The sequence below is a fragment of the Ambystoma mexicanum genome, chromosome 12, assembly GCF_040938575.1.
Source record: "Ambystoma mexicanum isolate Mex_15411 chromosome 12, UKY_AmexF1_1, whole genome shotgun sequence".
NCBI classification, from domain to species: Eukaryota; Metazoa; Chordata; class Amphibia; order Caudata; family Ambystomatidae; genus Ambystoma; species Ambystoma mexicanum.
Window position 1 is genome coordinate 166,113,951 of NC_090936.1, and position 72,089 is coordinate 166,186,039.

The window sequence follows — 72,089 nt, forward strand, 5'->3', positions numbered from 1 at the left end:
TCAAGCTGCCAGTGGACGCGGATCTTCTCTCCAGGGAAGGAGGCGCCATCCTCCATCACGACCCGAAGTCGCTGAACTTGCAGGCCTGGCTCCTGCAGCGTTAGAGTTTGGAGGATACGACATACCGGCCGACTGCAGAGAGGTTCTTGCAAAGGCCAGGGCGTCCTCAACTCTTAAATGCTATGGACACAAATGGAAGAGGTTCTCTGTCTGGTGCCACGCACAGAAGAGTAACCCTCTACGGATTACGGCTCCCCAGGTACTGCCGTACCTTCTGATGCTGGCCAAGGCTGGACTGGCGCACGCGTCCATCAAGATTCATCTTGCTGCGATCTCCCGATACACCAGAACCACGGGGCGGACGTCTTTGTGGTCTCATCGTCTGGTGAAAGAATTCATGAAGGGACTGTTCAGATCGTTCCCGCCGGTGAAGGCTCCGGCCCCGGAGTGGGAGCTCAACGTGGTGCTGACCAAGCTCATGGGACCTCCATTCGAGCCTCTGCACTCGGCTCCGTTGAAGTTCTTGTCGTGGAAAACAGCGTTTCTTGTGGCCATCACCTCCGCACGAAGGGTGGGAGAGATCCAAGCCCTTTCCTGCAAGCCCCCGTACTTGACTTTTCACGACACGAGGGTAATGCTCAGGAGCACCCCTCCTTCATGCCCAACGTGCCGTCGGACTTCCACCTCAACGAACCCTTGGTGTTGCCTGTTTTCTTCCCGTGGCCTTCGTCGCCGGCCGAAAGGACTTTGCACTCGCTGGATGTGGCTAGAGCGCTGAAATTTTATGTGGACCGCACAAAGTGTTTTCGGAAGACGTCACAACTTTTTGTGAACTTTGGACCTGTCAATCAGGGGAAGGCTCTCTCAAAGGCCTCCATTTCCAGATGGCTCTCCAGCTGTATCATGTACTGTCATCGGTTGGCAAACCAACCCCTGCCTGGCCGTCCGAGAGCCCATTCCACCAGAGCGATCGCAGCTACTACGGCGTTCCTATCTGGTGTGCCCTTGCTGGACATCTGCAGGGCTGCTACGTGGAGGTCGACGCACACCTTCACGAAATTCTACTGCGTCGATCGGGATTCCAGGGAGGAGTCCAGGGTCGGCCAAGCAGTGCTGCGCAATCTGTTCGCCTAAGGTGAGCCTGGTGAGGAAGTAAGAATTGCTTAATGTTGAGTTTGATGTAATGCTTAATGTTGAGCCTTTGCCACCTCCCGTGGTTGTGCATGTGTGTACTGCTATGTATTCTTTATTCATGAGCATGTGAATCCATGCCAGACCCCATGCTGGAGAAGGAACAAGTTACTTACCTGTAACTGTTGTTCTCCAGCATGGGTCTGGCATGGATTCATATGCGAACCCTCCCGCCTACCCCTCTCCGGCTCTTCACTTGGTCATACTGCCACTTCACGTGCTACCAAATCTGAAGATGGCTGCCAGAGGCGGGGCTTAGGTAGAGGGCAGTCATTGGCTGTGGTCAGTATGACGCAGAGATCAGTGATTGGTTACTACTATGAAAGACAGATCAGAAACGAAACTGATACTGATTTTTTCTTTACCGAGGATTCCCAGCCTGACGACGGGGAATATTCATGAGCATGTGAATCCATGCCAGACCCATGCTGGAGAACAACAGTTACAGGTAAGTAACTTGTTCCATATAGTGGTTGCTAATATACAAGCCTTGATTAGTATCCTAGCCTTTGTATCGGAATGTGAACACTTGGGTCGAGACAACTGTGATTCAGAGGAAATACAAACCTAGAGTGAGTACCATTTGTGGGGTATCTGAGGATGTCTGGGTAGCATTTAGTAAAGATTTGCTTAGCAAACATCCTTTGACTAGCACTATTGATATTAATAAGGCTGAGCAATGGGTGTATCCTTTGGGTTACTTAGACTTAGTTAAGATAATTGGATCCATACAATCTTCCAGAGTACCTGGCCTTGATGGGCTTTGTAATAAGAAGATTAAGGCAAACTCTGTTATCTGGGCCAAGGCACTCAATTGGTTATTTCATTGGATTATTCTCACCAATTGTCTACCAGCCGCATGACTCGAGAGCACTATTGTACCTGTGTTTAAGAAAGAGAGTCGAGCAGATGCAGGTAATTACCACCTGTTGGCAATGCTTGCCCCCCCTGCCAAGATCTTTGCACGTGTTCTGCAGGAATTAAATGCCTGGATTTACGATAACAACATCCTTCCCTTTAATCAAACAGGATTTAAGAAACGTTATTCCACTATTGATAATGTGCTAATCTTAGTTAAAACTCTTCAGCAATCCTGGCTCATACGCAGGCAATGTCGCGTACATAGACATAGACTGTAGTGTAGCTTTCAATACTTTGATGAGGATTTGGAAACATATTAGAGATATTTTAAATTTTTCTAAAAATTGATTCTGTTTTTTTACTGTCTAATATTTAATATGATGATGTTTGGTTTTAGACTATACATGTATTCTGCATTTATCTGTTGATGGAATGTTCATGTGTGTATTAAAACCGAACTGTTGTAGGCTGTATAATACCAATGCAAAAAATAAAATCTGTTTTGTCTGCCACTTTTCCCTTTGATTGTTTTCTAAATTCCATTCCAAACGCTCGATAGTTATTATTGCAAAATAAAAACACCAATAATGGGTTATATAAAGAAAATGAACTTGTCCGTTGTACCCAATGACAATCACATCTTTGCCAGGGAAAGGAAACATTGGGCTTGGCCTACCTTTTGAAATGGGAATCAGAAGATTGCCATGACCGTGTGATCAACAAACTCAAGTCTCAGAGAGTTTGGTTCAAAAGAATTTAATTAAAAAATAAATAGGCAGCAAATTCAGGGTGGATTGGTCCAAGAATGAGGGATAGCCAAACATATCAATGAGGAGTAATTTAAGCTTTATGAAGGTCCTCAGTCCATCAGAATGTTCCTCTGTTGGGCTCTTCCACCTGGAGGTTAAATGAAAGTTCTGCACAATCTGTGGTTTTTCAAGTCTCCCCCGCACTTCTTTCATGTCTTGGCTAAGTGGTCACTCTGTCAATGTCTGGCCAGTATGTTGAGCTTCCAGGTGGATTCCTCCTCCCTTTAGGACAAGAGGAGACCAACGTTCATTTTTCAGGCAACTAAGATGTGGGCGCAGACTCGCCAGGCCTTCCTAGGCCTAGGTAGAGTATGGCAGAAGTATCATAGTGCCTTTAACAGACTCTGCCACAATCTTCAAAAGTACTGGATTGGTAGGCATCATAATAGACGTGTGTCTCCAGGCATGAGCCCTTCCTTGGTCTCCTCGTCTCTCTGTCTTTGTCCTCTCCCCTTAGCCACTGATCTCCCTTCTAATGCCTACTGAACACATGACAATGAATTGGCCCTATGAACCTCCATTTTTGGCTTAACTCCTTCTTCCTCTCCTCCTTCCACCTTCTCCCCTCAAGTATTGTGTTACCTACTTTCATACTTTGCCTTCCCTCCTCCTTTTCACCTCTCTCTTTCACTCTCACTCTTCTACCTAAACCTCTCCTTCTGGTGTTATTAGTCTCTCACCATCCTTGGCTCCTTCTGTCGCTGCTTGCTTCCCTTCCTCCTTCCACTTCATTCCTCTTCTTCTAACCACCACCTTTTCAGGTGAAATGATATATGATATGATAGTTTTTTTATATAGCAACTATACACAATGTGTTTCAAGGTGCTTCATGACAAGGGAGGGAACAAGGGAAAATGCAATAACATTCTTACAGGCCATGAACAACAAGAATGTGAACATAACTATCATACTCGGCCAGCTAACATTTCAGATAGTGCAAGAGCTAAGGCACAGAAAGGGAGGAAATTGGAGACAGACAGGCGACTACCGTACTAGGCCTGACAACATTTCTGGTAGAGCTGTAAATTAACAAGAGGTGAGGGAGAGGGGAGGAGAAAGGCAGGAGAGGAACAAAACAAGCGGCTATCATACTAGGCCTGACGACATTTCATACTTGTCCCCACCCCCTTGAGGAGGGTGAGGACAATTATGGGAGGAGAGGAGGAGACAAACATATTTTGCTATCATACTAGGTCCAGGGACGATTTCTGATAGAGTAGGTGCATAGAAAAAAGTAAGGGAGGAATAGGAGAGATGGAGAAGAGAGAGGCAGAGAGAACAGAGAATAAAACAGTGAAAAGAGCAGAGACCAGGAGGGAGAGCGAATACCGTTTCAGGGGTCAGTACAACACAGTTGTTGCATGGAACAGAAAATGTATGCAAGGAATCAAGAAGACGAAGGGCACAGCATGAAACAGGGCCACCCTGAGATCCAGGGGAGGTCCAGCATGAGAGATGAGAAGGCGAGGCACCAAAGTCAATGTGTCCAAAGTCAAATCCAAGCGCTGGCAACAGGTCAGAGGTGGTGAGACCTAAAGTGAATCAAGACAACTCCAGCAGTGAATATGTGAAAGGGGGGGTGGAAGAAGGGGTAAGGGTGGAAGGGGTGAAGTGGGAAGAAGAGAAATGGTAAGCAGGTGGGGTCGAGGGGACTTAATGAGGGATCAGGTGGTGGGAGGGGGCAACAAGAACATCACAGGGGACCAGGGATGGGTTTTGGGCAGCAGAGACATCACAGAGTACCAGGGAGGGGGCGGGGGGCAACAGAGACATCACAGGTACCATGGAGGGGGTGGGGGTCAGAGACATCACAGGGGACCAGGGAAGGGGCTCGGGGGGCAACAGAGACATCACGGGTGACCGGGGAGGGGGTGAGGGGCAACAGAGACATCACAGGGAACCGTGGAGGGGGGCAACAGAGACATCACGGGGACTGAGGAGGGGGGACAACAGAGGCATCAAAGGGGACCAGGGAGGGGGTGGGGGTCAGCAGAGACATCACAGGTGACCGGGGAGTGGGGGGCAACAGAGACATCACAGGGGACCGGAGAGGAGTGGCAACAGAGACATCACAGGGGACTGGGGAGGGGGGGTGCACCAGAGACACCACGGGGGGACAGGGTAGGGGTGGGGGGGGACAGAAACATCACAGGGGACAGGGGGAGTGGGGTGCAACAGAGACATCACAGGGGACAGAGGGGTGTGGGGGCAACAGAGACATCACTGGGGACAGAGGGGCGTGGGGGCAACAGAGACATCACCGGGGACCAGGGAGGAGTGGCAACAGAGACATCACAGGGGACCGGGGAGGGGGGGGGGGTGCAACAGAGACATCAGGGGGGACACTGTAGGAGTGGGGGTCAACAGAGACATCACGGAGGATGGGGGAATGGGGTACAACAGAGACATCACAGGGGACAGAGGGGTGTGGGGGCAACAGAGACATCACTGGGGACAGAGGGGCGTGGGGGCAACAGAGACATCACCGGGGACCGGGTAGGGGGTGTGGGGGCAACAGAGACATCACCGGGGACCAGGGAGGTGCTTGCTACTTTCCACCCTCCTCCACTCCCCTTCCTCTGCTTTGTTCCTCCTCCTTCCGATCCACTACTTCTCTTGCCATCACCTTTGCGTCAGATTTTCTTTGCGTGTCTGCCTTCTCCACTCCTCTCCTTCTTCCTTCTCCTTCCTCCTCTGTTAATCTCACGCTGCTTTATTTCTACTCCTCTCCTCTCTGAAGCTATCCCTTCAGGTCCTTCCACTCTGGTCAAATTCCTTTCACTTTCTGCCACCCCCCCTCACTTTTTTTCTCCTCTTGCTCTCACATTCTGTCCCCTTCAACAACCTGGTGCTGCTCCTTCTTTTCTACTCCCTCCATGATCACTCTCTTCTTCTCCTTCCTTTCTTCCCTTCTCACTGTTCTGAAACACCACCACTTAATCCTTGCAAACACCCTGACTCGGCTGGAAGCGCCGAGTACTTGTATATCCGGCTCGGCGCGCCCTGGGGATCAGCACACACCAGGAAGAACTCAACTGCAGAGCCGAACAAGCTAAGCATGCGGATAGGCACTCTGGTTTCAAATGGTGTCCCGCTGCTGCTTGTGATTGATTGATGCGTCTTTGCATGCCCCCAGAGACCGAACTCTTAATTGGCTCATTCGAAATTGTGTTGGTTACCTCCTCATCTCAGTTGTTCTGTGCCTGTCCTTCTCCAAGTGGCTGCCAGACAAATGCCTTCTGCACACGTGCAAGTGCTCCTCCTCCAGGGTCCCAGGGTCACGCGCCTGTCCAAACTACTCTCTGAGTTCTCCATGCATTGACCCATTGATGCACGTTTGGTTGTGCTGAGCAACAGGTCCCCATCTGTGACACTTTGATGCTGGTGTGCACTTGACAAGCAGGTTCTGGCAGCAAATCTTCGTAGGACTAACTTGTTTACTAAAAGGCTACACTTTCTTTTGATGCCCGCCATAGTCACAAAAAAGCTAGTGCAGTATAAATCCATTAGGGGTGGAGGGGGAGTAAGGATTGGATTCAGACATTGGGCCTTGTGAGGTGTTACAGCAGGGACGAGTTGGGGTGGACAGGATGAACCACTCAGTACAGGGTCAGGAATACTTCAGGTTGAAGGGGGTCGACTCCTTTCACGTGTGAGGTGTACAGGGGTATGATATGATAGGTTATTTATAACGCCTTTAATACCCAGAGGTTTCTAAGTGCAGACTGAGGATCGAACCTGTGGTGCTCTGTGTCGTCTTGGGTCCAACACGAGCACGTTGCCCCTGAGCTATCCTGCCGAGGTCAAGGGTTTTGCTAATTTATTGTCACTGAGGTAATTCCCATGCCTCCTCCTCCTCCCTACCAAGTTGCACATTCCTTCTAGCCATACTAGGTGGTCTCCGTCTACCAGGGCTTAGGGTCCCTCACCTTGATATGGGGTGTTCCTCCTCCTTAGGTTTTTACCACTTGATGAGAAGGTGTTTCACCTACTGCTGGTGAAGGGCACTGGGGCCTTGGGAATCCTACATTTACATCAGACTGGGCGCCCCATCATGGAGCAAGTGGTGGCACCCGGCTCCCATGGTCACCCTAGCCCCATCACTTGGGGTAAAATAGGGGACCTTGTCAGAGGATGTACATCAGATAAGGGGGGGGGGCTTGCCAGAAGACAACTCATACCAACAGAATGCCGTATAGATGGTCCTTACAATGCATATCATGTCTATCACCTCCATGTAATGCATCTATGTACTGGTGAGTTGGTAGCTGGCTAGTAGCTTGTTGCATAATGGTATTAGTTGTATGTTTCTGAACTGGTTTAAAGGCGCTTCTATTGCAGTGTACCATGCCTATGTGTTATACAGATTGGAAACAAGCTTTCACAAAGCCAATGGTTTTGCCTGTTGTCTGGCGAAAAATATGTTCTGGGTTTACATACAGAGAGACACTTATGCAGCTGGGGCGGCATTAGCATAATTGTTATTTTTTGTTTTTTGTCGAATGGTGCATCTGACTGAATTTGGCCTGTACCATTCGACCGAATAAAAACGAAGGATTAGGCTAATACATACCGAACAGGTGGAACGGGGTTGCAGCGGTGTGCCCCGCTCCCTATGATCGGTATTTATTAGCCTTGGGGGGTTACAAGGGTGTCCCCAGCTTCCTCAACATGGGAGGCGGGGGACTGGAAAAAAAAAGAAAAAAAAGGGGACCATGCGGAGTCGGATCCGACCCGCGTTAGAGGGACGGATCTGCCGCTGCAGTGCTAAAGAGGATCAGACGGCCAGCAAACAGGTCAGTAGGGAAGGGGGCTGGGGTTGAGGGAGGTGTGGATGGTGGTCTTTGATCATCCGATAATTGATTGCACGCTGGCTGTTTTTTATCCGAACAGTTTGCTGCGTTCAATTCTCAGACGACCGAACACCACCAAACCGCTGGGGCACGGTCAAGGGGAAAGCAGAGAGTTGAGAGAGAGTGCAGGAGGGGTGGATGGCTACCAATGGGAGGATTGGTCAATGAACGAGAGTGAGGGAGGATGTGTGTGTGCCTAATTATGAGCATATGTTAAGGGGCCTGGCTAAGGACTTGGTGGGAAGAATTAAAGACTTTGAAGCTGGATGAATGAATGGATGTTTAAGGTCAAAGGAGGATGATTGGATGGATACATGTATAAATGTGATGTGGATGCATGAATTATTGAATAAACATGTAGGAATGGGCAAATGAATTTAAGGATGGGTGAATCAATGAGAATATGTGGAGGGTGAATGAATTATCCTGAGAGCAGGAGTGTGGAGCCCAAGGCAAGGCAGCGTCTCGGAACCTCGCTGTTTACTGTGCTGCAACCAGGAAGTTTGAGCATGCATGAAGCAGCATATAAGGTTATCAGAGTGACGGCACATGTGCTAAATGAACAAAAGCCGGAGCATGACAGGGTGCACACGGGTCTTTCAGAAGCATGTCGCCCGTCCAGGTTCCACTGAAGGATTTGTGTGGAGAGTGAAGGGTGCGCTTACGTTGCTCATTCTACCGGAATCCCTGCCCTAGACACTGTCCTGTCCTACCTGCATCACTATGTGGGGCAGAAAAGACTTAGGAAAGAGGGCAGGGGGGAAAAGCAACTGCCGGGGTAAGAGAAGGATCGTAACATAACAACTCCATGTCTGTGCATTTATTAGGCGCAAATATAACAGATCTTCAATTCATGATTTTTTGGTACGTAATATCATTACATCCTTGACAATTTCGTTGTCAATTTATTTTATTGTTTATAGCACAAACCGAGCTCGAGAGCAGCAGAACATTTTACAATGTGTGGAAGCCAGCGTTGGGCACGGCGACTTTTGGACAGTAGCTCAGCACCGTTGATGGAAGGGTGGAAAAACGCGTATTTAGTTATGTTCTGTTATGTTGATACCGTGCACCGTTACCACCCTGCGGCAGTCTCCAGGTGCTCGCGTGGCTCTGATAGAGAGGGGTCTTGGGGAGGTCAGTGGGGAGAGGGTGAGAGGATAGGCTCAGAACCAGGCGGAACTGGCGTCTGTGAGTGTTGTTTTGCATTTGGTTGTTTGTGCCCGAGGCCTTGTGCATTGAAGCTGTATGGGAAGGATTCGATGGCTCAGGTGTGCGTTAGTGTTATGTGTTGATGGTGGACGGTTTTCTGGACTATTTGAGAGGTTCACTTTAGGTGTGCTTCTGCATCTAGAGATGCTGGGTGTGGGCACGGTATTGCTTCTCTATTTCTTTATATTTAGTGTGGCTAGTCTAAGGTCTGGAGTAGCGGTGTCAGTAATGTTGGAGGAGCAGGAGGCAGAAGATGTCGTGTGGGAGGTGGTGCAAAATATTTGGAGAGCGACATTTTAAGCCTCCTGAGATACAGGATTCCACTTTAGTTCACTTTTTTAAATGTATTTTATATTATAATGGTCTAGCTCGTCTGAAGTTCACAGTTACATCATACTATGTTGGGTAATAGAGTGCCCTTGTGCAAATGTAGTTTCTCTGAATGTATTTCAAATGGTAATGCCTATTTGTAACGTAATATGGTGGTAATCGGATCAGTGACCATGATTTAACGTACTCAGGAATACATTGCATCTAACATCCGTCTGTCTTGTTCGTTTTGGTTATAAGGTGTCACTTTACCGTCACCTATAAGCCGAAACGAATGCATTGGGGTACAGCTAGGAAGAGATGGCATATGAGGAGAGACACAATGCTGTTTGGTTATTTCCCCACCCATTGACTGCCAATGGCCATGCTAATCCCTATAGTCATTTCCACCCACTTCCTGTCCTCCCCCATGAAAACCCGTCCTTCAGGGATATCTTCGAGATAACTTTATCAAGCTTTAAAATCAAACTATGCACTCGAAGTACCTACCAGGATTTTTCAAAGTGCTCTTCTGAGAGATAATGCTTTAATCGGTACTGTAAATGCAGTACTGGTGTAATAAAAATGTGCAGTGGCACTGTGGAAGACTTGTGTGAAGGGAAACAGTGTACCAAGCCATCCGGGGACGTTATGAACGTTTTTATGGACGGTTCTGTCAGCAAATCTACACTTGTGTACAGGCGCCTCATAAATGACTTATCATATCATGAGTACGTCTGCCCTAAATGGTTGTTTTTACTCATCCCTGTGCTAGAGGCAAGTGTGTTGGTCCTGAATTCCCAGAAGAAATCATTGTAGGTTCCGCCCAATCCCGTAGTTAGTTGACGTAAATAACGTATATTGGAGAGTTGACCCACCCTGCTCTGGTTTTCCCTCCTTATTTCTCGCCTGTGAAACTTTTATCATCTGCCCGGTCTTGGAGCGGCTGATAAACACTCACTGGAGCTTAGCTCTGTCTGTAGAAAGTCTTGTTGATCACCCCACATAACTATTTGATTCGGGTGAGGCAAGCTTGCTTCAATGCTCGCAACTAAATTCCCGAATTATTTCCCAGGATTCTCTCGCAGGTCTTAGGCGGGAAACACACAGCCGGGGGTAGGGGGACCGAACATGTGAACGCAATTGGATTTTCAATCTCCTAATACCACCCCTGCAAAGCACTGGAGCTACTGTGAAGAGTTATGAAAGCCACGATGACTCACACAATACACGCAGCGCACACAGCCGATCGGTGACTTGCACAATGAGTAAGATGCCGTTTCTTGGGTGCCAGTGTGATGTGGGATGCCATACATTTTTAGAGACTGGCATAGGTATAAGAAAGAATGATGCATCACTTTCCCATACATTCTTTCCGATTTTCATGATCGCTGAACTACTGCCAAAGCTTGCTTGCTTTCTTTCTTTCTTTCTTTCTTTCTTTCTTTCTTTCTTTCTTTCTTTCTTTCTTTCTTTCTTTCTTTCTTTCTTTCTTTCTTTCTTTCTGAATTGTTAATAGCCCGCCTGCTGAAGTACAATTGCTTCGGGCGCGCAGGTAATGTCAGAAAACCCTTTATGTCAAACATGAGCATTATTGTTAATTGGCAAAACATGACCCTTTGCTTAGCATTCTTGTGGAAAAAATAAAAAGGGGATTATGGCAGTGCTTGTCCGCCCAGCAAAGAGGAAAACCCAGTGAGGAATGTAGAAAGATGCGAGCAGAATGCGCACATTCCAAGATTTCATTTCATTCTATATCATTTCTTTCCCAGACCTACCCATTGCGGGTATATTGACAACTAGACAAGATTTTACTATTTGACGGGTTAAAAGTGTTAGCCTTAAATTGAATAATTTGATGCCAACTTTTTGGAAATGTAAGCATTATTAATCCTTTCAACTATGCCCAGCACAACAATGAACACACCACTATTCTGAACCTCCCACCTCACTACGGATTGATGTCACTAATGAAGTGTGTTTCTGACACATCTGCGGTGTCAGTAGGGACCTTTTTGTGCTGGCAAAACTGCAATTAGCATTATGGCAAAAATTGCTCTTGTGCAAAAAGCATTTTGTTGTTGCAAATGTTTGCCCTCAGTCCTAGCACTTTGCCCTGGTGCAAAAATGCATTGAAAGTATTTGTTTGTTGCACTATGTCTAATTACATTTGCACTGGTGCAAAGTTTCTGTAATGCTGACACAGACAACGTCGGCTGGAAACTGGCGAAACTGGAACAGACTAAACTGGCAAAAAATTGTAATGAGAACGTAAGTTGTTTATTTAAGATCATTTTCATTAAAAAAAACACAGGTAATCAACTGCAGAGTCCAGCACCTGAATTCATCTACAGGGACATTGCCTTTCTGCTGTAGTTAACGTATTACTTTATTTTCTCTAGTAACGTGGCCAGCCATGCCTGTTGTATTTAACTGTACATGTAAGGACGTGTTTCAATTTGTTTGCTCTTTGGCCAAAATCATTGCTACAGAGAAAAGAGGGAGAAGGGTGTTGGGGTCAGAATAACAATTACTACAAGCTTTGACAAGCTCCTTGATCTGAGATGCAGAGTGAATTCCTGATTGGGTGCCTGCGATTGCACCAATCTCCAAATTTGACAGATGTAATTGCAATAAGGGACGGCATTGTCAAGACAGTGGTTATTTAATGGACGGGATTCTGCCCAGAAACCCCAATCCTGCTGAAAGAGATGTACAGTGTTGGTAAATATCACTACAGACTGTCAGGTATACATCTAATACACCCGTGTGTAAAGGAGGATGAACCTTCAGGGTAGGCAGTGCGGGAGTGGGTGAAGTTATCTTGGCTCAGCTACTTTGACCCACCTCCTCGCGGTTATAGGTCATAGTACCGAATCAAAAGGATCGTATGACAAAAGGGTCGAGTCAATTCGACAGAAAAAAAGGATCGACATTTTTTTGGGTGTAAAAACACCCTTTTAAAGCTAAACTAGAGCAAAAAAAAAAAATATGTACATTTTTTTTCGATCCTTTGGTTTTCGGTCGAATGCACTCTCACCTTTTGCATTGGATCCTTTTGTTTTCAAAACTTTAACTGGACACCCCTCCTCGCTTGTATGCGAGCCATCGACAAGTGGAAGGTAGACATAAGAACTGGAGGTAGGGGCTCTCAGCAAACAGAGAGCACAGAAAAGTGCCCTCTGAAAAATAATAACATAGGCTTGAAGGGAGTGTTCCCCATGAAACGAAGCATGGTACAAGTAGGCCAAATGTTGGAGAGAGAGTTCTCTCTCTGCTCTGACAGACACAGTGGACCCTACTAGGAACAGGCCCCATTCACCTCTCCCCAGAAGCACAGTGCTATTGAAAGGGAAATAAATAAAAGGAGCCGGGAGCTGGGAGAGGCAATGGGCTCAGTCAAAGACAGGGCCCCTCATTTGGGGCACCAGCCAAAGTTGTCCAGAAGCATCACATGATGGGCCAAAGCGAGTGCAGCAGTGCTGCATCGAGAACATCCCCATTAAAGTGGTACATGATAAGATGACCCAAAACCACAAAGTGGAACATCTGGAGGCATCGCTAGACTAGATGTTCAACTGCAGTCAAGGCCCCCCTCCCCCTTTTAGGAATTACAACACCCACCTTCTTTGCAGGCTCCCTGCTCATTTCAATACTGAGAGACAGTGATTTGCAGAATAGGCTTGTGCCAGAGATGGTGGCCTATTAGTTCTGTTCCACATGTCCTGTGGTCACTCCTTGGAGATACTACTCAGCTATCCTTGGCAAAACTTCCTCTGTGTCTTCCGCTGTTTGGATAGAATGTCTCCTGCAGCCTGCTAGAGGGTACAAGCAAGGAAAATCCTCTACGGAAGAAAGACTCAACAGGAGTGCATCAGAAGTATAAATGCAATACACCGACATAGCTGATTTTCACAGCCAATGATTACAATTTTCTTCACAGATTCCTGTGAATGGGTTAACTATTATTGTCATCTGGCATTGCGGTAAAACTGCATACAAACAAAGGCCAAAAAGACTATTTCCCTCAGAAATGTCAATATTTTTCATTTTATGATGAATTGTTGTTTTATATGTTGCTGTAAGACTGATGTTGAATAAAGTTTTCTTAGTAGTAGTATTAGAAATATAAATCCAACTATTTTCTACATTCTTAGTTAATTTTATGGTACCATTGGGCAGTAAGCATGGTTACACCTAGGCAGTGGAATCCATCTTTTTCACAAAACCCTGCAACGTAGAGCAGAGGTTTGGCAGGACATCCACACAATAAAGACCTCTGCTCAACTCTAGGCCTGATTGACACCTCCAGCTCTGGGATGGGAGGCATGTTTGCCAGGATGAGACCAATTACCTGGCCAGATAGACACTAGCCACGCCTTCCTCCTGCCTGCGAGCGGCAACGACAGCCAATAAGTCTGCCAGGAGGTGGGTGGGTCAAGGTGGATTGCAACGGAAGAGGGTGGGGCAATACATATCACAGGGCATGTGAGATCTGAAACACCTCAAATATTCAGAAAAGCGGTGCATGAAGGAATTATGGAAAAATAATGATGTGGTAAAAGACAATAAAAATGGAAAATCTTTTTATACTCAAACCTGTAATATGATAGGTTTTTTATAACGCGCTTAATACCCAGAGGTTTCTAAGTGTGGACCTGGGGGATCGAACCTGTGTTGCTCCGTTCCATCTTGCTTTCAAGGTGAGCACGTTGCCCCTGAGCTATCCTCCCAAGACAAGGCCCCATCTAAGACAGTACTATTAGATGGGGCACATTATTGTATGTGCAAAACAAGGTTGGGAAAATTCCCGTTTTGAATCGGTTTGGCTTGTGGTTAAAGAACATGTTGCAGTATTTAGTATAGCTCTTTTGTTTTTGGAAAGTACAGTTAGTTATGGGTTAGTTATTTAATCCCGAGGTTTTCTGCAGAGTGCCAAGTGGCTGTTAAGGGCAGGAGTCATCTCTCATGAGTTTCCCTTCCAGCAACAAAGTGTTTAGTGGAATCACAACTGGTGACAACTAAAGGGCTGAATATACAGGTTCATGTCTGAGTTCAGTGGAGCAAGGGGAAGAACACCCATCTTTCCTCCTATCTGAACTAAAGAACTCCCCATTGCCCAGAGGAACAAGTTACTTACCCCTGGTAACGTTCTTTCGACTGGGTGTTCCTCCCACGTATTCCTCATCTTTGATATTCGCTATCCAGCTTCAGCTGCTTCAGAATTTATTTTCGGCAGATGGTGCTGTGTGTCGATGCAATCGACTTGATGTCCCTCCATCTCGAGGATGATGTCATCAAAGCTATACATGGCACGCGCAGCGTCCGTTGGCTTCAGTTCTGTTTTTCTTACAGTAGAAACTAACCACATAACCATGGGATTGACCGTACTAAGCTTTGAAGGAGCGAAAGCTGTAATAGCATGGGAAATTCTACTGTGGGGTAAGTCGGGAGGGCGATGAGGAATACGTGGGAGGAACATCCAGTTGAAAAAACGTTACCAGGGGTAAGTAGCTTGTTCTTCGAATGGACTGTGTCCTCCCACAGAGTCCTCATCTTTGATAGACTCCCAAGGTAGTGTTTGTTTTGATGGAAGGAGTATGAGTTTTGTTTTCAATGGTTTCCATGAACCGAATAGAGGACTGCTTTTCCAAAGCTTCCATCCTGACCAAGGGAAGACTGAAGGCAGTAATGCTTTGTGAACACGTAAATTGTAGACCACGTAGCTGCTTCACAAATATTTTTGATTGGTACACCTCTTTGCAGGGCTGTAGAGGTAGCCATGCCCCTGGTGGAATGGGCCCTTAATACTTCTGGAGGATCCTTTTCCTGCCAGCCTATAGCATTCTTAAATTTCCAGAATGATCCATCGGAATAAAGTATGTTTTGTCACAGCCTGACCGAATTTGTGAGCTGTATAGTTTAAAAAAAGCTGATCATCAATACGAAATTTGGATAGTCTAGCTATGTAAAAGCTCAGAGCTCTGCATGGATCCAATCTATGTAACCTCTCCTCCTCTTTGCCAGGATGAGGTGGGGGATAGAAAATGGACAATACTATTTTCTGCCCTACATGAAAATCAGAAATTATTTTGGGTAAAAATGAAGGCTTAACCCTCAGAACAACCCTATCTTTGTGGACGAAAGTAAAGGGCGGCTTGGATGATAGTGCCTGCAATTTACAGGCTGTGTGCTGAAGTTAATGCTACAAAGAGAATGGTTTTAAATGTTAAGTCTTAAAGTTTCAAAGGCTGCACACATTAGAAATGTTAGTAACAGATTAAGGTCCAAAACTGGAACCTGGAAAAGAGAGGGGGGAACAAATTGGCGAGTCCCTTTAGAAATTGTGTCACCAGTGGGATTTTGAAATATGAACCTTCTTCTGAAAAGCACTTAAAGATGGATAGCGCCGCCAAATAGCCCTTAATTGTTCCAACCTGGAGCCCCAGATTGGCTAAGGATAGTAGAAAAGTTAACACTTCTGGTGTTTTGCATAGAAAAGGGTCTACATGCTTGTCTTTGCATCAGCTGCAGAATTTGTTCCAACGACAACAGTACAAGGACTTTGTTGCTGGCCTTCTGGCTAAAAGCAAAATCTGTATTACGTCATCCGGAGGTCCCAATCCTTGTATCTCAGCCTCTCAGAAACCTAGCTTGAAGGCTGAGTGTCTTGACCTCTGAAAGGAAAACACAACCCTCTTTTCACGACAGAAGGTCCTCTCTTAGTAGAAGACGTATTGGAGGGCAGATGGACAAGTCCAGAAGGTCCGGGTACCACGTCCTCCTGGCCCAATCCGGGTCAATTAGGATCATGTGTTTCGCAAACTTTCTCAACCTGCTGATCACGTGAGGAATGACAGGGACTGGAGGAAACACATACAGGAGTGGAAACTCCCAGTCCACTACGAACGTGTCCCCTAAAGATCCTTTTGGAGGAAATTCCCTGGTGCAGTACAGTTCGCACTTCCGGTTGACACTTTGCTTACTTCAGCTGGCTGGCTTTTCCTTCATTAGTGCCGCAAAAGCAAAAGCAAGCACAGGCGGGCATCCTATTTCACAAAATGGATGCCCCCATGTGCTTCCTTTTGTAAATTTTGAGCTTCAATTGCTCAAAATTTTACATAGGAACTTAAAAAAAAAGTGCCAGTATATTTTTTTTATTATTGCCCATCTTTTTGGCCAATACAATTTTTTGGCCGAACCATTCCTTTAAGCATTTTTGGTTAGTGGGTTATATGATATCATGCTACAGGGGTGTTGCAAGGTCTGGAAAAGACCCGGGGCTAAGCTGATGTCAGAACTGTTGGGACTGGGGGCTAGCTAGTCTTTTGGCTGTAGCTCCTGAGATTCTATCCAGGACTACAACCAAAAGATCAGGGGCTATAGCCCCTTTAGCCCCCCGCTAGCAACGCCCCTGTCATGCTAACATTCACAGTTCTGTCTAAGTGTGGCACATGCTAACATTCACAATCCCGTCTAGATGCGGCGCAGGCCAGTGTTCACAGTTCCATCTAAGTGTGGGACATGCTAACGTTGAAGATCCATCTAAGTGTGGCACGTGCTAACATTCCAGATCCTGTCTAGATGCGACGCAGCCTGATGTTCACAGTTCTGTCTAAGTGTGGCACTTGCTAACCTTAACAATTCCATCTATATGTGGCACATGCTAACATTCACATTCACAATCCTGTCTAGATGCGCGCAGGCTAATGTTCACGATTCTAACTGTGGCACTTGCTAACCTTTACAATTCCATCTATATTTGGCACATGCTAGCATTCACAAACCTGTCTAGATGCGGGGCAGGCTAATGTGCACAATCCTAAGTGTGCCACTTGCTAACCTTAACAATTCCATCTATATGTGGCACATGCTAACATTCACATTCACAATCCTGTCTAGATGTGGCGCATGCTAATGTTCACAATTCTAAGTGTGACAATTGCTAACCTTCACAATTCCATCTGTATGTGGCACATGCTAACATTCACAATCCTATCTAGGGGTGACTCAAGCCAATGTTCACAGTTCTCTCTAGGAATGGCACATGTTATCATTGGCAAGTATGTTAGTATGTGATGCAAGGCAACATTTACAGTCCAGCCATGAGTAGATTTATGCTGGTGGTCACAAATCTCTCTAAGTATGCATGGTGTAAGTCTATGGCAGTCTACGTTATGGAGAGGTAAGGTAGAGTGGCGGGGGCTTTCTGGAGTAGAGTAATTGCTCTACACCCCACCCATGCCACACTTACAGTTTTTTTGTTGGTGTCTGTTAGCTGCTGGCTTCACTGGCTTCCCCTGCGGACACCTGCAGACACCCTCTGGAGCCGCCTCTGTTGTAGCCGCCCTTTGCATTGGGGCCCTTAGTCACAGGGGCTGCTGGGCAGTGGGCTGCCCCGGGGTGGTCAGTAATGAGCAGAGATCCAACTTATCAGGGACCGGGGGCGGTCTGGGAGGTGGGAGGAGGGAGGAAGGCCAAGCCAGGAAGCCGTGGGGAAAGAGAGATGCAGGTTGGTGCAGGGGGCCCAAACCACACACAAAATGAGTCCAAACAGAGGCCCATGAGGGTCCTCTGTTGGATCAGCTCACCTGCAGCGCCTGATGGAAAAGGCAGCAGCGGTGAGCAGGCTCGATACGAGCCTTAGATGGCTCTTTGAAAATGAGCCAATAAGTGAGCGGGGCGGGCTGGGAGGCAGGAGGAGAGAGGAAGGCCAGGCCGGGAAGCCGTGGGGAAAGAGGGATGCAGGCTGGGGCAGGGGGCCCAAACCACACACAAAATTAGTCCAAACAGAGACCCAGGAGGGTCCTCTGTTGGATCAGCTCACCTGCAGCGCCTGGTGGTTAAACATTGTATCCTTGCATATGTGGCTGCAGGGAAAGAGAAAGGCTGAAAGAGCAAGCATTGCCCAAGCCAAGAGTCTTTCCCTATTGACATTGAAAGCAGCCTTTCTCAGAACCAGAACACAATTTTATCAATACTGTGAGGCCAATAGAAGTTTAATCTTGTCTAAGATATCAGTGTGCAGGCATTACCTAAAACCAAGAGAGTGGCACCAAGGCTTTTGGGTAATTATTTGGCTAACAGTTGGCAGAGAAAGTGAAGGCAAAGTTGGGAAAAGGAACTTGTTGCTCATAAAGATTATTGAAGTTGACACTAGCTAAATTGCCAAAGACTGTTAGAGACAAGTGGATCCTAAGGCAAACTTGGGTGTTAATGTGGCAGACGGACAAGAGAGGCAAAGATGCTGACCCCTTTGAAGAGAGTCATCCAGAGGAGGAGTGCCCTGCTTATATGGAGGTGTTGAAGTACTGTGAAATGAATCTTGTTGAAGTCTGCCTTGCATCTTAATATTATGGAAGCAGTTGTGGTATATCTGATTGTCAGTGGATGCACACTTTCAGTGACACAAGCAAAGTGGAGTGCTATGAGGCGAAGGAGACTGTTCTCATAGTTAACACTAATAGAAGTGAAGTTGTTGAAGTGGAAGTGGCAGTAACACTGTGAAGGCATCCTGACAAATATACCTGTTGCAAAGTAATAATATATTGAAGTTGTGGTTATGTTAGTGGAAGTGGTAGCAGCACTTTGCAGTCATCCGGTCAAATATACCCTTTTCAAAGTTACAGAGTACTGAAGCCGTGGTTGCATCACAAAGTACTGAACGTTGGTTGTATCACAATGCACTGAAGCTGTTGTTGTATCACAAAGTATTGAAGCTGTGGTTGTATCACAAAGTTTTGAAGCTGTGGTTGAAGCTGTGGTTGAAGCTTTGGTTGTATCACAAAGTATTGAAGATGTGGTTGTATCACAATATGCTGAAGCTGTGGTTGTATCACAATGTAATGAAGCTGTGGTTGTGTCACAATCTACTGAAGCTGTGGTTGTATCACAAAGTACTGAAGCTGTGGTTGTATCACAATCAACTGAAGCTGTGGTAGTATCACAAAGTACTGAAGCTGTGGTTTTTCTCAATGTACTGAATGCGTGGTTGTATCACCAAGTACTAAAGCTGTGGTTGTATCACAATATACTGAAGCTGTATCTATAGCATGCCATGAAAGGTGTCAAGTCTTCTCGAAGTGGTGAAAAAGCAGCATGGCTGGGAATAACATTGATGCTATTCGGAGGAATTGGAAAGTCTGTATTTCTTCAGGAAGAGGAACTCTGTTATTGGAACTTTGGTTCACAAAATTTTACCTTGACACTGGAATTTCAAGAACTGAATTAAGACTTTGCTAGCATGTGGATTTCCTTCCTTTTCTTTTGATGAACAGTGGAGCTGTATTAGCCTTGAATCCAGGGCAAGGCAGTTCACCTGGGTTACTGAAAAGGTTCACACTATTTTTCTTTATGTTGTTTGAATTGCAATATATATATGTTATGTGTGTTGAATGTTTTAAGTGTGAGGGCCAGACATCGCGTGTTACAGTGTTTCCCCTTAGTTTTGTTAAGCAGGGAAATCCACAGCAGAGTAGGGAGAGTGAGGCATTTAATATTATTTTCACTTTAATAAAATGGCATGTTTTGAACAATCATCAAACAGTTGCCCGTCTACCATTATTACTGACCCCACACATATGGCATCTTTGAATAATCCGGACCTTGCCTTTTGTTTTCATTGTTTGCCTAAAGGAACAAACTATTGCTTGGAATTAACTGTGTTCTGCGTGATAATCGAAACCCTTTATTCACTTTACATCTTCAAAGCACCTAGAAATGTCACCTTCGGTGGCTTGTGCTCGCCTCCATTGATGAAATGGTGTCTTATTCCCTCTAGGAAACTCTTAAGGGCACATTTGATGGGCCAGAACCAGTTTTCGCCATAGACAAGCAATCCAGCAGTAAAAAACGTTATGGCCCATTTTGGTATTTTCGGGATGGAGTTTGAGGAAGGAGAATGAAATACGCTAGGCTTCCAACTAAGGCTGTGTGATGAATTGCCATGTGGGTGGAACTGCACTCAGGCTGTGTGATGAAACTGAACCAGCATCTCTGCCTGCATGAAATTGACATGTGGCTGGAACTGCACTCGGGCTGTGTGATGGAACTGAACCAGCATCTCTGCATGCATGGAATTTCCATGTGGGTGGAACAGCACTCGGGCTGTGTGATGAAACTGAACCAGCATCTCTGCCTGCATGGAATTGCCATGTGGATGAAACTGCACTCGGGCTGTGTGATGAAACTGGACCAGCATCTCTGCCTGCATGGAATTGCCATGTCAGTGAAAATGCCCTCCGGCTGTGTGATGAAACTGAACCAGCATCTCTGCCTGAATGGAATTGCCATATAGGTGGAACAGCACTCGGGTTGTGTGATGAAACTGGACCAGCATCTCTGCCTGCATGGAATTTCCATGTGGGTGGAACTGCACTCCGGCTGTGTGATGAAAATGAACCAGCATCTTGCCTGCATGGAATTGCCATGTCCGTGGAACTGCACTCTGGCTGTGTGATGAAACTGAACCAGCATCTCTGCCTGAATGGAATTGCCATGTGGGTGGAACAGCACTCGGGCTGTGTGTTGAAACTGGACCAGCATCTCTGCCTGCATGGAATTGCCATGTGGGTGGAACTGCACTCGAGCTGTGTGATGGAACTGAACCAGCAACTCTGTCTGCATGGAATTGCCATGTGGGTGGAACTGCACTCGGGCTGTGTGATGAAACTGAACCAGCAACTCTGCCTGCATGGAATTTTCATGTGGGTGGAACAGCTCTCGGGCTGTGTGATGGAACTGAACCAGCATCTCTGCCTGCATGGAATTGCCATGTGGGTGGAAAAGCACTCGGGGTGTGTGATGAAACTGGACCAGCATCTCTGCCTGCATGGAATTGCCATGTGGGTGGAACAGCACTCTGGCTGTGTGATGAAACTGAACCAGCATATCTGCCTGCATGGAATTTCCATGTGGGTGGAACAGCACTCGGCTGTGTGATGAAACTGAACCAGCATCTCTGCCTGCATGGAATTGCCATGTGGGTGGAAATGCACTCGGGCTGTGTGATGGAACTGAACCAGCTGCTATGTGGATGGAACTGCACTTGGGCTGTGTGATGAAACTGGACCAGCATCTCTGCCTGCATGGAATTGCCATGTGGATGGAACTGCACTCGGGCTGTCTGATGAAAATGAACCAGCATCTCTGCCTGCATGAAATTGACATGTGGATGGAACTGCACTAGGGCTGTGTGATGAAAATGAACCAGCATCTCTGCCTGCATGGAATTGCCATGTGGGTGGAACTGCACTCGGGCTGTGTGATGAAACTGGACCAGAATCTCTGCGTGCATGCAATTGCCATGTGGGTGGAATTGCACTCTGGCTGTGTGATGAAAATGAACCCGATCTCTGCCTGCATGGAATTGCCATGTGGGTGGAACTGCACTCGGGCTGTGTGATGAAACTGGACCAGCATCTCTGCCTGCATGCAATTGCCATGTGGGTGGAAATGCACTCAGGTTGTGTGATGAAAATGAACCAGCATCTTGCCTGCATGGAATTGCCATCGCCGTGGAACTGCACTCAGGCTGTGTGATGAAACTGAACCAGCATCTCTGCCTGCATGGAATTGCCATGTGGATGAAACTGGACCAGCATCCCTGCCTGCATGGAATTTCCATGTGGGTGGAAATGCACTCAGGCTGTGTGATAAAAATGAACCAGCATCTTGCCTGCATGGAATTGCCATGTCTATGGAACTGCACTCGGGTTGTGTGGTGAAACTGAACCAGCATCTCTGCCTGCATGGAATTGCCATGTGGATGGAACTGCTCTCGGGCTGTGTGGTGAAACTGGACCAGCATCTCTGCCTGCATGGAATTGCCATGTGGGTGGAACTGCGCTCGGGCTTTGTGATGAAACTGGACCAGCATCTCTGCCTGCATGGAATTGCCATGTGGATGGAACTGCTCTCGGGCTGTGTGATGAAAATTAACCAGCATCTCTGCCTGCATGGAATTGCCATGTGGGTGGAAATGCACTTGGGCTGTGTGATGAAAATGAACCAGCATCTCTGCCTGCATGGAATTGCCATGTGGGTGGAAATGCACTTGGGCTGTGTGATGAAAATGAACCAGCATCTCTGCATGCATGGAATTTCCATGTGGGTGGAACAGCACTCGGGCTGTGTGATGAAACTGAACCAGCATCTCTGCCTGCATGGAATTGCCATGTGGATGAAACTGCACTCGGGCTGTGTGATGAAACTGGACCAGCATCTCTGCCTGCATGGAATTGCCATGTCAGTGAAAATGCCCTCCGGCTGTGTGATGAAACTGAACCAGCATCTCTGCCTGAATGGAATTGCCATATGGGTGTAACAGCACTCGGGTTGTGTGATGAAACTGGACCAGCATCTCTGCCTGCATGGAATTTCCATGTGGGTGGAACTGCACTCGGGCTGTGTGATGAAAATGAACCATCATCTTGCCTGCATGGAATTGCCATGTCCGTGGAACTGCACTCCGGCTGTGTGATGAAACTGAACCAGCATCTCTGCCTGAATGGAATTGCCATGTGGGTGGAACAGCACTCGGGCTGTGTGTTGAAACTGGACCAGCATCTCTGCCTGCATGGAATTGCCATGTGGGTGGAACTGCACTCGGGCTGTGTGATGGAACTGAACCAGCAACTCGGTCTGCATGGAATTGCCATGTGGGCGGAACTGCACTCGGGCTGTGTGATGAAACTGAACCAGCAACTTTTCCTGCATGGAATTTCCATGTGGGTGGAACAGCTCTCGGGCTGTGTGATAGAACTGAACCAGCATCTCTGCCTGCATGGAATTGCCATGTGGGTGGAAAAGCACTCGGGCTGTGTGATGAAACTGGACCAGCATCTCTGCCTGCATGGAATTGCCTGTGGGTGGAACAGCACTCGGCTGTGTGATGAAACTGAACCAGCATCTCTGCCTGCATGGAATTGCCATGTGGGTGGAACAGCACTCGGCTGTGTGATGAAACTGAACCAGCATCTCTGCCTGCATGGAATTGCCATGTGGGTGGAAATGCACTCGGGCTGTGTGATGGAACTGAACCAGCTGCTATGTGGATGGAACTGCACTCAGGCTGTGTGATGAAACTGGACCAGCATCTCTGCCTGCATGGAATTGCCATGTGGATGGAACTGCACTCGGGCTGTGTGATGAAACTGAACCAGCATCTCTGCCTGCATGAAATTGACATGTGGATGGAACTGCACTAGGGCTGTGTGATGAAAATGAACCAGCATCTCTGCCTGCATGGAATTGCCATGTGGGTGGAACTGCACTCGGGCTGTGTGATGAAACTGGACCAGAATCTCTGCCTGCATGCAATTGCCATGTGGGTGGAATTGCACTCAGGCTGTGTGATGAAAATGAACCCGATCTCTGCCTGCATGGAATTGCCATGTGGGTGGAACTGCACTCGGGCTGTGTGATGAAACTAGACCAGCATCTCTGCCTGCATGCAATTGCCATGTGGGTGGAAATGCACTCAGGTTGTGTGATGAAAATGAACCAGCATCTTGCCTGCATGGAATTGCCATCTCCGTGGAACTGCACTCAGGCTGTGTGATGAAACTGAACCAGCATCTCTGCCTGCATGGAATTGCCATGTGGATGAAACTGGACCAGCATCCCTGCTTGCATGGAATTTCCATGTGGGTGGAAATGCACTCAGGCTGTGTGATAAAAATGAACCAGCATCTTGCCTGCATGGAATTGCCATGTGGGTGGAAATGCACTTGGGCTGTGTGATGAAAATGAACCAGCATCTCTGCCTGCATGGAATTGCCATGTGGGTGGAAATGCACTTGGGCTGTGTGATGAAAATGAACCAGTATCTCTGCCTGCATGGAAATGCCATGTGGGTGGAAATGCACTCAGGATGTGTGAAAAAACAGAACCAGCATCTCTGCCTGCATGGAATTGCCATGTGGGTGGAATTGCACTCAGGCTGTGTGATGAAACGGAGCCAGCATCTCTGCCTGCATGGAATTTCCATGTCGGTGGAAATGCACTCAGGATGTGTGATGAAAATGAACCAGCATCTTGCCTGCATGGAATTGCCATCTCCGTGGAACTGCACTCAGGCTCTGTGATGAAACTGAACCAGCATCTCTGCCTGCATGGAATTGCCATGTGGGTGGAAATGCACTCAGGCTGTGTGATGAAAATGAACCAGCATCTTGCCTGCATGGAATTGCCATCTCCATGGAACTGCACTCAGGCTGTGTGATGAAACTGGACCAGCATCTCTGCCTGCATGGAATTGCCATGTGGATGGAACTGCACTAGGGCTGTGTGATGAAACTGAACCAGCATCTCCGCCTGCATGGGATTGCCATGTGGGTGGGAACACACTCAGGCTGTGTGATGGAACTGAACCAGCATCCCTGCCTGCATGGAATTTCCATGTGGGTGGAACTGCACTCGGGCTGTGTGATGAAAATGAACGAGCATCTTGCCTGCATGGAATTGCCATGTCCGTGGAACTGCACTCGGGCTGTGTGATGAAACTGGACCAGCATCTCTGCCTGCATGCAATTGCCATGTGGGTGGAAATGCACTCGTGCTGTGTGATGAAAATGAACCAGAATCTCTGCCTGCATGGAATTGCCATGTGGGTGGAAATGCCTTCGGGCTCTGTGATGAAACTGAACTAGCATCTCTGCCTGCATGGAATTGCCATGTGGGTGGAACTGCACTCAGGCTGTGTGATGAAACTGAACCAGCATCTCTGCCTGCATGGAATTGCCATGTTGGTGGAACTGCACACAGGATGTGTGATAAAAACAGAACCAGCATTTCTGCCTGCATGGCATTGCCATGTGGGTGGAAATGCACTCGGCCTTTGTGATGAAAATGAACCAGCATCTCTGCCTGCATGCAATTGTCATGTGGGTGGAAATGCACTCGGGCTGTGTGATGAAAATGAACAAGCATCTCTGCCTGCATGGAATTGCCATGTGGGTGGAACTGCACTCAGGCTGTGTGATGAAACTGAACCAGCATCTCTGCCTGCATGTAATTGTCATGTGGGTGGAACTGCATTCAGGATATGTGAGCCATGTGGGTGGAACTGCATTCAGGATATGTGATAAAAACAGAACCAGCATTTCTGCCTGCATGGAATTGCCATGTGGGTGGAATTGCACTCAGGCTGTGTGATGAAACAGAACCAGCATCCCTGCCTGCATGGACTTGCCATATGGGTGGAACTGCACTCAGGCTGTGTGATGAAAATGAACCAGCATCTTGGCTGCATGGAATTGCCAGGTCCGTGGAACTGCACTGAGGCTGGTTGATAAAACTGAACCAGCATCTCTGCCTGCATGGAATTGCCATGTGGATGAAACTGGACCAGCATCCCTGCCTGCATGGAATTGCCATGTCCGTGGAACTGCACTCGGGCTGTGTGGTAAAACTGAACCAGCATCTCTGCCTGCATGGAAATGCCATGTGGGTGGAACTGCACTCGGCTGTGTGATGAAACTGGACCAGCATCTCTGCCTGCATGCAATTGCCATGTGGGTGGAAATGCACTCGGGCTGTGTGATGAAAATGAACCAGAATCTCTGCCTGCATGGAATTGCCATGTGGGTGGAAATGCCTTCGGGCTCTGTGATGAAACTGAACTAGCATCTCTGCCTGTATGGAATTGCCATGTGGGTGGAACTGCACTCAGGCTGTGTGATGAAACTGAACCAGCATCTCTGCCTGCATGGAATTGCCATGTGGGTGGAACTGCACTCAGGATGTGTGATAAAAACAGAACCAGCATTTCTGCCTGCATGGCATTGCCATGTGGGTGGAATTGCACTCAAGCTGTGTGATGAAACGGAACCAGCATCTCTGCCTGCATGCAATTGCCATGTTGGTGGAAATGCACTCGGGCTGTGTAATGAAAATGAACCAGCATCTCTGCCTGCATGCAATTGTCATGTGGGTGGAACTGCACTCGGGCTGTGTGATGAAAATGAACCAGCATCTCTGCCTGCATGGAATTGCCATGTGGGTGGAACTGCACTCAGGCTGTGTGATGAAAATGAACCAGCATCTTGTCTGCATGGAATTGCCATGTCCGTGGAACTGCACTGAGGCTGGTTGATGAAACTGAACCAGCATCTCTGCCTGCATGGAATTGCCATGTGGATGAATCTGGACCAGCATCCCTGCCTGCATGGAATTGCCATGTGGATGGAACTGGACTCGGGCTTTGTGATGAAAATGAACCAGCATCTCTGCCTGCATGGAATTGCCATGTGGGTGGAACTGCACTCGGGCTGTGCGGTGAAACTGAACAAGCATCTCTGCCTGCATGGAATTGCCATGTGGCTTGAACTGCACTCAGGCTGTGCGATGAAACTGAACCAGCATCTCTGCCTGCATGGAATTTCCATGTGGGTGGAAATGCACTCAGGCTGTGTGATGAAAATGAACCAGCATCTTGCCTGCATGGAATTGCCATGTCCGTGGAACTGCACTCGGGCTGTGTGATGAAACTGAACCAGCATCTCTGCCTGCATGGAATTGCCATGTGGGTGGAAACGCATTCGGGCTGTGTGATGGAACTGGACCAGCATCTCTGCCTGCATGGAATTGCCATGCAGTTCCACCCACATGGCAATTCCATGCAGGCAGAGATGCTGGTCCAGTTTCACCACACAGCCCGAGTGCAGTTCCACCCACATGGCAATTCCAGCATCTCTGCCTGCATGGAATTGCCATGTGGGTGGAACTGCACTCGGGCTGTGTGGTGAAACTGGACCAGCATCTCTGCCTGCATGGAATTGCCATGTGGGTGGAACTGCACTCGGGCTGTGTGGTGAAACTGAACCAGCATCTCTGCCTGCATGGAATTGCCATGTGTGTGGAACTGCTCTCGAGCTGTGTGATGAAACTGGACCAGCATCTCTGCCTGCATGGAATTGCCATGTGGGTGGAACTGCACTCGGGCTGTGTGGTGAAACTGGACCAGCATCTCTGCCTGCATGGAATTGCCATGTGGATGGAACTGCACTCGGGTTGTGTGGTGAAACTGAACCAGCATCTCTGCCTGCATGGAATTGCCATGTGGATGGAACTGCTCTCGGGCTGTGTGGTGAAACTGGACCAGCATCTCTGCCTGCATGGAATTGCCATGTGGGTGGAACTGCGCTCGGGCTTTGTGATGAAACTGGACCAGCATCTCTGCCTGCATGGAATTGCCATGTGGGTGGAACTGCGCTCGGGCTGTGTGATGAAACTGGACCAGCATCTCTGCCTGCATGGAATTGCCATGTGGGTGGAACTGCACTCAGGCTGTGTGATGAAACTGGACCAGCATCTCTGCCTGCATGGAATTGCCATGTGGGTGGCTTTGTGATGAAACTGAACCAGCATGAAAAAAGCCAGAGGTCTCTGGTACCATCTGAATTCTCATGTACTTTTTATACCTAATGCACACAACAATCAAAATTGTACAGAGGGGGCCGCAGACATGTCATTGTGAGCGGTCGCAGTACTGCTGGTGCAACGTGACCTTCCGTTCACAAGAGTCTCCTAGCCTTTTCCTTTCTTGTGGAGCAGCCAGACATGTTCCCTCTGTCCATCTGTTCAGGTCCCTCTTGGCCGGGATACGCGTCTCCTCCTCTACCCCTGCTCCTCTTCTGCAGACAGAGGGAGGGGATTGCAGACATCAACAGGCACCAGGCATTGATGCGGGTGTGACATGTGGACAATGGTGACTGTGGCTCTTGGTGCCCCCATCATAAAGAGATCAGTTGTACAGAGTGGAACAGCTACATTTTCACTTTCTTGCAACTCGGTCCCCTCCCTCCCATTCCCCACATTTTACGGACCTCGTGCAACAAAGGTGTTAAAACAGGTGAAGTAGACTTTACAGTTTGATGCTCATTTTCAATGCCTGAGGAGCATAAATGGAGGCGGTAAAGACCTGTCGAATCACCTCCAGTCGCGCTTCAAGGGATTTTCATTGTTTTTGAAGGTTGGAGGGTGAGTGGTGGCACAACAGCAGTTACGTTTTCGCCTCTCGTTTGTCCCCCACCTTCAACAACAACTTGGTTGCACGCCAGCATGCGATTTTAATGCAGGTGTGAAACCAATGATTTCCTATGGAAACGGTGGCCATTTTGCACCAGCAAAAAGCAGGCGGTGTCCATGGGAAATAATTGTAAACGGTGGTGCAGAGTGCAAATAGAGAAGTGCCAAGAGGCTTTGTCACGGAGTTCCCCCCTTCTCACCCGAGTTCGATCTTTGCTGGTTTTCTTGATCGATGCCTTCTTGAGTACTGCTCGAGTCTTGAAAAAGGCTGCACGAGTCTCTTCCAACTCCAGCGTGCGTTCAAGTACCAGGAAGCAGAGGTCCAGGAATACAGGAAATAACAGGGTGCGCAACTACCACACAAGTCCAGGAATCAAGAAAGGAAGGAAAGGGACTAGAATTGGGTTAGAGTGGAAGAAGCAAGGGAAACAATACCGCGAGCTACGGAGCACACGTCTGGTCGCTACTTCGCAATAGCATTGAGACGCACGGGGCACGGGGGCGTGGCATATTTATGGAACATACTACATCCGCCATGAAGGCTGGTGCGAGGTGTGTCACGTGATACAGCCATGTTGGGAGAAACAATGAATGCAAGCCCGCCGTGACAAGGACCAGAAGGGGCGCGTTCTGTGGGTCATGACAGCATGCCTCCTACGAAAACCTGTTCCACCAGGTTTGCTCGAGTGTATAAGGTGAAATCTTCTGAGTAGTCGAGGGGTCTTGAGATTAGAAAGTGGTTCCCAGGTTCTTTAACTAGGAGGAATTCCTTTCCATTCAACCAGGTATTGAAGCTGACCCCGTTTATACCTGGAGTCACATATTCAAGATACTTCATATTCCAATGGGTTGTCGACCAGTAGAGGAGGAGGTCGGTAGGATTTCCGGGAGGATTGGTGGTAGGGTTTTAATAAGGATGTGTGTAATACTGGGTGAATTTTCTTCCAAGAGTCTGGTAGACTAATCTGGTATGAAACCGGGTTGATAATTTCCTTGATGGGAAATGGACCATAGTACTGAAGGGCCAACTTGTTTGGCCGTAGATGCCGGGGTAGTCATTTCGAGGACAACCAGACTTGATCACCGATTGCATAAGAAGGACCTGGTCTCCTTTTTAAATCCGCATACCTCTTAGTCTGTGTTCTGGCCTTCTCTAAATTTTCTTTGGCCTCTTGGTGTACGTTAATGAGGGTTTCAATCCAGGAGTCAACAGTAGGTACTGGTGTAGGATGAGGGAGAACAGAGGTTAGAACTGATGGATGGAACCCTTGGCTACAATAAAAGGAGCTGGTCTTAATTGCTGAATGGTCAGAATTGTTGTAGGCAAATTCAGCCACGGGTATCAGGAGCCACCAGTCATCCTGAACCTTGGTGGCGAAACATCGAAGATACTGTTCCAGGGTCTGATTAGCACGTTCTGTGGCCCCGTTGGTCTGGGGGTGATAACCAGGTGAGACGGCACGTTGGATTCCCAAAATGTGACAGAGATGTTTCCAGAATTGAGAGACGTACTGAGGTCCTCGATCAGATATGATCTTGGAAGGGAGTCCATGTAAACGAAATATGTGTTCCAGGAAGATTCCAGCAAGTTCAGACGAGGATGGTAACTTTCACAGAGGTGTAAAATGAGCCCTATGAGTGAACAAATCTATGGTAACCATGATGGTCGTGTACCCTTGGGAAGGTGGTAATTCCACAATGAAGTCTGTTGCAATGAATTCCCAGGGCCTTGTTGGCAGCAATGGTTGCATTAGAAGACCCGCCGGTCTCTTGTTATCATGTTTGTTTTGACTGCAGACAGCACAAGTTTTGATGTACTGCTGTACGGTGGTCTTCATTCCAGGCCACCAAAACTGTCTTTGTATAAGACGGAGGGTGTTGGTTATGCCACAATGTCTGGAGTGAAGGGTTTCATGACAGAGGTTTACCATTCTTTGTTGTAATTTCTGTGTAGGAATGACCAGTGCATTGTCCTTGAATAAGTATCCTTCCTTAAGTCTTAGGTTCCATGGATTCTTCCTTGAAGTATCCTTCCAGAGGTCAGAGGATTGGGTTTGTACTCAAATTTCTTCCAGGAGGTTGACTGCTTGAGCTACAAAGATCGTGTGGGGAAACATCTTAGAATAGGCCTTGTCTTCAGTAGTTACATAGTCAGGACGTCAAGATAAGGTGTCAGCAATCATGTTTTGTGATCCGGGAACATGAGTGATTTGGAATTGGTATTGGGCAAAGAAGTAGGCTCAACGTGCCTGACGACTGTTCCTGCACTCCAATGATTGGAGAATTTGAAGATTCTGATGGTCCGTGCGGACCTGAACTGGATATCTAGCACCCAGAAGTAGATGTCGCCATTCAGTGAAGGCCTGGCAGATGGCTAATAGTTCCTTTTCCAGGACAGAATAGTGTGTCTCTCTGGGAGTCAGGGTTTGTGAGAGGTAAGCAATGGGGTGTTCCAGTTTATCCTCAAGTTCCTGTTTCAAGACCGCTCCTATGGCGTAGTTAGAGGCATCCGTTTCCACTAGGAATGGGCGATTTATGTCTGTTTGGGCCAGGATGGGGGCTTGCGTGAACTCTGTCTTCATTCGTTGGAATGCTTTGTCTTGCGGTGTAGACCAGATAAAGGGAGTGTCTTTCTTCAAGAGAGCACAATCGGCTGGACAATGTCGGAAAAGGAAGAAATGAACTTCCGGTAGAAGTTGGCAAGCCCCAGGAAGGATTGAACTTGTTTCACGGAGGTGGGAGCAGGCCATGCCAGTATGGCCTTTCCCTTTGAAGGATCCATACCAATTCCTTGTGGGCTAAGGATGAATCCCAGGTAGTGAACAGAAGTAAAGTGAAACAAGCATTTTTCGGGTTTGGCTAAAAGTTTGTGTTCACGGAGTCATTGAAGTACTGCCTTTACATGCTCTTCATGCTTTAGAGGATCCTTGGAAAAGATCAATATGTCATCCAGATAGACAACGACAAAAAGGAATAACATGTCAGAAAACACCCTGTCCATAAATCGTTGAAAAACCGCGGGGGCATTAGCTAGTCCAAAGGGCATGACTAGATATTCATAGTGACCAAAGGGTGTTCTAAAGGCTGTTTTCCATTCGTCTCCTTCCTGGACATGGATCAAATGATAGGCACCCCGGAGATCCAACTTCGTGAAGACTACGGCACCTCTCAGAGCTTCCAGGATTTCCGAGATCAGGGGTAGTGGGTACCGATCTTTGAGGGGGCATTGATTTAAGCCACGATAGTCGAGGCAAGGTCTGAGTTCCTTAGTGTCCTTCTTGGGAACAAAGAACAATGAATCACCCGCTGGAGATTTTGAAGGTCTTATGGTGCCGTTTTCAAGGTTGGTATCCTGGTATTCTCTGAGGGCCTTTTTCTCGGGTTCGGAAAGAATGAACATTCTGCCAAAAGGAATCACTGCTGAGGGATATGTATCTATGGCACAGTCTTCAGGTCTGTGAGGGGGTAAGGCCTGGACTATGGCAGTTGAAAATACATCAGCATATCCCTGATAGGCCTCTGGGACTTGTATGATATTAGAAACCATGAGTGGTGTTTTCAGGTCTCTTGGTGGTTCTTTAAGGGGTGTCGAGGAGGGATCCAGGATTAGACAGTGGGACATACAAAACTCTGAGCCTAGGAATAGTGATCCTGCTGTCCAATTGATATACAGATTGTGCTTCTGTAACCAGGGCATACCCAATACCATGGGGTAATGGGCTGACTTAGTAATCCGCTCTTGGTGATGGTTTATGGAAAGTTGGATCTCTTTTGTCTGCAGGCTTATGGGTCCTGAAGAGAGGGGTCTTCCGTCGATTGCGTCCACCGGCTGCATGGTGCTTCGTGTCTCGTACGGAATATGATGACTAACAACCCAGTCTTGATCAATGAAAATTCCCATAGCTCCGCAGTCCACCAAGGCCAGAATGGGATAGGTCTTATTCTTGGAGGGCGGCAGGAAGGCTTGTAGAATCACCAAATTGTTTTGTCCAGGAGAGTTCAAGGATGGAATTGATGTGGGCAAACATCTCTCTCCCGAAGCTCTGCTCCATCTAGGATCGGGAGCAGGCATTTCCCGAACGCTGAGGAGGGGCCAGAGGACACTCCCTAACCAGGTGTTTGTCTGAGGCACAATACATGCACAACCCCGTATGAATACTTCTCATTCTTTCTTGCGGGGATATAAGTCCACGGAAGGCTCCTATTTGCATGGGTTCTGGTTCAGAAATTGAGCCTGGGTTAGTGTCTGCCTTGGTGGTACTCTCAAAGGATGGCTTCGGAGGATTAGCTTTGGATTTCTTCTTCTCTGCCTTTCTTTCCTGGATACGAAAATCTATTTTTATGGCAAGGTCCATTAGTGCCTGGAATGAGTTTGGGCGAGCCACTCTGGCCAACTCATCCTTAATCTCCTCATTCAGTCCTCTCCTGAAAAGGGTAAAACTCGCCTCTCGGGACCAATCAGCTTCCTTGACTAACTGCTTGAATCGGGTAAAATAGGTGAGCATATCCTGGGATCCTTGCTGAAAGTCTAACAGGTGTTCCTGGGCACTATAGACCTGTTCTGGATGGTCAAACATGTTCTTAAGGGCTTGTATGAAGCCATCATAGTCATCTAGAAGAACGTCGCCGGAATTAATGAGGGGCGTAGCCCAGGTTAAGGCGTTTCCTGAAAGGTGGGAAATTATGAAGCCCACTTTAGCCCTGGGAGTTGAAAAGTAGTAGGGCTTAAAAGTAAAGTGAACCAAACATGAATCCAGGAATCCTCGAAGGATTTTTGGTGAGCCATCATATTTGTCCAATATACGGCCCAGCAATACACTTTCTTTTGTGGCAGAATCGCGGGATAGAACTAGTTGTTTGAGAGCGGCGTTTTCCGCCTTTAGATTCTGCACCTCGGTTGATAGCTCTTGCATGCCACGCATCAGGTCCTGGACGGCCGAGTCCATGTCCATATCGAGTTCGGTCGGGTGGCGTCTGAAACTGTCAAGGAGTTCCCCCCTTCTCACCTGAGTTCGTTCTTTGCTGGATTTCTTGATCGATGCCTTCTTGCGTACTGCTCGAGTCTTGAATAAGGCTGCACGAGTCTTTTCCGACTCCAGCGTGCGTTCAAGTACCGGGAAGCAGGGGTCCAGGAATCCAGGAAATAACAGGGTGCGCAACTAGCACATGAGTCCAGGAATCAAGAAAGGAAGGAAAGGGACTAGAATTGGGTTAGAGTGGAAGAAGCAAGGGAAACAATACCGCGAGCTAAAGAGCACACGTCTGGTCGCTACTTCGCAATAGCATTGAGAAGCTGGGGCAGCGGGGCGTTGCATATTTATGTAACGTACTACGTCCGCCGTGAAGGCTGGTGCAAGGCATGTCATGTGATACGGCCATGTTGGGAGAAACAATGAATGCAAGCCCCGCCGTGACAAGGACCAGGAAGTCCAGAAGGGGCGTGTTCTGTGGGTCATGACAGGCTTCCGCCACCACTTTACACTGCTTGTTTGCACTCTGCATTGCAAATGACGAAAATAGCCAGGCAGCGACCTGTTTGCACCTAAGTGCAAACGTAAGCTATCCCCTCTGAGATTTCCAGTTTGTACTGGTTGGAGTTTGGTCTTCACCCTAGCACCTTTTCACCAGCCCCTTCACCACTCCTTTCCCCATTTCCCAATGTTTTAGAGACTTAGGCAACACAACTCTCCCCCTTATTTATTTTTACATGTAAATAGCGTGCTAATCCCTGATGCATCAAGGCACTATTACATGGCCAGTTGCTCATATGGCAGTACAGGTATCATATTACATACAGTGTAAATCAGGCATCAAGTTTTGTCAGTTTCACAATTCCCCCAAGGACGGGGAGGCACTTGGCAGGGAGTTCATATTAGGAGAACATCAATGTCTTTAGCACTCTCTGGAATGCCCAACAAAGAGTGTTCCGCATGCAAGGTAGGCGGCAGGAGGGTCCAATAGTTGGCCGCAATGTCGGGGAAGCTAGAACCTCCAGCTTTGGGCCATTTAAATTTGGGCTGTGTGATGTGGTGGGCATAGGCAGCCCTGGTGGGCCTGCAGGAGGATGCTTTTGTGATTATTTTAGATAAGTAGGGCGGGGCCTCCTTGGACAAACATCTGTAAGTGATGGAGAGTGTTTTGATGAGAATCCATTCACGAATAGGGAGCCAATGGGCTATTTTCCTTGCTGCCGTGATATGTTCTTCTTTGGGGATATTCAGTGCTGCTCTGAATACATTGTCCTGCATAATCTGCATTTGGTCAGTGGTGCCTGCAAAAAGGGCATTGCAATAGCGCAGCCTGGATACGATGGTGGTTCGGTCTATTGTAAGGCAGCTGTCCGGGGAAATGAAGTGTCTGGATGCGTTTATTACTTTCGTTGTGTAGGCAGAGGAGGCAATGGCGCCAACATGCCGTGAGAGATAGTGTGGCATCAAGATATACGCCAAGCGGTTTCACAACAGGTGAGACCGGGATTGGGATACCGTCATGGGATACAGTCAATGTGGAAGGAGGACTATTGGGGATCAAGCTTCTTGATCACCGATAGGGAGGCCTAGCAGAAGTTTCTCCGCCTTCTCATCGTTCAGTCATAGCCGGTGAGTGGCCATCCAGGCCTGGATGGTCATGTAGACGGAGTTTAAGGTGGTGGAGTCATCAAGGTAGTTGTCGGAGAGAGGCAGTAGGATTTGCGTGTCGTCAGTATAGTTTGTATAAGATATACCAATAGAGTCCAGGAGGTCAAATAGTGGTATTGTGAATATGTTATACAAAATGTTATCAAATTTAAAATCAAATCACAACACTTAGCGTATATTTTACCAATCTTTTGAACTATTCCCCTCCTCACTGCATACTGCATACAAACTTGTACATCTCTTAGCCCTCATGAAGAACAAGTACACAAGGACTAATGACCTTTGGGACTCACTCTACTGGTATGTACATGGCAAAAGAGAGGGTGTGCAGTTGAGAAATACAGCGATTTGAGGCTGCCTCTCGGCACGTCCTAGTCCACGAAGTTTCAAAAGACAGGAAATGTAGGCCTGTAAATCAATCCAAAGTTGAAACAGCAGAGGCAACATGAATGATGCAACTTGGCACTAAAAGAAAGAGCCGGAAAACAATATCTCAGTGTTCATGGGAAAACAATATGTTTTGCTTGCTGCCAATAATGTTTGGCACAAAGACACCCGTCAGCCAGAAATGTGATTTACACCTTTATTTTCTCGATGTCGTTTGCCAAGCACCGGTGCAATTACATTGAAATTGACAATGTGTAGTCGAAAAGAAATCTGGGTCTGCTACTTTATATCATTAAATCTGATGGATGAACATGTTTCGACTGCTTATTTATTTTTCCATCTGCCACAGACTATGTTCTGTGATTAATAGCTGGAAATAGCCAGGAACTCCAGGCAATCGTGCCAGAGAATGTTTGTGAACACAATCCTCTAAGGTATCGTACACTTGCATTAAATAGACCAAAACATTGTTAAAGACACGCAAGGCAGAGATCGTTCCCGGGACCAACTTTTCTGGTTGAGCCGTGGACGGTGGTGTGCTTACAGAGCCTGATCAACACCATACACATAATTAGTTGCAGAAATGGAAGGCTGGGCCATTTCTGCTGATGGGTAGGAGCCTGGCATATTTCAGGAACATAAACTGAACTTCTGCAAAATTCAGCCTGGTGCTGGCGAACAGATGGACTGGCATTATGGTATTAGAGTGCTGAGGGAAAAGCTGAGAATGATTGACATAACACACATTCTGAACAGTGGAGAACATCCAAAATAGGACTATGTGTGAAAGGCCAGACCCTAGGAAAATACCCTGTGATACCTGCCTAGCACAAGTCATTTACTCATGATACCACCTTTAAAGAATAGGATCCTTTAATTCACAGTCTAAAGGGACGCATTCCATCTCCAAGGGCAACGCTGACATTCATTGCCGACCACAGACAAAAATAACTGTTTCATCACTTTGTGTTTTCAATTGTCCCCAATCCCCTTTGTTGAAGAGCTTCATTGTTTCCTGATTCTGGTCCTACTAAGGATGTCATCTTTACTGAAAAAAATGGCGATTTTGCTGCGGATCAAGGAAAAGTCGAGATTTTATGGAAGTCACTGAGGTATTATTCAGTTAGTACTTTATTCTGTCTGACAGCTGTAAGGCTATGTGCCTCATTACACGTTGTGCGGTAAAAATCGACATTTATTGGCGCTATTAACGTGTCCGCCTTGGCAAGAGTCCGCTAATAGCGTAGCATCACGAGTACGCGGACACGAGCATAGCACCATGCCGGTAATGACCCTACCACCATGCCGCTAAAGACCCCAAAAAGATCCTTAGCGGCACCGATGAAAGCGCTGATAGCACTTCCGACCTCCCGCAACATGCAAACAGCGGTCACCACTAATAGCGGCCATCGCAATTAGCGGTCACCGTTAAATAGCAGAACCGGAAATAGCGTCATCGCACAGGAACGGGAAAGAGCACGGCGGCCATCTTTAAAAACACAATCCATTGCCATCCTCTGCCTCCTGGACCTGTTTCGAGAACTGTGCCATTCCAAAGCCACAAGGAATCCCTCGCCATGCCTAAGGCCATAAAAAAATCAACCGACCGCCAGGGCAAGGAGAAGTTCACCAACGAGGAGCTAACAATGCTCACTGAGACCCTTGCAGCGAATGCCGACTGTGGTATTTTTCAACGACATGCGGCGGGAGACCTTGATCCGGAAGAAGGCTATCTGGGCAGAGGTTGCCCTGAAAGTGAGTGCGGTGGGCACCACCACCCGCACTGTCCGGGAGGGCAGAAAGCGGTGGGACGATCTCCACCTCTGGGTCCGCAGTATACTGTCTGCGAACCGCAACATGCCCATGGCCACAGGAGGTGGAGCCGAATCGCCAATAAAATTGAAGGAGTGGAAGGAGACATGCGCCAACACGATTGGTTTTGAATCAATCGAGGGAGTCGGGAGCATGGAGCATGGTGTGGCCACTACATCAGATGGAGGTGAGTGTACACATGAAACTATGCACTGTGAATGTTGAGGTCCCCCCCAAATGTGAGCCCAGATTCACCTCATGGATGCGCCAACATCCATACATGCTTACAACCCTGGCCATGTCAGTGTCAAACCCAAACACCCACACATGCAGGCATCACCACAGACAAGTGCCACACAGAACCATGCATGGATGACCCACTCAACAGACCCATCACCTGCATCCCTACCAGTGAAGTCCCAACGCACACAACAGCATGATTAACGTATTCTGCAAGAAGTACATTGAACCATCACCAATGCCATCCCCCTCTTTGTCCCCCAGAGGCTCACATACAGACAGTGAAGAACCTGGCACTGTGACTCAGGCACCCCCTGCCAAGTAAAAACCCAGGCCACAGGACACAGGGGACACCCCCACTACATCAAGGGGCAAAGGGAGAAGTGTTCCCATGCATAGTGCCAAACATCGTCGGAGCGCCACTGCTACCATACCGCAGTCCACACCAGCAACAAAGGCCACACCTTCAGATGTGAACCCCCACCACAGATTCCAGCCACGGAGGGCCCACCCTCCACTGCCACAAGTTCCCCAGGTGAGGCGGCAGCCACAGGGCCGCTCTCAGATGTGGAGGACCCGATAGAGGTCTCCATGGAAATGCACACCCCAACCCCCCCAGGAACCCCAAAGGCAACTCCACAGCAAACACCAGGGTCCAGTGTCCATGGCCAGTCTGGCGAGGACAACACGGGAGGGTGCAGTAGCCCACCGGTGGCTTCACCAGATGCCCTGGATGCAGAGGAAGGCGCAGCAGCCACACCACAAGCACGCCACAGTGCCCTTGACCTGGCCAGCATCAGGCAGCGCCAGCAGGACATTACTGTGCTGGTTGGGCAGCATGTGGAAGAGGCTGTCTGTCTCAGGGGGGAGATAACAGAGACTGCCAGGCACTCGAGGGAGGAGATTGAGGCCTGTACCAACAGGCTGGCGTGGAGATTGGCCAACTCAGGCAGGTCCTCACGCGTATAGCGGACGTGATGGAGCGCCAGTTCCCACCACCACCACAGGGACAGACAGCCACCTCATCATCTGCTAGTTTGAGGCAGACAAGCCCCCTCCACCGCTCCACGCGCACCACGAGGCGCACGTCAACCCAGCCTCCTAATGCTGGTGGTGGCAATGGCGAATAGGGACTGCAGGGTCAACCTTCCACGTGTGCAGCAGGACAACAACATTGGGCAAGACACATAAGGGGTTGTTGTCGGGGGGAGGGGGTAAAGGGTGTTTCGGGACTGTTGTGGGGGGAGGAGGGGAGGGTGTTTTGGGACTGTTGTGGTGGAGGGGGGAAGAAAGTTTCGGGGCTGTTGTGGGGGCAGAGGGGAAGGGTGTTTCGGGACTGTTGTGGGATTAGGGGGGAAGGGTGTTTCGGGACTGTTGTGGGGGGAATGGAAGGGTGTTTCGGGACTGTTGTGCGGGGAGGGGTGAAGGGTGGTGGATAGTTGGGGACATGCACTTTTACATCTTAATATTCCTTAATACACTGGTGATTACTCAAAACACAGGCTTGTACTTCTTCATTGTGTATGTGTACTTTATTGGTGACAGGGTCCATTGTGTTCTTCAACACAGACACCAGTGCATTACTACCCATATCCATCCTACAGAGTGAAACCATGTTACTCAGAATATTTGGTTGATCAGATGCTGTCTCACATCACGTCCCTCCTGGCCATCGCCTCTTGCATGACCTGCAACCCCGTCACCTCCGTCCACATCACCATCATCATCCTCATCAGGTGCTTGTATTTCAACGTCAGGGGGCAGTGGCACATTCCGTCTGATACACATATTGTGCAGCATGACACAGGCCTGGTGATCTTGGCCACCTTCTCATGGCCCTACAGGAGAGCCCACCAGACCTGCTAATGCACCTAAACCGTATCTTCAAAAGGCCAAATGTCTGCTCTATCACGACGCAGGTACGGTTATGTGCAGGATTGTAGTCCTCTTCGTGCCGGTTCTGTGGGTTCCGTACAGGGGTAAGGAGCCACCTCTTCAAGGGATAGCTGGCATCGCCTGTATGGGCGGAAGAATGGGAACCTGTTACTGGTCACCTCTGGAGTGGCCTGTACATATCAGACAAATCGACTTTGCATTGTGATTGATATCCACGACTAGCAGCATGCATGCAGACAATCTGTGTCACTGCAATGTGCAAAGGTGAGCTTGACATGCCCAAATCATGGCTCCGACACCAATTGGCATGTCCTGGGTGAGGCCAGGTCTTAGGTGTCCCATGCCCAAATCATGGCTCCGACACCAATTGGCATGTCCTGGGTGAGGCCAGGTCTTAGGTGTCCCTGGGCCCAGGCAAATTTGAAACCACACTGCTAGTGTGGTGGCATTCCGACATCGATGTTGCAATGCTGTGTAGAATCACTTCACCGGTGCTATAGGTGTGTGGTTGAATGATATGGCTAGGGGTGATCCCTTTGCATGCATTCAAGGGCACATTTCTGTATTGATGTTGTGCTGCGCTAATTCTGTATTACCATCTTGCCGCCATGTTGCTGATTTGTGTATTATGTGGTGTGGCATGGTGTGCAATGTGGATGTGGATGGATGTGTAGCATTCGTTGACCTGGATTGTTCTCTATGTTGTGCAGCTTATCATTGCATGTGGGTTATTGTCAGGTACATTGCGGCCTTCACTGATGGACATTGGGGTACATCTGTATGTCAATTTCTCCTACGGACGACAGTCAACACCCATTTGGAGTATGTATCTCTCACCCCCCCCCAAACACACTGCCATGTGCTTGGCCGGCTACTCACCGAGTAGCCACGAACGTTGTCCAGCTTGTCGCACCATGTAGCGTGGTATGGTTGAGTTCCGCAGGACCATGGAATCATGGGTTGATCTGGGAAATCGGGCACAACAATGTGTGATTATCTTGTTAGCGTCACATACCATTTGGACATTGATGGAGTGGAATTGCTTCTTATTTCGGTAGACTACTTCATTGTGATGTGGGACCACCAATTCCACATGGGTGCAGTCGATGGCCCTGATGCAACTGGGGATGCCTGCCAGTGAATAGAAGCCAACTTTGCTGTTTACAATCTCCTGGGCAGTCCGGGGCAGGTATATGTGTTCATGTGCATGCTTCAGGAGGGTATCCAGTACCTGGTTCAGCGTGCGTGAGAATACTGGTTGTGAGATGCCATGCATCTGCCCCACTGTATGCTGGTAGGTGCCTGTGGCCAGGATGTGGAGCACAGTCACCACCTTCAGTAGAGGGGGATGGCAGTTCTGATGTCTATGAGGCTCACTATGTCGTCATGTATCATGTCCATGATGCTGGTGATGGTATCCCGGTCCAGACGGTATAGGGTGTGTATCTGCTCAGGGATTAGGTTAAATGGACTGGCTCTGATCCTGGGGATTGGTGGCTGCCTCTGTGGTATGACTAGGTGCCCTGGTGGTGCTTGCTGCACCTGTCTTGTCCTCCTCCTCCTCCTCCTGTGTCTCCTCTGTGCTGCCTGTTGTTGTTGCTGCTGCACTGCAATCATGTTCTCCAGCCCATGTAATGCTGCTAGTATTGGAACCATCTTGATGTGGGAAGGGGTGTGTTGTGCTCCTTTTATGCTGCCACAGTCTCCATTGCCTCCACCTGTCTTGATTGTGTCCACCTGTGGCAGGTGGGAACACTGCTCTGTTCTTTTAATGGGTGGTTCGCGATGCCGGTATTAGCGCCATGCCGGTAAGGGGTTTTTGGGGCTTTACCATGACACTATTAGCATGTCCGCACGGCTTGTGACGGTGGGCTAATAGCGGCATGGCGCTATTTACGGGATGAAGGGTCGTGCGCATGCGAACTGACCGCTATTATTGGCACCGTAGTTAGCGGTGCCGCTAATAGCGGTAATCCGGGTCATAATTGGCATGGGGATTTAACGTTACCGGTATTCCCTTACCGGTAACGTTAATCCCTTACCGCACAACGTTTAATGAGGCCCTATGTATAGTACAACAGAAGTACAAACATTCCAGCATGATACTGAGACGACAAATCCCATGATCCTTAGCTGGAACCATAGAATCTCCGAGATGTCCGTAATCAGTGATCATACATGGCCCTTTCATGCCACAAACATCCTCTTTTCTTGAAATGTTTTCATGATCCAAACACTTCACCAATGGTCCAAGGATTTCCAACAACACCAGAACACAAGCTGAAACAAAAAACAAGCATAGGATCTTTAAGGAGAGAAACAAAAATCACACAGAGGTAGAATAATGCTAGCCTCTTTGTCCTTAATTTAAAATGTCGAAATTCCATAGATCCATAGGCAAATCTCCATTTAGTGGCCGGGTGCGAAGGCTCTCATTATGCCGGTTTAAAGTGTAGATAACACTATAGATGATACTGGCTCAGTGGGCTAACAGCAGAAAAGGAGGAAAACAGATTCCTTGGACCAGTCTGCGTCTCTGAGGATCTCCTCCAAACGGGTCCTTGGATACCATGGCCCCTGGATGGAAGGAGCACCAGTAGAGGATCAGTCAATGCCTGCCGGTGAAAGGGCATAACTAACCTACCTAGCAAAAGTGAGAGAGGACAACCGTGTATGAGGGCATTTGAAAGAAATAAAGAGCTGGGAAGAAAAACCACTCACATCTTTGGTAAGTGCAGACATCGAACAACACAACGTTTGGGACATTCAGAAACCTTTTTTTTTTTTTTTAAATCAGGCACAAATGGGTAAACAGTTAAGTTAATGGAGCCTACAAGGAAAGGTCCTTAATGTCAGGCCAATCCTGAAACACAGATCAACCAAGTTGACGTCCGAAATATATGAAAATGGCACCTGTGGAGTATGAGTGAACCCTAACCCTTTCAACAATCTACAGACCAGATGGAGTTGACCCGGTGTCCGGTCAAATGTTCGAATGCATTTGACCGAAAACAAAAAGGCTGCATTTTTTTTAAAAAAGTATATATATTTTTTTTGTTCTAGTATAGGTAAAATAAAAGATGTTTTAAAGGTGTTTTAACACCAAAAACAGGGGTTTGGGGGGACCACCCCCAACAAAAAAAAATAAAATTCGACCCTTTTTTTCTGTCAAATTGACTCGAGCATATTGTCATTTGATCAAATGCATTCAAGCATTTGACCTATAACCGTTGACCCAGAGGAAACCCAATCACTGGGTCATGTTGTGCTGAGATGGCTAATCTATACTATACACATTCAAACTGAGGAAAAGGGTAACCCACCAATGCTGAGCTCAAAACAGAGAGCCCACAAGTGGGATCAAAAACAGGCATGCAAGCAGAAAGGTGCTCTCTGTGGATTTATTCATCAATTCGTGGAACCAGTGCATGTGTTTCTTGAGAAAATCATTTCACACCATAGTTGGAAGTAAATTCTGACGCTTAATTTAATGAATAGAAAAACATTGGAGCAGTTTAATCACCAATAACAACATAACTAAATACATTTATTGGAATAAAATGATATCAATGCATAAAATACACACATTCAGCCATGCTCAATAATGTCTGGGCACGACGAACCCGAAAGGTGAAAGCCAAGACACCATGCTTGCACACATACCTCACAGGTGAGGAGAGAAAAAATAAGTGATGTTAAAAATGACAAAACTAAATGCACTAAAACATAACTGCACAGTTAGAAATATATACTGTACTTATATCCACCTCGAGCTGTACTTGAGTATCAGCCTGTGCACCAATACTAAGTCAAAAGTGTGCAACATGGATTTGACATAACGTTTCCTTATCCCCAAGCAACAAATGCTTGGACTCTTCAAACAACATCCAACGAGCGGAGCTAATAAGTTCAGTTAGCAGATTCTAAAGTACACCACCAACTCGGGTTTCGACTGTTTGTTGGCCATTGATTTAAAAAAGTGCCCCAGCCTTCTTCAGGGCGAAACACCAATCTTTTCAATGGGGACGCCAACAGGATGATACCTAGGCGCAAGCCATTGCTGTAGCAAATCTTTGTAGACATGTAGTTAGAAGACAGCAGCCGTCCCTGCCATATCAGGTGTCCCCTCACATTGGGAGGGCCTTGCCAAGATTGATTCATTCCCGGAGCCGCCGCAATGGGGGAAGGGTTGCAACAGGTTCCAGGCATTGAATTTGCAGGGATATGTGTAGTTGCGTCTCAGACTGCCGGCAAGGAATACATGTAGCAACCCTTTATATGATTTTATTCCCATTATTCTATACACATTGACAGACCGGTAGGGTATGGACAGTGCCAAGAGTTTTAGAATGTCCACCTCAGGGGCAGTGTAGGAATTCAAGTGTAGGGAAATGCACCAGCGAGCCCAAACTCGCCAAGCAGAGATGTAGAGTGTTCCAGTTCCAGGAGCCCAGGATTCTCGTAAGCGGTCTGCAGTGAGCTCCACAATGCCCAGGTAGAACCAAAAGGCCTGAAATCTTCCAAGCAATAAGACAGTGGTTGTCCAGCAGTAATGGGTGTGGTGGCCCTTCTGGATTAGGCAAAAGACTGGGAGATACTGGAAGAAGAAGCGGAGAGTAAGAGCGTATTTCCACTGTCAGATGGTATCATTCCTTCAATGGCCAGAACAGAATTCTCAGGATGATGGATGCCTCTGTCTAAAGGAGCACTCTTGGCTGAAGGGAAAACAGAGAGAAAGCATAATCCAAGTTAGGACCCCTGGTCTGAAAGAATGTGTCGATGGCTAAAGCGTCAGGGTCTGTCCACCAACTGAAGAACCGTGGGCACTGTCTGCTCTGGCGAGATGCAAAATGGTCTATCCCTAATGGGCCCAAGTGACGTCTGATGGCATGAAAGAGTGGGGCAGGGGGAGGCAGACAGAATGCCGAAAGAGTCTTGGCCAAATCTGTCATAAACGCTGAGCGAGTTTCTCCCAACATGGTGATATATCAGTTAGCCAATATGCTCTTTATTCTTAAAAGAATAAAGCAATGAGCTTCATCGTACACAAAACAGTTTTTTGTAAAGGAACCTGCAAGCAACTCCAATTAATTTGCATTCAGCACCGCCATTGTGCCCATGGACTGTTACTCAAGGTGCCTCCATAGCTGGCTCCCCCACCCTTCAGACTGGCATCTGACTAACAATAGATTGAGGCATTGAGGCATGTACCAAAAATGGCTTCCCCGTTTGGTACTTCCATGTGGGCAAGTCACCATCGCAGAACCCCCTTGGCCGCCATAGACAGGAAACCCAAACTGCATAATACTTGCCTTGGTGCAGGTTGTTTATGTTTAACCTTTATGTACCCCGGTGATAATAGAGTGGATACAGAAATATGGTGGGGTTAGACAATGACCGAAATACTTTCTTGATCAAAGAAATCTTGGAGCTGGGAAGATGAAGCAATAATGTTTTTGCTTTGATCTTAAATCCCGGGACGTCCATCTGCTTAGGACACAGAACAGATTTGTCTAGATTTTCAAAACTCCAGTTCCTGTAGGAGATTCGTGGTCATCAGAAGGTGACTTCATGCCAGATTCCGAGAGGGTCCCATGGTAAGAATTTCATCTAGATTGATAGAAATCAGACACCTGGGTCCGCAATGTTGCTGCTACCAGTCACAACAGCTTGGTGGAACACCAAGGGGTGGACAACAGAGCCATGGGAGGGAGGGGAAATGGAAAACCCTGCATTAAATTGAGGCTGGTGGAATCATCAATGATATGATATGATATGGCACTTATAACGCGCCTATACACAAGTGTTTCAAGGCACGAAGATGGAGGGAAAATGTCAGATAAGAATACATAAGATCCAACCAGACCGTCCATGCCCCTCTTTTCAAAACGTGCTGGAGAAGATGGATAGTTTCCATCTTGAAATGTCTGTTTGTCAGATATTTTTTGAGCTCCCTCAGATTCATGGCCAAAACGAAACCCTTTGACCTTTTTCCTTCCAATGAAAAGATTATTTACAAATTCTGTGCTAGAGAAAAGAGATGTTTCTGTGAAAAGAGACAGAACTGAATCTTCCTGTGTTATCTGCCTTGTGCCGGAAGGGATATAAAATCTATATGAACGCCCTGAATGATTGCAGGACCCCAGGATGTTTTGGTATTTGGCGCCATTCGGTAATGAATTGTTGAAGGTGTCTCCACATTTTTAATTGGAAATAAGAGGAATGTTGACTTACCATTAAGCCTTCCGGAATAGGTACATTGTGTAGGGAAACCTGCTGAGCCTACTGATGGATTGTTGGGTATCCTGTGTTTGTGGAAAGTACTTTCTCCCTCTGGAATAGCCTGAGCAACCTGAAGCATGAAATCAGTAGCCGAAAAAGAGGCACCTACCTTGCCCAGGCCTGGATTAAACCCTTACTGGAGAGAAAATCTTCATTGGTATTTGTGCTTCATTTAGGTAAGCAAATGTTGCGGCACATTTGCCCACCTCCTTCCCATATTGTTCCCAGCACAAAAGTCCCTCCGAATTGTACCGGATTTTGAGTTGATGTTTAGGAGGAATCCGTCCCTACGTTATGCCCCCAATAATACATTTGCATTTCTTAAAAAAGCAAATTGCTCTCTGTGCTCAATTGCTTAATACTTCTGGATAGGTAGTAGTAACTCCATGTTTGACATGTTCTGCTTTGTCCAAAGTTTTGACCAATGGACCCAAAGTATGCAAACGTTGATCCAGGCAGGGAAACCATGCCTATACACCCCCTTAGTAGGATCCTTTCCATTTTTGTCCAAAAACATACTTATTATTGGATGAAAAACTGGAATGATAGGGTATGTATCCAGAATGATAGGTCTAGGTCATTCCGACTTCATTAGGTCTTTGGGTATGTTGTTAAGCCTGGTATTAATGTAACTGCACACATAATAGGTTACTTGCGACATGGGTCCCATTTCTAAGAAGTGGCGTGTAATACTGCCATAGGTTCAAACATAATTTTCTGTCCTGGATCTTGTACTCCACTTGGGCCTAGCAATTCCCCATCTGGCTGGGGATAAGTATCATACAACATTGCCTCCACAGGAGGCCCATCATTTATCAGGATGTGCATTCCGAGCAAGCAAAAGCCATGCTCGCTTGGCCAGTGCTAATATCCCTCTCGGTCGGAGGATCTTGGGGGAATAGCACCCAAATTCGATGTTTCAACCAACATCGTTGTCGCGGGTGATAGGACCTGGAGGTAATAAAACGATACTCATTCTCTGCATCAGGTTGGTTTATGCTCTTTTTTTGTAGGCCTGGATGAACACCCCTCATCGTCATTCATAATTATAGGGACCTTGACTGGTGAGGTTACAGCACATAGAAGAGGAGCCTGAGCTTCAGCTGCAGAATCTGAAGTAATCTTCCCGATATGGGATGAACATTCCTTCAAGAAAGTAGCCATGGATTTGCTGAAAGCAAAAGCTATGGCATTGTCTTTGTAGACTGTCAAATCCCCAGAACAGTGGGGTTGAGCTTCAGGTTCTTCAGAAACATCAAAACCACTCCTCCACAATGGATTAATTCCCATCCCTATTCACACAAGCGCCATAATGCTGCCAGGAACGCTGCTGTAGCCAAGGCCACGTTTAACAGTGGCGTTGCAAGATCGCATTTACATTATATTGATTTCCTAGCTCCCTAACTACCCAAAGGGAAAGTATCTAAGAAAAATGCGAGTCTCTGGAAGCCTTCCTCTCCACACGCCAGAATGTACCACGATGTGCGGCCACATCCATCGTTCACGGAAAACTGATCCTTTTAAAAAGTTAGCAGAGGAGAAGGTGAAGAAGAAGAAGTGGAAAAAGGCACCCTTTGTGTGCATCTGATGAAAGCTCAGCGGAACAAACAACGTTAGAAAGTACCTTGCGAACACCACTCATACGAACATATGACATACAAGAAGATCAAACCGTACCAAGCCGCCCATGCTTGCACTTGCCTCTGATAGGGTAGTAAACAGAGGCACCACGTATACTTAGTTGTTGTCACATCAGCAGGAAAAGAGTATGTATTCTCACTGACTATAGTCAATCTCAGAGACTCTCTGGTTCTAGCAAAGAATCATGGGATTTATAGTCCCAGTATCACTTTGGAAAGTGTTTTCTTCTATTGCATAGAAATATTCTTGCTGCTGTCAGAAACAATAAAGAGTTAACTGCAAACTAGGAGCCTAAATGCCCTGCCATTCAATCCCATCACTTGTGCCTAATGTTATTCATGGTAACTTGAATTTATCCGAAAGAGGTTATTCAGAGGAACTACGACCAACACACTGTTGATACTTATATACAGTTAAGTTATACATTTATGTTTACGAGTCAGCAGAGTTTTGTAATATTACAGACAATTGGTGCCTGAGTGTTTCTGGAATCATGAATTATGGACCTATCCCATTGTAAAAAAAAGTTTGGTGAAACACCTCATAGTTAACATATAGGTGAAGCCTTTTCTTCTCTATACTAGGTGTGAGGCGTTGTTGTCTTTTAGTCAGTTTGGATTTTATGACGTGGCTCAATGGATTATTCCACTTTCACATTTAAGGTGGAAAGGTTGTTTCCCCAAGCCTTTTTAAACCCACCATAATTTTGCTGGTGTTTTCTGCATATTCATGAAAAGAAGAGGAAGATCCAAGACTAGGAACCCTCCCGTCCCCTGCACACTATAGTCCACCAGAAAGGTGCTCATTAAATATCAATAATGCATTCAAATAAGTACTTCAAAGGAAGTGATACATCGAAAGTGCACTCATCGGACAGATGTTGTGAGACCTTGTGCCAAGGTCTTTGTCCCCCAACACCCCACCCAGCACCTTAAAAATGTGAATCCAGCTTGTCTGAAATGATTTGCCATTTTGAACTTGCTTGAATTTGCTATGACATAAGGTGAGCACCTTCTACCCAATCTGCCCTGTTTTCTGCCTACTCCCCAATGCTCCAGCCACAAGGCTGTCAGACTATACTGCACTGATGATCATCCCTAATAAGGGGTTAAACCAGGAATGCACCTGTTCGCAGCCTTGAGAAATGTCTGTCTAGGCTTGATTACGTCATGGATAAAATAGCCCTGTCCTGTAAGACGAAGACAATTTTCTGCAGTGAAAGTTTTTTTGGGAGGTAATCTGATTACCCGCAATGCCTTGCTCATGTGGCTCTGAACTGGAGGTGAATTTACCGTCATAGCTACTGCCTAGAGCTGTGGCATGTCTCAAATACATGATTCTACTTTCACAGGTCAGGTGAAGAATGGTCCACATAGTTACATACTTTTCTCCTTCCGAGTCATATTTAAGTTTAACCTGGTACTGGGAAATCAGTGAAAATATTTGGGCGAGAGTATGAGACCTGAATGAGCCTTTTATAGATTACAACATCATATTTATGTGGAAAGAGGAACAGATGCCGCATTTTCTCACGACTTCGGAGTCAAGATACTAGGCCTAAACAGCAATGCTTCTGCAGGGAGTGAAGGTAAGAAATGCAGGGACATGCATCATAGATTAAAAGGACAAAATCCCTGGAAGGAATTAATATAATCGCTGATGCATCATCACGTGGGTCATCATTCCCCATAGGTTGGAGGTAGCTCAGTGTGAGAATGTGCATGCAGGCTACGGAAAAGTGATTGAGTGAAATGCTATACGCTAAAAAAAAATTGTTTAGCCTTTATATCATAGGCCTTGTGTGACCTTAATGTACTCCTCACTACTGTGCAATTCAATGGAAGTCCATGTATTATATGGTTCACAAGCTATCCAGCAACTGATGGCTGCACACTCATGCAGGAGAACACATGGTGTTGGGGGGTGTGGGAGCACAGATTGGTCCAACCATCTTACCTTGAGTTATCTAGCTACAAAAAGTAAGGCTAGCCACACGCAGCAGCAGTGGATTGGAATGGAGTGAGCCAAGGGACCAGATAATGCACGTGTCTAAAGGTGATTGAAAAGCTAAGTACACATACACATATACATGTAATCACCTGTTAAAGAAACCAGTAACCACCCCTGGATGGGCAGAGTGAATTGAGTATGATCTAGCATATCGGTATTTGGATTTATAGATGGAGTCAATAATTTGGATCAATCTTTCTTAGTGTACAAAAATAATCAAAGTGGTGCACCAGGACATCAATAGGAGTAGTAGTGATAGTAGTAACTACATTTAGTATTAAAAATACCTCATATTTTAAAATATCACCTAATTATGAGTTGGGGTCACTTGAGAATATTTGCAGCCTGTGGAACCTATAAAGTACATGTAGATGATTTACCCCATGTAGTATTTGCTATGTAGCCCTTTCTGTAAATATTCCACTTGAACTCAATACATAATAAGTTGCATTGTAAGAATATAATATATTCTAAATACCACATTTTTAACCTTACTGCCATACTCATCAAGAAGCACTAAGCGTTTTCTTCAAACTTTAATGAAGATTCCTTAAAGGGTTAAAAATAAAGATGGAGAAGAAAAGGAGATGTCTTATTGTGGTGTGAAGATGTCCTCTGCCTGGCACTTGGGGTGTGTGGGGGCTGACCAGCGGGGTCGGCTACAGGCAGCTATGATGCAAGGTCTTTGTATGCAATATGGAAGAGACCCCGGTCACCACCACAACACCAAGGTCAAGAAAAGGGGTTTGTCACATTAGTGCGAAAGTAACATCCAGCCCTTTAAGAAACATACAGATAATTACAGACTGCGTTAGGGAAGTAAGGAATCTCCCGGGACCTTTAACAGAAATTCCACTGCAAATGGAATGGTAACAGCACTTACCAGTATCTGATCAGGGAGAACAACCCAAAAAGCATCTGCCATTAAAGCAACATTTTTGCTTGTCCAAGAGAGAGCTCTGGATTGTCCGAGATTTGCCGTGAATCCAAGATGGCAGACAAGTCTTGTATAGGCTTGTCTGTCGAACACGGGAGATCCGCGTTAAGCAAATAGAAACTCCACAGCCAGTCAGTCAATTAGTGACCCTCAACTCCACACTATTAGGAGAACTCATGTGCATGTGAAAACCCATCGGGGAGCCCTGCCCAAGGGGAGGGGAAATCGGTCGATAAAAGAGAGGGATTAAAAAGTGCACTCATGTGGTTGTTTGGAGTTATTTTGCAATTTTGAGGCAGCTGTAAGGAGGAGAGACTGGATAACGAGAGAAGCATGGAGGTGACCAAAGGGCATGGCGGGGAGAGTAAGAGCTACTTAGGAGGAGGTGACAGGAGCACCAGAGAACATGATGGGGAGAATGAGAGATAAGGAGGAGGGAAGAGTAGGAGAGAGGCAGTGTTGGAGAAGAGAGAAAGTCTGGAAGTGATCTGAGGACTAGAGAAGATCACAGAGAGAGGACCAAATGCTCCACACCTATGGAATATGTAAGGTGTGAAAAGGTAAGAGCACAAGGCGAGGCATTAAGTAGGGCATATGGGTTTTCTAAGCTAGAGGGGAAGAGAGGAGACCTAGGAGAGGCCCTCTTAGGCACAAGCCAGTGTCAACAAGATGAGGAGAGTAGTAAGAGTAGGACTAGCAGCCGCTAGGTTAAGTGGGCTCACAGTAGCATTGAGACCCCATAGCAGAACCTGCCTAATTCCAAACACAGATACATATCACTATAGTTGCAGTAGTCGTCGTTTCGGAAATCTCATCAGAGGTTATTAGTCCTTGAGCTACAGAAGGATCTACCTGAGCCCCCAACTGTATTGTTGTTTGGCATTTATGTAGCACCCTATATATCATTGGCATGACCTCAAATCGCTCGTGGGTTGAACACCCTTGGGGACCGTAGTCCATGTCAGTTGAGAGATTAGGGCAATATAGGGTGCTTGGGTGCACTCAATATGTTAGAAGCTAGTGTGATTTGCGTGATGGTGGCTGCATCCTAACATTAGGTGCGGTGGTAGTGAGAGATCAGTCGAATGTGTGCAGTCAGGTGGTTGGTCTCCGAGACTGCATTCTGGCAGCATTAGGCCTGTGTAGGACGTTTTTCTGTGCAGCTAGGCTGATATTATTGTGAGCTATAACGGCATTCTAGCAGGATGTTGAGGTGTTCATGAAGTATTGTTTGTATGTACGCAGCTAGGCCGAAATTGATCGAGGGATATAGCTGCGCTCTATTGTGTGCTGGTGTAAAGTAGAGAGTGAGCATAGAGGTAGGAGAGGTGAGTGTCTGGAGTGGATGATTTACTCTTAGGAGCCCACTGTTCCTGGATTACATTCTGGATCTGGACGAGCTGCCAGTGGTCGTTCTCATGTTCCGCGGTAGTGGCACTCTGAGGTAGATTCACAGGTAGTACCGAAGTAAGTTATGTTTTGATCGGTCAGAGGGTCATTATTCTTAGGCTCAGCACTTTGTGTACCAGCAGCCCATTTTCCGGGTCTCTGGTTGTGGTTTATGGTGGGTTGCAGGGTAGGTCTAGGCAGGACACTTGGTTATAGGACAGGAGATAACTTGCAGCGACGTGGTCACACCGAGGCAGTGATGCTAAAGGATAGGCTGGACATTTGTCAGCCGGCTGTAACATTTCTCGTCCGGCTGTAATGACTTTCCAAAATAATGTTGTTGAAGTCATTAATTTATAATGTTGGTGTATTTCAGAGGCCCTAGATGGTCCTTATCATGGTTTACGAAAAGAGCCAGGTTTCTAGGGCTTTCTGGAAGGCCCCGTAGTCTTGGTTGTGTGGAATGGGCGGAGGAAATGAGTTCCACAGAGTTGGGGCGAAGGCTGAGAAGGCGGACCCTCCAACCCTGGCTAAATTGGAGGCTGGAATCACTACTAAGAGGGCAGTGCTTGATCTTAAGGTGCCTGATGGGCGGTGGGGTGTAATCTTCTCTTGTAGGTATGCTGAGCCAGTTATGTGCACTGCTCGGTGGGTAATGCATAGGATTTTGAAAGTGGCCCTTTGTCCAACAGGGAGCCAGTGAAGGGTGCAGAAAGCGGGGGAGATGTGATCCCTGTGTCTCAGAGCAAGAAGGAGTCTGGCAGCAGCGTTTTGTGCTCTTTGGAGCTTGTTAAGTTGGTATGCCGGTGCACCCAGGTATGAGGTCTCGACATCACAATGGACATAATAGCAGCAAGTCTGTTGGCGAAGGTGAGTTAAGGGAAAATGTGCCTTAGGAGTTTGAGGTGGTAGTGACAGGAATTTGATACATTATTGATCTGATGGGGGGGTTAAGCCCAAGTCCATAGTGCAGCCAAGGTTTTCGATTATATTGGAGGTAGGTGGTAGGAGGCGGGGTGCCAAGAAAAGGGGGCGATGAGAGTGGTTGCGGGAGAAGGGCAGTGTTGTCGCACACCATGATCTCAGTTTTATCTGGGTTCAGAAATAGGTGGTTTCTTGTGATCCATCGGTCAATATCTCGGAGGCAGGCTTCAAGGTCGGGAAGTGGGTTGGAGCTTGTTTTGGGAATTCTCAGGATAATTTGGGTATCGTCAGCATAGTTGTAGCAGGTGAGGTTGGGCATGTGCATGATCCCTGGTAGAGTGGTCATATAGAGGTTGAAAAGGAGAGCAGAGAGGCAGGTACTTTGGGGTACACCAGTGTCCACGGTGCGAGCGGTTGAGACTAAAGGCTAGAGGAAAGCAATTTGTTTCCTGTTGTTGAGGAAGGAGGCAATCCATTTGAGCATTGTGCCTCGGATTCCTAGGGAGGGGAGTCAGTCAAGGAGGATAGAATGGTTAATGGTGTCAAAGCCTGATGACAGATCAAGGAGAACCAGTGCTGCACAACCCTCTGAGTGACCTTTAGATCATCCCAGATCAAGATCAGAGTGGTTTCTGTTCCACGGCGGGACCTGAAGCGTGATTGAGCGGGGTTGTGTAGTTTGTTTGGTTCTACAAAGTCGTTGAGCTTTGAGTACGCAGAGCACTCAATGAGTTTTGCCAGGAATCGGGTGTTGGAGATTGGTCTGTAGTTCTTAGGGTCAAGGGGGTCGAGAGATGCTTTTTTAGAAGCGGTTTGACATGTGCTATTTTAAATGCCTCGGGAAAGATGCCAGCGGTTGGGGAGTCATTTAGTATGGACCTTGCTTGTTCTCCTGCACAAGTCAAGGAGAATATTTCTTTCAGAAGAGAGGCGGGACAGGGATCAGGGGGCGATCTGGAGGGTCTGCTGCCAGATATTAGATCAAGGAACTCCTCCCTCGAGATGAGGTTGAAAGAGTTTAAAGATGGCATTGCGGTAGTCGGAGCAATGGAATCGGGAGGGGCAGGTGTGGGGCAGGGTGTGAGGGTGGAAAGTTTGGTATTAAGGGTTGCCATCTGGTCTAGCGATGTGTTGTAGACATACAGCGAGCGGGAGTCACAGAGCGTTTACATGGGCGTGGTCTGGGCAGTAGTGCAGGTGGGTTTCACAAATTCGGAGATGATGCTGTGGAGCTCTTTGCTGCTGCTGCAACAGTTCTGTATTCGTTTATAGCAATAGGACTTTTTGGCCTACATGCTTCACATCATCAATAACAGTATTAAAAACAGTACACTTATCTGACTGATTTGCCCGCGACTTTGAAGTGCAAACGACTAATGGAGGGATATTTATTCTAAATTAAGTGTATAGCGATCTTTGTCTAGGGTCAACCACCCATTTGAAATGTGTTGCAGAGCCCCAGGTCATTTTGAATGCAACCAATCTAAATGAAAGTGAACTGCCCATATGTGCAGATAAAGTGTTAAACTAGGAAATGCTAAACATATAGATTTTTGACATGGAATAGCTATCTCCCTAGAGATATCTTCAAAGAATTCTTGAATTATCTTTTTAAGTCGAACCAGTAAAGAAGAGGCCACAAGAGCACTTTATAGTTTGTCAGTAAGATGCCTAATTCTAGATATGATGGGGTTTTAGGGGCACTATTAGGGATCAAAGCAATTTTTCAAATAAGATCTTTTATCTTGGCCTAAATGTAAAGGTGGGGCCTGGCTCCTTAGGTCAGCTCCATATAGAAGAAAGAGTGCACTCAGGCTTTATATACTTCTAGTAGTGGGAGGATCGCTTTTCCCCCGAATCTATTAGCAAATGTTAACATCACAAAGTAGCTTGGGGACGTGTGGGCTGGATATCTTAGATCCTATATTACATGGAGGTGTCAATGAATACTGCATAGTACTTACCTACAATCAGTTTCACTCTTAGTCACTAAGTAAAATTCACCTGAGAAATCTGTACATTTGATGTCACCAAATGTTTCGATAAAGTGTTTGAGCTGGAAGGTTACCACAATACATTAGTTTAAGACAATGGTGTGCGGTTTAAGTCAAAGGAAATGTGAAACTATCTATCCAAGAACGACATAGAGCAAAAATATAGCACCATCCACCACCAAGTGGTAGATGGGAAAGTTGAAAGATAAAACAGAGTACTTACGCAATGCATCCACAAGTCCTTAGGGGTGGGGATGAGCTCGAAAGAGAATGTTATAGAAACAGTCACCTTGCACCAATCCCCCCTACACTACCGCAGAATCTGATCCTTTTGAGGTATGGCATGGCCACAACCAAACACCAGGTGTGTGCTGCAGACGTAAGTATGTCAGAGAAGAGGACAGTAGACTTAGATATGTCCATGAACAGAATTCGGCAATCCCAGCGGCTCAGAAATATGATTTCTGATGCGCTGAAGGCAACCAAAGGCATCAACCCAGTTGTAGTTTCATGGGTTCGGATTACACGCCCAGACAACTTTCAGCTAAAGGATTAAAACCTGGCCTGTCAACTCCAAAATTAGATCTGTATCGAAACGTCACGTTTGGGTGAAGAGCATGGCCCTTCCAGTATTTACTGTGAACAATTTTATCTAGCAAGCCTCACAGATCCAATCTAAAATAAGGGGACAAGGCCACTCACTACTTTGTAGATTGGTTGGTTCCTCTCCCTTTCATTCTATGATCTACAATTTGGGATCTGTCATCTATTCCTCTTTAGCTTAAAATAGCATATTCTGTTGGCCAACAAATGGTAATGATGGCTCATCAATATCTCTAGTTTATTGTGTGTCCTCATTCTCCCTGTTTAGAACATCCAACGTTGCCATGATATCCAAATGACTGCTGCATATTTCTTCCAGTGTCCTTTCAGAGTTCCGGGAAGTGATCAGACTGCTCTCTCAAGGGAATACAAATGAAGGTTTCTAATGTATCTAGTCCCATTCATGTGTTACACACCTGTCCATGGCGCAAGACAGCAAAAAGGGCTAGAAGTGTAGTCCAGGTTGCGGTGTCAGAAGTGTCACGCTATATAAATATGAGGAAAATAGATGACCATCATTTATCAGCCTTTGCCCTTGACCCTTGAAGGCCCTAGTGCAGTGGTATTCAAATTGTGGGGCATGCCCCCGCAGGGGGCCGCGGCCATATGCCTGGGGGGCCGTGAGAGCCCAGCATGAAATGTAAACAAAAAACCGTTATTTTTGGGGGTTTTTTAGATTGGAAGAAATGGGCAGGGGTGGCTCACATGCTCCGGCTGAAGTATGAAACTGTCTCAGGCACCAATGAAAAAGTGGCCGCAGTTGTAAATGGATATTCATTCCTTTAGTCACAGACTGTTTGAATAGTACCCAAGGGGGTGCTTTGTGTTACAATGTAAATAAATTGTGATATTTAAAGAATATTTATTCAGCAACAATGGTCAAATTTACTAATTGCGTAGTGAAGTAACTCATATCAAACTGGCCCACATTGGTCAAAAAGGCTGTCCATTTTGCCTGGCCCACACTAGCATTTTGCATTTTTGATACAGGCATTGCCCTATTGCCCTATAGACCAGTCCGAGCCTGGCAGCTCATCCATAATGGCGAGGGGGCGCCCAACCAGTGGCCCCCTCATCCATTATGGAGGAGCTAAGGAGCCAGCCCAGTGAAACAATGAGCACTCCCTCAGCTACCTTTCCAGCTGAAGCAGTACTACTGGGCTGGTTGAACTGTCAAAGGGAAACACTATTTCCCTTTGACAGTTCAGTTTAGTTCCCCAGCCGCACATGCTCACTGAGCCATGCAAGTGCTGGGGCGTTTTGCTTCGCCAGCATTGCATAGCTCATTGGAAATGCTGGCTGGGGCACTGCATGTTTGTATGTGTGAGGGGGAGCTCCTGCACCTCCTCACACATACAGACAGAGCAGCCTGGAGCAGGGCGTTTCAGCACCCAAACGCAGGCCAATGCAGAAGGTGCGTTTATGTTTGTTTTCTTTTTTTATTTAAACACGTGTATGGATGCATGTATGCTTGTGTTATGAGTGAGTGTATGGTGATGGATACTCGTATGAATGACAGAGTGATTGCTGTATGAATGTGTGTGTGTGTGTTAGTTTGTTTTGGTCCGTTGAGCTGATTTTGGCAAGTGGTAGATAGAGGGGCGAAGGAGGGTAGTACAACAAAGGCATTTTAAAAATGCCTAAATGCCTTTGTTGCATAATCCCTCTACTCACCTGCCAAAATCAGCTCTCCTTCTTAGGCGCTGTGGAGCCCAGGGGACAGGGATGGTATTTTGTTTTCTGGATTTCTATTATAGATGTCCAGTCAAAAAAAACATTTTTTCCCCCTTGGCACCCTGGCACCTTGCATGCACACATAATCATGTTGATTGTGTTAGGCCCAGTGGGGCCCACGGGACAGGGATGGTATCTTTTTACTGGACATCTATCAGAGATGTCCAGGAAAAAATATCATGCCTGCCACCTGAGCCGCTCAGCACCAATTGCAAACTGTTTGGCTATTTACCCACTTTTTTTTAAAGTATGCTCTACAATTTTTTTTAGTTTTTTTATTTTATTGTAAAACTTCAGTTCAATACATGTATCAAGCTTTTGTTACATTGAGGTATCTAAAAGTTAAACTTATCCGCTCCACTCAAAGTTAATTGAAGATAAACAACTCCCTGATGTTTATCAAAGATGTTTTCCAGTTTCTTATGTTACTGATTTAAATTTAGTCTGTAGTCAGGATCGCATCGAGGAAGTTTATTATACTGCATGTTAGCATGATGTTGTTCCGAGCAGAGACGGTTTCCCACCATTCTTCGGCGTCATAGCATGCAGGTTTGAAGATACGGAGATGTAGCTCTCGTGTGGTACTAAGCTCAGAAGAAACTGTTATAAGATGTTTTAGCGACTCAACTTCGCCTATACTACAGAACCTGCATTTGTCAGAGACAATTTCTTTTGATCGCCGCAACCATTGCATTTCTCTGTTATTCAATGCGTTCAATCTCTAAATCTCAGAAATTGATTCCTGTGATAGCGTGAAGGACCCATTCTTAGGCACTTAGGTTGGGAGTGTAGTTTCAGCATACACAGGGAACCCGGGAGGGTGGATTTAAGAGTTGCTCGATGGTCGTAGGTATTAATCCAGTCCCACATTTCAAGTTTTTTTTTCGCATACTGGGGTCGATCAAGCAGGTCATCAACGGAAATGTTTGCAGCTCTCATGATCGTTTTTATTTTTGACTTCCATAAACAAAGTAAACTCGATTGTGTATGTTCGTTTCCGTTGGTGAAGATTTCGTATGCTGGAATTTGAGCGCCAAGTAGCAGTTTCCTCAAGGACGATAAGGATTTCCATATTATCGTCATATAAAGCGAGTTTAAGGACAGTTCGTATCTTAATGCTACCATTGAGATGTATTTAGGGAGCCCCAAGGCTTGCTTCCAGAACCTGCCTTCTAGTTGTTGCCAAAGACGATGGTCAAGATTCCAGCCTGTTTCCCCGCCAAAGCTTATTGTTGGTATGAACTTCTGCAGGTAGAAAGATATTATTGGCGCCAATGAGAATTTCCCAAAATCCTTTTTGATTTTTGCTCCTTGTAGACCTAATTTATTTGTTCTGTCAATTAAGTCGTTTGTCCAAGCAGATTCACAGATCGAGTCACTGACCATTATTCCTAAATATCGTATAGATGTGACAATACTTAGAGGAGCTTTTCCAATTGCCCATCTGAAGTTTTTATCTTTCCTCGATAAACTTTTTCCGATGCACATGATCTTCGTTTTTCCTGTGTTTAGATGTAAATCATTGGCTTTTAAGTACTTGTTTAAACTGAGCAACAGGTGTTCCAGACCTATCTGAGATTTATCAATCAGCACAATATCATCTGCATACACAAGGCATTTGATTGGTGTTCCGTTTATCTTTGGGGAGAAGCAGTGAACAGATTCCAACCACTTTGGCAAGTCTGAGATGAATAATTTAAAAGGTTCAGCTGCTAGGGGGCACCCCTGTTTTACTCCTTTATACTTTGGAATTTGTTCGGTCAAGACGCCTTGCGAGTTTACTCCGACTTGAACTGTATTGTTGGTATGCAAGGCTATGAGCGGACAATTCCACCCTCAGAGTTTGGACCAGAGTTTTCCCCGATTTATTGCGTCGAATGCTTGTTTAAGGTCGACGAATGCGAAAAATATTTTATTCTTTGATTTTAGAGCTTCGAGTTTGAGTATGGTTAGTAGTGTGAGATTTACATCAACACCTACTTGGGCCGTAAAGCCAGTTTGTCAGCAATCTGTTTGCTTTTCTTTTGATGCCCATGCTGTCAACTTCAGGCGAAGGAATGATCCAAATATTTTACCCATGGTATCCAGGAGGGCAATAGGGCGATAGTTGGATGGATCATCTCTATTGCCCTTCTTATAAACCGGGACCAGTATTGCTTTTGACCATGAGTCAGGGATTTTGATGGATCTTGAGATTTGACAGAACAAACGTTCCATGAATTTGGCCCAGTGATGTTTGTGTTTTTTTAGCATGATGTTGGAAATTCTATCTGGGCCAGCTGCTCTCGAGTTCTTTAACCTTTGAATTGCAAGTTCTAGTTCTTCACTGGAAGGTGTTATGTCCCAGGCTTTTTTGATGATTGGAAAAATTTCCTGTAGATCTTGATGTGGTAGTTCGTATATCTTTGTGAAGTACTCGACCCATTTTGTACTTGGTATTCCATTAGATAAAATTGGAATTATTTTTGTATTTCCTTTATTTAGAATTGCCCATATTTCTCGCGTGTTTTTGGTAATGATTAATTTTAGCATGAGTTTGGCTCTGTTTTGTTCAATTATCACAGTGTGGGATTTAAGCCAGTTTCTGTAAACCTGGCGCTGTTCTTTAATTTTTCTTTGTATGACCTCTTGATGACATTGGGACTTCCTTATCATACGTAGATCTCTCCTCAATATCTTTTTTGCCTGAGCAATTTTGTTGCTGAAGAGATGTTTTGGAGTATACCCAAGTATTCTTGAGTGCTCTACAATGCAACATTTAACCCATTACTTTAAAAAAAAATTCACAGGGGGAAAACCCCCGAACCACCCTTGATTGGTTCAGGCTCCCTCACTGTGCTCGGTCACTAGGGCATTTTCGGGGGCAATAGTTATGCCCCTCCACTTAAAAAATTCACCAGCCACCACTGGCCCTCGGACTGTGTTGGGAACAGGATGAGGGGAGCTCAGGGACTGTGGTGGGAGCAGAGGGGTGGGAACCATGGGATAGTGGTGGGAGCAGGGTGGGGAGAGCCCAGGGTGTGTGATGGGGCGGGGAGAACCCAGGAACTGGGTAGGAATGGGTTGAGGGAGCCCAGCGACTGTGATGGGAGCAGGTGTGGGAGCCCAGGCACTATACTGGGAGTAGGGTGCGGTGACGGCGCGTAATACATCCTGTCCATTTGTTTTTTTTGTGGGGACCCGGCCTGCCCAAATTTTGCTCAAAGGGGGCCCAGGCCAAAAATGTTTGAAGACCACTATCCTAGTGGCATCAGCTTTGTTCGCAACCAGCACACAATGAAGGATATCTTTGCCAGTTGGAACATTGCTGCACTATGGTGTTTTATTACTGTAACCGCCTGCCAATGACCAGCCAGCAGCACCTTCTCAACCTGGTGTTCTTTTCCAGATTTACCTCAGGCCACAACACACACTAATGCCCTGCAACCACATCCCCGTAAACAGGGTTCTCACCCAGTCACCTTAAGGGGCACCCCAACAGGCTCAGTAGTATAACATGTCACTCCCAACCCTTCAGTGGAATATAACCCCATTGGTTATTTATTTATTACGTTTATAATGCAATCGGTTAAATTAAAAATCTTATACACTTCAAATTATCTTGATCCAAATACAATTACGATTAATTCAGATAAAATGAACAATCCTATACTTCACCATTTATAAAATCATACACATTATTTCATTACATTTTTTTTCCAATTCACAATTAATCACAATTTTCATTCTCATTCAACATATTATTAAAAACAATGAATATAAAACAATGAATATAAAATCCTAATACCCCTTAATTAGTAAACTTTCTACTGTATCACCTTCGCTATACTTTTAACTTTGATTTCATATGTCATACCAGTAATACATTATGTTTATGGTTGGGATAATAATACCCCTCCATCGGCAGGTTTAGTAATAATTATCTTCCAAATATTGTATGCTGCCCCTATATAAACCAAGGTGTCAGCCATATATATCGTAGACCAGAATTGATCACTTGTGATCATTCTAGAATCACTAAGTCTTTGTACCCCACGTGGTACCTTTGTTGCAATTTATTGCAAATCGTAAGTAGATGTCTTACAGTCTCAACCTCTCTACTGTAACACCTGCAGGTTCTTTCCTCACGCGGTACTTCGGTCCAAGCCCCCACATAGTCATTAACACCCATTGTTGATAATTGCAAATCTACTATTGTATTCATACTTTAAACAGTGTTAAAACAACAGGAACCTGCAGAAGGCGAGAAGAAGCCGAAACTTTCTGGTTTACCTTATTCTAGTGATAGCAGAAATGTGATTTCTGTGTGCACCCGGGACTGCAAAATCATGTCAGTATGGATAGTACCTGGGTCAACCAAGGAATGTTAATCTAATCAAAATGTAATCAGTGAGCTACAACTCATCACCTTTTACCGCTTGCGGCATATACTCTTGCTTTTATCGCTAGATGCATCAGATTATGTTTAAATGTTATTTACCCCAAGTGGCAGATAGGATAAACAACAATGTAGAGTTAGCTGACTGATTTTGTATTTGTATTTACATTATTCTATGTTATTTTGTGTGTTTATATTTGGTTTCAGACACCATAGCTCATTGGAATCTTTCAACCTAAGATCCACCCCGGGCTGGTGGCCAAATACCCACCAGAACCACACAGAGAAACTAGCATGGACAGAAAACTGCCAGGGGCTGGGCCAGTCAGACTTTACAACATAATAGCTAGGATGGCCATGGACCCACAGTCTAGGAACCTCACATACAAGGATGAAATAGGGACGGCACCCATTCTGGTCCGCCTCAGCAACACGTTCAAAATATACCTGAGCACAACAACGCGTAAATCAGGGACTGCATGCACCCATTCTGGTCCGCCTCAGTGACATGTTCAAAATATACCTGAGCACACCAATTCGTAAATAAGGGACGGCATGCAACCATTCTGGTCAGCCTCAGCGACATGTTCAAAATATACCTGAGCACAACAACGCGTAAATCAGGGACGGCACCCATTCTGGTCAGCCTCAGCTACCTGTTCAATATATACCTGAGCACAACAACGCGTAAATCAGGGACGACAACCATTCTGGTCAGCCTCAGCGACATGTTCAAAATATACCTGAGCACAACAACGTGTAAATCAGGGACGGCAACCATTCTGGTCAGCCTCAGCGACCTGTTCAAAATATACCTGAGCACAACAACGTGTAAATCAGGGACGGCAACCATTCTGGTCAGCCTCAGCGACATGTTCAAAATATACCTGAGCACAACAACGCGTAAATCAGGGACGGCAACCATTCTGGTCAGCCTCAGCGACTTCTTCAAAATATACCTGAGCACAACAACGCGTAAATCAGCAACACCACCGAGATCATTCTAGTCGGGACAGCCTCGGCACTTCATCTCCACATCCAGGCAAAGGGCACTGCCATCACTCCTACAATCATAAATGGAACCCAGAAAAGCGAGAACACCTCATCCTGACTGGTAACAGCAGAGGCCCTTGCTTTCATCCAGACTGCAGACTGGAACTCTCACATCTTAGCCTACCAACAGACTCCAATAACAGGACTCCTCAAGAGCCCACAAGTACCTCTCGATTCCCCCAACTAACAGGCTCACCTTTAAATGTACTAGCACCTTTACACTACATACACAGTCCCCAACACACACAGCGGCATCATGCCTGCAAGCACCACCCACACTACATTAACTACGGCTCAGCCAATCAGAGCTCACTGCACGGACCACAAAGGAACCCCTATTCCATGCACCCTTCCCCTTCTGCTCCCGACCAGTGGCTCATGTTGTGTCCCAGAGATGGCAGCAACAGATATCTTGGGTGTTCTGCGCCATTTTCTTTCCATTGTGATACTGTTTCATAAAACCGTACACAACCATTTAAAAACTCTAAGTTCAGATGCATTTTTGATTTCGATTACTAACAACTGATTTAATTGGTCTTTATACCCAAGTGTGCCACTGCCGCAAACCACCTAGAATCATATGGGCTTTCAGGACTTGAGTACTTTCGGCCTGCACTCGGTCTGCACTTCGTCCTGGGAGGATAGCTCAGCGGCAACGTGCGCGCCTTGGAAGCAAGACGACACGAAGCAACACAGGTTCGATCCCCGGGTCCAAGATTAGAAACCGCTGGGTATCTAAGCGTGTTATAAATGCGCAACTAAGACAAGAAAAAAAAAAAACACAATTACCCAACTTGAAAACAAACAATTCCTGTAACAGGGCCTTGATTCCCGTGGGCTGTGTGAGCGAAAAAATAAATAAATACACACTCATCAACACAACAGATTTCGTTCCTGCCGCTCCCTCTCCCGACTAACCTTCCCACCATCATTTCTACACATCCAAGTGAAAACAGCACCACTTTACACAACCTGTTGTAACGTTCTAAACTGGAATGAGAAAACCGACTCAAATCTCAAGATTCAAACCATCTAATGGCAAACAATTGCAAATTTGCAAGCCTCAAATCAAGCGGATATGGCAGTGGGCGGGAGCGGTGCTCCTCTACTTTTTTTTTTATTACGTTTTACTGTTCCTATACTTTTATTTTAAAAAGACACCGTTCTGGAATGGTTTTGTTTTCAAAATAAAAGTGTAGGAAGAAGTTGAAACTCGCACTTTCAGTGCACTGCACTGAATATTCCCCCAAATAGCAGGTGCATGTGTTTGGGGGGGGTTGTATTTTGCGTGGGGGGGGGGGTTGCGATGTGGTTTGTGGTGAGTGGGAGCAGGCCAGCAGGGAACCTAGTTCCACTACTTCTATTCTTACACTTCGAGCACTGCTGAGGACTGCTTGCACGACCTGTCTCTGGCGATTGGCGGCTTTTTCTTATTCACCACATTTATTTCAATTCATTTTGGTTTTATTTACCCTTTCAAACTAATAGGTGCCTATGCTGTAAATTAATTGGCATCCATTTGAAGCACTACCCAGGCAAATCCAGCCTTGCAAGACTCGTGTTAAACCCTCTCATGATTCAGCTCTCTAAGGCTTAACCTGATTCAAATTGACTCAAACATTTATTTTAATAATTGAAACCATTTATTCAATTCGAGCTCGCCAAGGCTCTCCTCCCACTATTCCAAAACCTCAATAGTTTGGCAAGTGAACGTCAAAGAGAAAATATGCTTATTTGTGTGCGTTACACTTTATGGCGTATTTGTAGATAGTCAATCACAGCATTTGTTGAGAGGGGAGAAAGCTGAACCCCCTCTAGTTATGATTTACTGGTGGCATTCAGTTTTGCCCTCATGTGGAAATGTTTAATATTAAACATCTTAATGTAGTGGAATGTTTAATAAGTGGCCCAGCTGGATTGGCTTAGCCATATTGCCAATGAAAGGCAACACAACCTGACGCTGCCCTCAAACATTTCCCTCTGAAAGAGTCTGACTTTTTTATGAGTGGAACGCAAGAGGGAAAGCGACTTGGCACATGCGCGCCAGATGGCAGTGAAGTAGCAGGCAGGTAGAACCTCCCACATTCTCAAAGCGTCCCCAAAGTTTAGCGGTGCCATAACACAGCTGCGGGCTGTCTTTGGTATAAATCTTTACACCCAAAAGAAAATGATTTACTTTTACTGTAGGTCAGTGAGCTAGGGGGTGCACCAAATACCATCATTCTCTCCATCATCAAGGGAAGTATATAAGTACCAGCATACCAATCAGTGTGATTTCAGAAATGTAATCTGGGTTTGTCTTTTGTATTTTAAAGCTTTAAATACTTCCAAAACAATGGCTTGTGACATTTTCATTTATAAACGTGCATAAAAACCTTTGACTTTTACCAAAAAGCGAACCGTTTTTTGTGTCAAACAAGCAGACCTTGAAATATGCTTGCCCGAGTCCTGCAACATCCGGTCCGCTCTCTTCTGTCTACCACCCCTTCCACTCAAATGGTCAACATAAGAAGAAAGATCAAGTAACGGGCTAAACGATGCCAGAAGCATGCAAGAAGGCAAACCTCACAGAAGACAGCACAGTCATGTAAGATATATTAGATGATTTGACCAGGATCACTGTATCGTCTGCTGGCAAAGCCAGGATACAAGCATGAACGCTTTCGTTCCATAGTCTTGAATTTGGATACTTATTCACCTCTTGGACGAACAGTTTATGCCATCGTTAGAGGCGATTGCCCGGTTCTATGTGATAATTTTGCTGCAAAAATATCACCATACAAAAATATTGCCATATTTTTGGGGCAAAATTCACAATGGACCCTGCAGGGGACACCCCCGCAACCCCCGCATCACTTTTTAATCCCCGCTCCCACATAATATCCCCAATAAAAATATCGCCTATGGCGAACCAAACGGCCATATTTACGGCCATATTTTTGTTGGGGATATTATTACCTGATACTGATTGCCTAGGTTTTCATCTGGGCAAACCAATTTCTAGACCTTCACCATACGGATGACATGTTTGTTTTTTATAGCATTCCCTATCTGGTACATGTACATTGCTGATACCAGCAAATGTTCTTCTGCAAAACCAAGTACATTAGCAGGCAGTTTTATAAACTTCAGACATAGGAAAGGCTCAGCCAGCCTTGCTGGAATATGATATGCTAGTTTTGAATACGAACACATACCTCTGCAATGGATGCTTCACACACTGAGCTAACTTCTGAACCATTGTCACACTCAATTTATCAATATGCATTTCACTGTTGCCAATTGCACATGATCAACATAATTCCCACAGGAAGGAAAGAATGCTACAGTAGTTGTTCCGCAAGGAAGACACAAACTATATATACCACAGTGAACACAGAAAGCATTACATGATGAATTGATCAAGGCAGAATGTACTTGTCAAAACAGAAAGGCAATGGGATTAAGGACTCAGCAGCACACCATAAAATATCCTGATGTGTGCTATTTAAGAATGGTTAACAATGTAATCTTACATCTTCGGATCAGGCAGCCTTTTTGGGTCCCCCCTCCAAGGTGGGGCCCTGGGCAAGTGCCCCTTTTGCCCTCCCATAAAGACGTCTCTGTATACAACACTTTACAAAGGTATACGACAGTACAGATTCACAACAGAGCACTGTACAGCGGTATACAATGCTTTACAGAGTATACAACAATAAAGATGTACAACAGAGCGTTTTATAGAGGTATACAGAGCATTACAGAGGTATACAGCAATACAGATGCACAAACAGAGCGCTTTACAGAGGTATAAAATGCTTTATAGAGGTATACAACAATACAGATGCACAACGGAGCGCTTTAAAGAGGTATACAACGCTTTACAGAGGTATACAACAATACAGATGCACAACGGAGCGCTTTACAGAGGTATACAACGCTTTACAGAGGTATACAACAATACAGAGGCACAAACAGAGCGCTTTACAGAGGTATAAAATGCTTTATAGAGGTATACAACAATACAGATGCACAACAGAGCGCTTTAAAGAGGTATACAAAGCTTTACAGAGGTATACAACAATACAGATGCACAACGGAGCGCTTTACAGAGGTATACAACGCTTTACAGAGGTATACAACAATACAGATGCACAACGGAGCGCTTTACAGAGGTATACAATGCTTTGCAGAGGTATACAACAATACAGATGCACAACGGAGCGCTTTACAGAGGTATACAATGCTTTACAGAGGTATACAAGAATACCGATGCACAACAGAGAGCTTTACAGAGGTATACAACAATACAGATGCACAATGGACCACTTTACAGAGGTATACAGCAATACAGATGCACAACGGACCGCTTTACAGAGTTATACAGCAATACAGATGCAAAACGGACCGCTTTGCAGAGGTATACAGCAATACAGATGCACAACGGACCGCTTTACAGAGGTATACAACAATACAGATGCACAACGCAATGCTTTACATAGGTATATAATAACACAGATGCACAATGGAGCGCTTTACATAGGTATACAACGTTTCACAGAGGTATACAGCATTACAAATGCACAAGGGAGTGCTTTACAGAGGTATATAACAATACAGATGCACAACAGAGCACTTTACAGAGGTATACAACAGTACAGATGCATACCAGAGCGCTTTACAGAGGTATACAAGAGTACAGACACACAACGGAGCGCTATTCAGAGGTAACAACAGAACAGATATACAGCGGGGGCTAGGAAACAGAGGGGCACAGAAGAGGGGTACAGCTGTACAGGGTGGCGGGAGGAGAGGGATGGCCGGTGCCTGACGAGACAGGTGGCACGGGGGGCCACTTGATGGCCTAGAGAAATTGGATGCCTGTGTCACTAGTTCACGATCTATCTTCTTAGCTTGCAGTAACTTTGAGGTTACCATTTTCCACTTGCTCTTTCTGCATTACAACTGACTCTGGGTGGTTTGGGACAGAGCACCTCAAAACGTCCAGGGGTGAAATGAAGGAATGTAGGGTAGTGATAAGTTGTTTTCCTACTGACGGTATTTAGTGACATTCCCAACTTTGTAACTTCGCAAAGCCAATAGTTGTGGCTTTGGTATAGTAATGAAAAAAAGACTCTATAAGGAGGGAAGAAATGGGGGGTGGTAAGGATAGAGGGAGATAAGGGGGTGAAGAAAATAAAGGTAAAAAGGCATAGTGATTAGGGAAGGGAAGAGCAGAGCTTTCATGGCAGTGCCGGCAGATGCATGGTCAGAGAGATGAATGGTGGGCAGTGAAGAGAGAACGTTCTGCTAAGCAGTTCTGGGGAAGTAGAAAAACACATATGCACAAGGATGCAGTAGAAACTGTTTAAAAATGCTGACGTGGAACTTCCGTCCAAATGAGACGCTCTACCTCCAACTTTCTCTTCCAAAACATCAACCTTCTCGTGCTCTCCGGTCATCCACCTCCAACTCTCTGAGGGTCTGATGCTTCTCCAAGCAGAGAGTTGGGGGCAGATCTATCTCCTTGGCTGGGGGCTCCCTCTGGAACAGCCTCACTGCCTCTCTCAAACTTGAGCAAAACCACGTCCGGTTCTCGAAGCAACTCAAGATCTTCCTTTTTCGCTTCCGCTTTCTCTCTTCCTCTCCACCGCTGATGCACCTGACTGCTCTGCACACTGCTCACCTGGTCACCCTCTGTATTCAGGCCCAGGCTCCTGCATGTCCAGTAGCCCAGGCACTGCCTCCAGGTTCCCCAGCACTTAAGGGTCTGTATCTGCAACCCTACAGAGCCTTCTCTCTGCACTTATGAGCCACCCACTGGCTGCACTTGTGAGTTAACTCCCCCTTCCTCTCCCCCCAGGGGTTTGTTCCCTTCCCTCTTTCCCACACTTGTGCAATCTGAATGACACAAGGCCTAGTAGGATCGTTATTTTGACCTCCCTTGTTGTTTCCCCATCCTTGTCTTGTCGCGCCTAGAAACACTTGCATACAGGCGCGTTATAAATGCCATATCATAACATATGATATTATGTCATATATACCTCCTCTTAGGTAAGCATTAGAAGGTGCAGATGATAGCTGGGATGCACACAGGGAAATAGGGTGCCTCTTAGAGGGCCACTTATGTGAAAAAGGAGGGCCTTCCCTTTCTAAAGAAGACTGTTTTGAGGGCTTGGCAAGGGTGCGTGGCTCTGTTTATAGACAGTGAGGGTGCTGATGATATGCTTAGCACCTAATAGTGACATGCTTATCGCTTTCGAATGAACCTCAATTGGAGTGACTGGCCCTCATTTTACCATGGTGTACTTTCTAGCCAACCATTCACCAATGGTATTTGCTAGATCTATTTGGTTGGCATTTAGGTTTTTTGTCATCATCTGCACCACCACAGATGCAGAAAGAGTTGATTCCAAGTCCACCAGTTATTGCTTTTTAATGATGCCTGATGTTATTAGTTGATTGGCATTTCCATGCAACTATTAGCCTTTGCATTGATTAGTGGCTTGAACATGGCTTAGCGTTCTGTTCTGTTTAGTAATGTAAACAAATCAAATGTGTGTTCCTACACATATCAAAGGGGAGTTGTTATGTCTCCTATTGGCGGTGCTGATGGGCCTCAGCAAATACGTGGCCCGGTTGTATACGAATTGTTCGAATGTCAATTGTTCGAATAACAATTGACCTTCTGCACAATTCACTGAATTTAAACGGTCAATTAGGATATATATACAGGGGGAAACCCTCCGCAGCCCCCACCCAATCCAACCCCCACCCCAACCCCCCTCCCAATCCCCTTATATTATTATTACACCAACCCAACCCATAATATATATTAAAATGACCATACGGTCAATTATGCAGAAGGTCAATTAGGACCCCTATTATTCGAACAATTGTGTAATTCCAACAATTGTAAACAAACAATTTGGGTAATACCCGTGGCCCGTGCCTCACCAAACCCAGTGATAGTCTCTGATGCAGTTCTGGGAGCATCACAGCTAGATAATTGGGCTGCCAAATGTCTAAGGCCACATTTTACTATCTCTGTGGTGGGGCAGAGGATGAGGGAATTGGCAGAGGAAGGCAGAGGATAAGGCAGCAGACCATGGCCCTCACCATGTACCACCTCAGGTGGGTTAACTCTGCTAGCTCCAAAGCAGCCCACCTCACGTGGAGGGCTGCTGCACGGAGGCTGTGAAGCCACTATTGTCTCTCTGCACACTTAACAGTGCCAGAAGGACATGGGAAACACACCTGTAATTACACACAGGACATTTTTTAGAGAACTTGGAATGAGGGAGGTGGAAGGTGAGTGTGTACGGTTGTTGTGCGGGGTGGTGGTGGAAGGGTCTGAGTGCTGGACAGGTGGATGGTAGGAGGGAACAGTGTGTTGGGGAGCCGGGAGGTGGGTGTGCAATGATTCTGTTGATGTGAGAGCTGATGAGAAATTGATGTTGGCGAGGTGGGAGGGAGTGTCATGGTTGTTGGGAAGGTCGGAGGTCTGAGAGCATGGGTGTTAAGATGTTAATAAATTGTCATTAGGGTTCCATGTCATTTCACTGACAGTAATTACTTCCTGATAATTTACCACAAAGTAATTAATTCTACATGGTATCCAGTTAAAATTTCGAATAAATAATTTCGAATGCATTTTGGACAAAAAATAAAATGTCGAAAAAAATGTTGAAAATATTTTTTATTTTATGTTTTTTTTGGGTTTAGTTAGTACAAAAAGGGCAAATAAAAAAAACAGGGGTTTGGGGGGAACCCCCGCATTAAAAAAAAAATAAAAAATATAAAATTCGTCTTTTTTTTTTCGACTTTTTTCATTCGAAAAAAAGGCATTCGAAATTATTTCATTCGAAAATGTCACTATAAACCATTCTACATTACGTTGAAATGTTTTTTTTTTTAGATTTGGCCAGTCCCCCATGCCCCCTTGCCTCTTCATTAGTACCCCTATCCAAAACCATCCCACCCCCTTTTTAGCCCATTACCAATAAATACCCATATTTGTCAAAGTTATTTCAAAGTAATTACTTCGTAGTAAATTACCACAAAATAATATCTGTTGAGAAAGCAACAGGATACAGTCATTAGAATGCAAATAAATGAATCAGGTGTTGATTTTTTCAGTGTCACAGCATTTTCTTGAGTGATGACATAAACATAAGTGGCATTCAAAACGAAACTATCAGTTCTTGCCATAGCATCCACCCAGTCTGCACTTCTGTACGGCCACTTGTTAAGGCGGATTTCTGAACTCTGACATGGTGGGCAGAGTTCAGAACAGGGTAACCTTCTGGACAAGCCAGACCAATCAAGGTAGCTTGGCGGCGGTGAAGACTAGGTCTCAGGAGGGGTGAGGGTGACGGAAAGACCTCAATGAGCACACAGAGTAAAGGACACTTACAAATCACTCCCAGTCAGGTGTATACATATATTAAAAATACAAATACATTTATTTCAAGGCCTTTGAGTTTCAACACACAAATCAAATCACAGTAATAATATTAAGCCAATACAATCCTATCTAAATACATATATACAAGAGCAATGGGGTCTAAAGGGTTAATGCGCAAATGGGTCCAGAAGCTAAGAGCGGAAGGAAACAGGCAGTGCAAGTAGTCTTTAGTCCCTTCTGCATCCAACACACTCCTAACTAAGAGGCAGTCCAATCCCTAAGAAGAGTGGAGCCTATTGATCAAATGCTGGAGCACGCGGTAATGCAGATCGGCAAAACGGGGTCTCTTCAAGGGTCTGTAGCAGCTCAGGAAGGTTGGTGAGGTGATAAAGAACAGGTTCCCACTATTCGAGGAGGGCCTCCACTTGAGGGCCGAGTCGATTCCAAGAGTTGGGAATAGTTTGCTAGTTTGCACTAGCAGTGGAAAGGAGAGGGGATCTTAATGGCCACTCGCCCATAAAAATGGATGGAGGCGCTGGGGGCCACCGGTTAGGGTTGCGATTACTCACCGACCTCTGGCGCACTCTGGACCAAACTTCAGCAGTCAAGTCCACTTTGGTTGCAGGTTCAAGTGTGGCAATCTGGCGGCTCTGCAGTTTTCAGCGACAAAGATACAGTGATGATTCCCAAACGGGACAGTGGTGATTTTAGTATTTCAATGTAACACGCTACTGCGGACCTGAGTATTTCTCTGCCCGCCTAACTATCTGACTGCCTTATAGGGCCTCTGACCATAGAGGACCATAAGTGTTGGGAATCCAGACACCTTAAGCAATTTATTTATTCTTTTGATTGTGCATTCTGGAGCCAGTAGTTCCATAATACTCATTGAGTTTAGCAAGAGTGGTTGCTGAGTGGGCTGTCTTGCTGTCTCCCACGCTGTTCCTGTGTCCTGTGTCCTGTGCAAAGATCGATTTTGGATTGGACTTTGTTTGCTTCTGTGGAACTGGAACTTTGTACATTGTGTAACCAGTCCATGTCATTGGCGATTTTTGGGTCATTTCTCGACTTCCTGCCTGCCCCTTACCCAGCAACCTCTTCAAAACCATCAACGCTGCGCGTTTAGCGCGCGCGTTTAGCAAGAGTGGTTGCTGAGTGGGCTGTCTTGCTGTCTCGCGTGCAAGCGTGCTGCGGCTGTTCTCTCGCTCTGCCTAATTAGTTGATCACCATCATATTATGTCAACTACGGTCAGTAAAAAATTTAAATTAACATCAGGCATGCCTGTAATTAATCCTGGCCAATTATTTAATTTAGAAATGGCAGCGAACAAAATTAATACTAGACTAAACCGCAAAAAGCATAATCTTCAGCGCTCAATATCACTTTCATCTGACATTCGTCTGTATTATTCCCAAGACACCCTGTCCAGCCTAGAGAGTGGGTCTAATGTGTGTGTGTTAACCAGTCCTCCGCCACCTTTGACCCCAATACAATCATTATGTTCGGAGACTGGGTTAGAG